The 72,089-nt window shown below is 31.7% G+C and overlaps 5 protein-coding genes and 1 long non-coding RNA gene across 6 annotated transcripts; all 6 read left to right on the plus strand.

The window, feature by feature from the left end:
• Nucleotides 1-1,039: 1,039 nt before the first annotated feature.
• On the plus strand, nucleotides 1,040-12,154 carry LOC139778439 (uncharacterized). Its single transcript, XM_071716369.1, has 12 exons — nucleotides 1,040-1,285; nucleotides 1,392-1,491; nucleotides 1,583-2,039; nucleotides 2,124-2,328; nucleotides 2,417-2,771; nucleotides 2,853-3,168; nucleotides 3,310-3,571; nucleotides 9,207-9,455; nucleotides 9,890-10,025; nucleotides 11,041-11,356; nucleotides 11,509-11,662; nucleotides 12,032-12,154. Exons 1-12 carry the CDS (start codon nucleotides 1,043-1,045, stop codon nucleotides 12,152-12,154), a joined length of 2,916 nt encoding a protein of 971 aa, XP_071572470.1. The 5' UTR covers nucleotides 1,040-1,042.
• Nucleotides 12,155-14,244: 2,090 nt separating this feature from the next.
• Nucleotides 14,245-19,017, plus strand: LOC139778431 (F-box/LRR-repeat protein 4-like). Its single transcript, XM_071716355.1, has 8 exons — nucleotides 14,245-14,355; nucleotides 15,320-15,577; nucleotides 15,691-15,799; nucleotides 15,890-16,346; nucleotides 16,435-16,696; nucleotides 16,786-17,131; nucleotides 17,741-18,062; nucleotides 18,198-19,017. Exons 1-8 carry the CDS (start codon nucleotides 14,302-14,304, stop codon nucleotides 18,511-18,513), a joined length of 2,124 nt encoding a protein of 707 aa, XP_071572456.1. The 5' UTR covers nucleotides 14,245-14,301; the 3' UTR covers nucleotides 18,514-19,017.
• Nucleotides 19,018-20,125: 1,108 nt separating this feature from the next.
• Nucleotides 20,126-24,880, plus strand: LOC139778440 (F-box/LRR-repeat protein 4-like). The gene is made up of 8 exons (XM_071716370.1): nucleotides 20,126-20,204; nucleotides 21,104-21,358; nucleotides 22,523-22,634; nucleotides 22,724-23,180; nucleotides 23,268-23,469; nucleotides 23,562-23,913; nucleotides 24,032-24,344; nucleotides 24,486-24,880. Exons 2-8 carry the CDS (start codon nucleotides 21,113-21,115, stop codon nucleotides 24,790-24,792), a joined length of 1,989 nt encoding a protein of 662 aa, XP_071572471.1. The 5' UTR covers nucleotides 20,126-20,204; nucleotides 21,104-21,112; the 3' UTR covers nucleotides 24,793-24,880.
• A 1,089-nt stretch (nucleotides 24,881-25,969) lies between these two features.
• Nucleotides 25,970-28,123, plus strand: LOC139778443 (uncharacterized). Its single transcript, XR_011719565.1, has 4 exons — nucleotides 25,970-26,077; nucleotides 27,106-27,357; nucleotides 27,464-27,581; nucleotides 27,673-28,123. It is a non-coding gene; the product is annotated as an uncharacterized lncRNA (long non-coding RNA).
• A 195-nt stretch (nucleotides 28,124-28,318) lies between these two features.
• Nucleotides 28,319-30,693, plus strand: LOC139778441 (F-box/LRR-repeat protein 4-like). The gene is made up of 4 exons (XM_071716371.1): nucleotides 28,319-28,408; nucleotides 28,504-28,858; nucleotides 28,940-29,255; nucleotides 30,347-30,693. Exons 1-4 carry the CDS (start codon nucleotides 28,319-28,321, stop codon nucleotides 30,663-30,665), a joined length of 1,080 nt encoding a protein of 359 aa, XP_071572472.1. The 3' UTR covers nucleotides 30,666-30,693.
• Nucleotides 30,694-66,928: 36,235 nt separating this feature from the next.
• Nucleotides 66,929-69,539, plus strand: LOC139778442 (uncharacterized). The gene is made up of 6 exons (XM_071716373.1): nucleotides 66,929-67,314; nucleotides 67,399-67,603; nucleotides 67,692-67,836; nucleotides 68,026-68,046; nucleotides 68,128-68,443; nucleotides 68,596-69,539. Exons 1-6 carry the CDS (start codon nucleotides 66,929-66,931, stop codon nucleotides 68,924-68,926), a joined length of 1,404 nt encoding a protein of 467 aa, XP_071572474.1. The 3' UTR covers nucleotides 68,927-69,539.
• Nucleotides 69,540-72,089: the final 2,550 nt, after the last annotated feature.

Raw genomic sequence — 72,089 nt, forward strand, 5'->3', positions numbered from 1 at the left:
TATAGAAGTACCTATGGAATTGCGAAATATCATTTTTTGTAAGAATGGTGCATGTTGGAAAAAAATGTTTCATTTTTCGCTAAAAAATTTCGCACAAAATTGTTTATAAAAAAAGTTTTGTTCAACTTATCGCAAAATCCATAGGTACTTCTAAAGATACTGTTATTGTAAAGTTTCACTCAAAATTTCAAATCAATCGGATAAAAGATGTTCGAGTTCTGATTCCGCCTGATTTTGAAAAAGCGATTTCGAGAAAAACGCGTTTAAAGAGTTTCAGTTAACATTCATAGATGCATTCCGCGCCGGCAGACGGATTACGAAAAAGAGATAACAGAGATTTTTCCGAGCTTTGAAACCAAGTGTACCTTATTTCTAAGACCTTAAAGTATCGTTTAAGCAAAAAAATTGATTTTTTGAAAATTCTAGAGTGGCGTTACCCCTTAAGTTCTACATAGACGTAAGAGTATTCGATAAGACGTAAGCAGTAAAAGTTGACCAACTACATTCAATTATTCCTGGATTGTAAAAATTTTATTAGTCAATAGCTTACTGCTTACAGTGCTTACGTTTTACATCTACTCTTACATATGACTATTGTAGAATGGACCTTACTTAGAAATTAAGCGTACCTACTTGATTGTGGCGAATTTGAGCAATCTAAATTTTGTAATTCTTTTGTCTTTTTCTTTGTGCTCGTGCACGTGTACCACGCGTGCTGGTAGAAGAACACAGAGCTCGCGATATTTCAGATTTATAAAAAAAACATTTTTCTATATTATAAAACTGTAATTTTCTTTAGAATAATCAATTATTTAATATTTAATAATAATATACATGCAGACTATGTAATAATAATGTCAGTACTAGCCATGTGAATGCAAGCAGGTGAATGCATAAATTTAGATTATATAATCTAATCTAATTATATAATCTTACCGCTTTAATTAAAAATTCCATGATATTACAATGCATTTTAGCATATACTACAAAAGCAAGGATTATATTATTCTCCATATTATTTGTCTTCTTTCAGAGAGAAAGTATGACATCCCATTATCAACCTTTATATTGCGAGAGCTGTAGTCGATATCCCTATGTCGGCAGACTATCAGTAGAAGAAGAGGATAGTGTTGACTTCATCTATCAATTTGTGAAGAAGAGATTTGTTGCCGTGAACAACGAGAATCTTAGCATATATCACACTGCCCCTGACATAATTGGGCCACCTAAATTTCCAAACTATGGACAACTATTTCATTTACCATATTTTTCTGAAAAAATGGTGGTATGTATATTTCCTGGTATTATACATTATTGTCCCGTAAAAAGTAATTGAAATTTAAACTTTCAAGAGTTTGTAGAATTTAACATTTTTCAACTTTTCATTACAGAGCCATATTACAGATATCTCAATATCTCCATGGCAAGACAAAACAATTGCTTTTCATTTTATATGTTGGAGGAATTTGGCGTTCAAAAAGGGATATATTGGTATGTAATGTTTGAATTAACAAATAAGATATTGTTAAAAAAGATTCGCTTTTGTTGAGAAGAAAGTATAATTATATTTTCTATTTTGAAGATATCGAGTTTCATGAAGCTGTATATCCAATCAGAGTCTGTATTTACGAAATATATAATCCTGGAAGCGTAATGCAAATTTGGGCTCAAGATTCTAATAATAAGTGGTTTAAATTGTGGGATGAATCGTCTCATATTGTACCCCCGACATCAAGATTATTTTCTCCACCGTTGTCGCATCCGTGTAACTTTAAAACCAAAATGCTCAGACTAGTATTTAAGGAGAGTTTGCCTAAAACTTACACAAAGATAGATGCTGTGATGCTTATCGGTACATCAGAATTGATTCTTTCTAAAAATGCTAATGAGAGTTTAACAAATGTGTTAAAAAGAATTAACTTCATGTACTCTCCATGCCATGACGATGTTTATAATTTAACGGCAGATTTAAAAAGTGCACACTTGGATATAGTTCATCTGCAAGAAAGTTTCTCAGAATATTGCGTTATTTGTAAAAGGTATTATAATCGAAGATAATAAGTATTTTTTCAATATTTTTTATTCTTTTAATAATAAATATTAATTTGTTCCAATGTTTGCAGCGATATACGAAGGAAGACTTCTTATAAGAATAATATGAGGCACAAAGAAGTACCTCAGGAGGTAATTCCTGCTTACCTGCAACCTAATGGAGAGAAAAACTCGCGTCATAATTTATTAAAAAGTAATTCAAATTATGACAAGGGTTTGAAACTCTCTTCGGATGAATCCAAGGAGCTATCACTTTGCAGTTTGTCTGCGCTCCCTGTAAAGTATTCCAAGAAGTCTATTTCTCATTATAATATTTATTGCAATGCCATCTCGTGTATTGAAGTTTTATATTTTATCTTTGTAGGATGAAGTACTACTAATGATATTAAAAAACTTGGAATTCATGTCGTTATTCCGCATGAGTTATGTAGATAAGCGCTTCAATAATTTAATACGGGACCGTGAACTCTATACACGTTTGAGCATACGTATTGTTGTATCGGACAAACGTATGGGCAATATATTTTGTTACTTTTCATCTAGATGTAAATATTTGCGACAGTTAGATCTTACAGAAAGCATCTTTTATGTTGAGGATTTTGTAATCTTTCTTGATAATTGCGGAATGCGTTTAACGCACTTAAGATTAAGTAAATGCAGCGAATCTGTTAACAGTTGTACTCTACTTAAAATTTCAGAGATATGCAAAAATTTGAAAGGTACGTATGTATGTTGTATATGTATGATTGTCAATATTACGGGTAAATTGCATATATCCAAAACATGTTCTTTTTTTTTAGAATTGGATCTAAATAATTGTCCTCTCATAGACGACGAAGGATTTTCGTATCTCGAGAGGTTAAATGGTTTGGAGTGTTTAGATCTTCGTAATACGGATATAAGAACTGAACGTCTCAGCAAAATACTGCAAAGAAATCAACGGATGCGTGAGTTACATTGGTACTCAACGGGTATTTTATTAGACGCAGTTCCAATAGATTTGGGAAATTTGTGTCATAACTTGGAAATAATAAATTCATCTGCAAGTTATCTTACACCTCAGGGTATTAGTGCCCTCACAAACTGTAAGAATTTACGGAAAGTGCACCTTTATCTGTAAGTGTGTGTGCTACATTTTCTTTTAAAATACATATTATTGTATTCTTTATTGAAATTTGTTTCTTCTCTTGCGAGCATGTTGAAAAAGGAGCATGAATTTTCTCTTTGAAATTGAAGTATAAATAATTTTTGTTACAGATTCGAATATCTAGTTACTTATGATAGCTTATTTAAATTACTTTCCTCTTATCAAAACTTGCAAAACTTGCAAGAAGTTTATTTGCGCCAGGGTAATCTCACTGATCACGGATTGGAATTACTAGCGCAGTGCAGAAACCTGAAGAAGTTATATTTTCGGAGTATGAGATTTCATACACCTGATAATTATTTCGTTATTTTCGAACAATGTCCTAAACTGCAAGAGTTTTATCTCATACACTGTGATATAAGCGATCGATTGGTTAATCGATGGAAAAAAAGATATCCGCATGTGTCCGTCTACACATACGACTTTACGCCTATAGACTGATAATTTGAATAGTTTTTGTTTACTATAAGTTTACTATAGTTTAGGACATATATCAATCTATTTCTTGCTTATGTTTATTTTTTATATTTTTATACTTACAAATTTACTTTGTAAAAATTCTGTGGTAAATTAAGTTTTTAAGTTAAAAACGTTCAAACACACACCACCCGTAAGAATTTTATATAATAGTATAGATTTGTGCTCTTAAAATAGCAAATTAATGGAAAAATTTTTAAAACTGATATTTTTTAAACAAAAGTTGTTTATTTCAAATCTGTTCAATAATTTGCTGTACATATCGCATTCTATAATAGAATGAAAAACATTCTTATGTGAATTTTCGTCGAATAATATTCCGTCCGCTAGCGGCTAATTTTACTGCCATTCGTAATAGAATATTAAGGTGGTTCTTGCAGTAATTTAAAGTCACAAAAACAACTATTGTTACTAGTGACAAATATGAATGATTTAGTATGTAAAAATCAGCATACATTAAAATTAATTATTCCTTAAGGTTTTTTCTCATTTAAGGTATTCCTTTCACGGAGGAGCGTATTTTGTAGGCGCTTAAGCAGGGCCTCAGCAAACTCTTGTATATTGCATTAAACTTATATAAAATTAAGTTATAATTGATTATTATGTTTAATTATAAGAAAAAAGTGAAAATATTATGTGTATTTAGAAATTTTTCATTTTTCGGTAAATATTACTGTCAGAACAATATGGCAACGCTGCGCTTTTCAGGGCGCCGATTGTAAAATGTGAAGTTGATAACAAAAGTGTCAATGTAAGTGTCAATTTCATTAATCAAAGAAAATTGTGACATTTTCTTTTTATCAAAGAAAGATTTTATAATAATAATGAGTGATAAGAAACATATTTATATATTTTATTTATATTTTTTATGCGATATATATTTTTGGATTATTTTTCTTTTTTAAAACATAATAAATAGTTGATAATAAATCGTATGTGATGAACTGAAGTGTGACATGAGCGCACAGCTTGCAGCGTTGCCAAATAATTCCTTGAAAGTCGCCAATAAAAATATTCATCTATAAACCACATTTCAAGTCAACTTTTAACATAAATATTTTGTTTAAATATTCGGTGACTCTGTATTTTTATCGGCACTATCGAAAGTATAGAGTTTAGCGAATATGTAGCGCAATTAATATTTAATATCTTAAGATATTTGATAAACAAATTATTACATTAAAATGTGGAAAATAGACTTTTTCGATAACATCACATATAAATATCGAATTTTCAAAGTCATAATTCTTCTTTATATGTTCGGTAATGTGGTTTAATTTTTTTCTGGCGTAAAGATATGCATTTTAACTGTCTCGTACCAAAAAATCAGTTAATTCTTAAGACTTTGGTGTCATGAAAGGAATACCTTAACCGTTGCTATAAACTGAAAATATCAGAGCAAAGTCACAAATTTGACTGGAGTTGGTGATATAACCATAAATATGATCACGCCGGTAAAGAATAAAATATACTAAAATAGAAAAAATATACGTCACAATTTCTACAATTCCGCGATAGTGAATATATTTATACAACTGCCGAAAAAGATATGTTATTCTTATAACCTCCATTCAACGGTGGGAGAATGGTAGGACACGCGTTTTGTGCGTCAGCTGACGCGTGCAACATTGCCAAGCAGCCACTCAAGACGGCCGCCATGACTCTCGTGTCGTGTCGAAACGTCGAAAGTTGCCGAAAGTTTGTCGAAAGTTCCGCTTTATTTATATACGGTACGGTCAATCAGTTTGGTGTCGCGTCAGTATCTTTAGAAATGTTTATTGCATCGATTAAACAGTTTTTTATTCGTTCATCTACTCGAGAAGTATGAACGTATAAATGTGCGATCTGACCCTCCTTTCCCTATTATCACCATGTAAAATTGGCAAAGTTTACGGACATATATCTCCGGAACCAAGCGGTAAAAAAATTCGAAATTTTTCAGACACACTCTAGGAACGTTAACCTTTCATTTAATATCATATTTTCCGGGCTATCTACATTTGACCTAAATGCAAGAACCACCTTAACGATCGTGTTATCGTTATATCGATTTACTTACGCATAATGAACTTCCGCATATAAAAAATGTAAATATTATGATCAGTTTCTATTAACTGATACGTACCTATAAATATGCACATTCTATTTAATTAAAATATTCTGGATTTTTATGTATTACTAGCTGGTTACCCGGGCTTCACCCGGGCGTTGTTTTTCTTCAAACGACTTTATTTGTGTTTTAATATCTTTATTCCGGCTTCCAAAAAATCGGTAACGAAAAATTATATACTTTATGGCACTTCCCGGGAAATTCTACCCCTATTTTATATACAATTCTTTAAAATTCGGTCAATTATTTCTCGAAAAATTAGAAAAATTTCGGATACCGGTTCCTAAAAAGATTGGTAACGAAAAACTACACACTCTATAGCACTTCCCGAAAAATTCTACCCCTATTTTATATACTTTTGGTAAAAATTCGGTCTAATAATATAGTTAAAAACGTTCAAACATACACCACCCGTAAGAATTTTATATATTAGTATAGATAAAACAATAATATAAAATAATAGTTATTTTTGATTGGCTGGAAAGATATTTTTAATACGTTTTTTTTTGTCTTTATTGAAAGACATCGTAAAAGAGACGAAACAATTTTAAGATAATTTTTTTCAATAAAATCAAAAGGTGTTTTTTACACATTTTTTGTTTTGTCAAAAAGGAGATAACTTAAGGGGTTACACCACTGTAGAAGTCTAAAATAAAGCGTTTTTTTTGCGATTTTTTTTTTTGATGAAAGGAAAAGTAAAAGGATAATAATATTCAAGGATGTAATTAATCATGTTTTTAAGTGTTCAAAAAAAAAATTTATTTAATAATAATACAAGTACAAAATGGCGACGCTGCAGCCATTCTCGCAAGGCATGTTTAATTTGACGCGCTCTGCGGCACCCAGTATAACTGACGCTTTGAATCTAGAAAAAAACAAAAAATTTTCTCTTAATCTACATGAGTATAGCTAGAGAAATACGTAGGGGATTTTGAAAATATTAATTTTTATGTGATTGGCGAGTATTTGAAGTAAACAGTACAATTTTTGACAAAAAAAGGGGCAATCATTTGTTAATAAATAATGTTAGAATCAACTTATCGAAAATCCCCTTTAAAAATCGTGTTTCGAGAAAAACGCCTTTAAAGTTTTGAGACGTGTTATGGACGGGAAAAAATGGAAAATTTGACTGTTTAAAAATTTTTACCATTAATCTGCTATCCCTGGACCATAAAGCTGCCCTTCCCTGCTTAAATATTCCTCCTCATTTTCTTTCCTCGTCGATTTTATGCTGATGCGTGCCTGTTTTGCCGCATCTGTCAAAGACTGCTCGGCGTGCTTGATCCGCATAGCATCGGCTTCAAGGCAAAAATTGTATGCTTGGAGGCCAAATCCATCTACAAAACTTTCATAATTCGCAGAATGTTATATAGTCAAACCGTCGATCGTTAAAATTACACACAGCAATATCAGTCGCTACTTGCAATACTTTTTTGCCACTTGAGTATTTAGGAACCAAGTTCCAAACAGTTAGTGTATTAGACATCTGTTAGTGTATTAGAGAAGTTAGAAGTCAAAAGGAAAGTCATTAGGCTGTACCCTTCCAGCAGGCTGTATCTACGTGCCGCAGGTAGTCGTTTCGGAGCAGTCCGACGCGCTTGGGAAAGAGCTCGAAATTTCAAAGAAAAAAATTTTGTACAGGTATAAAACTTTTTTCCCCTTATTCTAGAAGGTTCAAAGCATCTTTTAAGCCAATAAAAAAATCGATTTTTTGAAAATTCTACAGTGGTGTTATACTCCGACCCCTTAAGAAAAACGTTTCTTTTTTTAACTGTTTTAGAGTTATTTGCTTCTAGGTAGTTTCCCCCAGTAGAAAACGCTAAGGGGGTCCCGGATGGTATCATTGCGTTTCCCGGGGCCCCCTCATCGCGTGCCGAGAGGGACAACCGCGGGGTTTTAGCCGGTAGAAATCCGGCACTCCCCTCGCTCCTCTCCCCGGAGGGCGAGGGAGTCTTCCTCCTCCTTACAGAGGGGGCTACTAGGCCATATACCGGGCCATGGTCCGGGAACCCAGTAGTTGAAGATTCCCCGCGTTAAAAAAAAAAGTAGAAAACGCTATATGTATATTTATCTGCTTGCGTCCTTCCATACCCCCACCCTCTAGCTAGTTTTTTCTTTGCTTTCCAGTAATTTACCTGAATCCTAATTTTCCATATTTTGTGAAAGTTGGCAGTCTAGGATACAATATAGATCTGGACCTACACAGAAGTGGTGTGCGCTCACTAACCACGTGTTCCAACATTTCATCTCTCTCGTGATTTTTTTATTTTATACAAAAAAAATTAAATCTGTCTCGCTGATAAACACTAAGTATGAAAATCGATAGAAATTAGTTATTCTGATTAATTTTTTGATTCAGTTCCGAGTTAAATTTTCGGTAATTCTCTTTATTTACTGTAAAATCCTTTGTTCGATTGTTAGATCACTGTATCAAACAATAAGATAAAGAATATATTAAATAAGTGAAAAAATACATTTCAAAAAATGTTAGTCACTTAGAAGCGTAAGTGTAGAGAACGTAACCAATTTAAATTCTGCAATCTTTTTCCTTTGGTGCTCGTGTAATAAGCACGTGTATGCCGTATGTTCTTCTCCGACGTGGTGAAACACTCTACTACGTAGTGAAACACACTACAACGTATATCGGAAAATGAAATCAAAAATACATTTTATTCTAAGTAAGATAAATAATACATTTCGGAAAATCTTAAGTTCTACAATAGACGTAAGAGTATGCGGTAAGACGTAAGCAGTAAAAGTTGACCAACTACATTCAATTATTCCTGGATTGTAAAAATTTTATTAGTCAATAGCTTACTGCCTACAGTGCTTACGTTTTACATCTAGGCTGCATTCGGGGAGCGCGCTATTAGCGCTATTTGCTTATTCTATCCTTGTTTTATACCTGATGAGCAATAAAGATAGAATGATGCGATAGCGCTAATAGCGCGCTCCCCGAACGTAGCCCTACTCTTACATATGACTATTGTAGAATGGACCTTAGAAATTAAGCGTACCTACTTGATTGTGGCAAATTTGAGCAATCTAAATTTTGTAATTCTTTTGTCTTTTTCTTTTTGCTCGTGCACGTGTACCACGCGTGGTGGTAGAAGAACCACAGAGCTCGCGATATTTCAAATTTATAAAAAAAACATTTTTCTATATTATAAAACTGTAATTTTCTTTAGAATAATCAATTATTTAATATTTAATAATAATATACATGCAGACTATGTAATAATAATGTCAGTACTAGCCATGTGAATGCAAGCAGGTGAATGCATAAATTTTGATTATATAATCTAATCTAATTATATAATCTTACCGCTATAATTATAAATTCCATGATATTACAATGCATTTTAGCATATACTACAAAAGCAAGGATTATTATTCTCCATATTATTTGTCTTCTTTCAGAGAGAAAGTATGACATCCCATTATCAACCTTTATATTGCGAGAGTTGTAGTCGATATCTCTATGTCGGCAGACTATCCGTAGAAGAAGAGGATAGTGTTGACTTCATCTATCAATTTGTGAAGAAGAGATTTGTTGTTCAGGAACACCATAATATTAGCATATATCACACTGCCCCTGACATAATTGGACCACCTAAATTTCCAAACTATGGACAGCGTCATTTACCATTTCCTTTTAGAAAAAAGGTGGTATGTATATTTCCTGGTATTATACATTATTGTCCCGTAAAAAGTAATTGGAATTTAAACTTTCAAGAGTTTGTAGTATTTAACGCTTTTCGACTTTTCATTACAGAGACATATTACAGATATCTCAATATCTCCATGGCAAGACAAAACAATTGCTAAATATCATTTTATGGGTTGAAATTGGGCGCCGATAGAAAATGGGTATATTGGTATGTAATATTTGAATTAACAAATAAGATATTGTTAAAGAAGATACGCTTTTGTTGAGAAGAAAGTATAATTATATTTTCTATTTTGAAGATATCGAGTTTCATGAAGCTGTATATCCAATCAGAGTCTGTATTTACGAAATATATAATCCTGGAAGCGTAATGCAAATTTGTGCTCAAGATTCTAATAATAACTGGTTTAAATTGTGGGATGAATCGTCTCAGATTGTACCCCCGACATCAAGATTATTTTCTCCACCGTTGTCGCATCCGTGTAACTTTAAAACCAAAGAGCTCAGACTAGTATTTAAGAAGAGTTCACCTGAAACTTACACAAAGATAGATGCTGTGATGCTTATCGGTACATCAGAATTGATTCTTTCTAGAAATGCTAAAGAGAGTTTAACAAATGTGTTAAAAAGAATTAACTCCATGTATGTACTCTCCATGCCATGACGATGTTTATAATTTAACGGCAGATTTAAAAAGTGCACACTTGGATATAGTTTATCTGCAAGAAAATTTCTCAGAATATTGCGTTATTTGTAAAAGGTATTATAATTGAAGATAATAAGAATTTTTATAATATTTTTTTATTCTTTTAATAATAAATATTAATTTGTTCCGATGTTATTTGCAGCGATATACGAAGGAAGACTTCTTATAAGAATAATATGAGGCACAAAGAAGTACCTCAGGAGGTAATTCCTGCTTATCTGCAACCTAATAGAGAGAAAAACTCGCGTCATAATTTATTAAAAAGTCATTTACATTATGCCAAGGATTTGAAACTCTCTTCGGATGAATCCAAGGAGCTATCATTTTGCAGTTTGTCTGCGCTTCCTGTAAAGTATTCTAAGAAGTCTATTTCTCATGATAATATTTATTGCAATGTCATATCGTGTATTGAAGTTTTATATTTTATCTTTTTATAGGATAAAGTACTACTAATAATATTTAAAAACTTGGATTTGATGACGTTACGCCGCATGCGTTATGTAGATAAGCGCTTCAATAATTTAATACGGTACTTTGAACTCTATACATGTTTGAACATACGTCTTGTTGTAACGGCCCTACGTATGCGCGATTTATTTATTTACTTTTCATCTAGATGTAAATATTTGCGACAGATAGATCTTACAGCAAACAACTTTGATGTTAAGGATTTCGAAAACTTTCTTGATGATTGCGGTATGCGTTTAACGCATTTACGATTAAGTCACTGTCGATCTGTCAACAGTCGTACTCTACTTAAAATTTCAGAGATATGCAAAAATTTAAAAGGTATGTATATTTATGCATAAAGTATATATATGTATGTAATTGTCAAGAATGTGTGTAAATTGCATATAACTTATACAAATTTTTCTTAGAATTGGATCTAAATTGTTGTTGTGGTATAGACGACGAAGGATTTTCGTATCTTGAGAGGTTAAATGGTTTGGAGTATTTAAATCTTTATGATACAAATATAAGAACTGAACGTCTCTGCAAAATACTGCAAAAAAATCAACGGATGCGTGAGTTACATTGGGTCTCAATGCATATTGTATTAGACGCAGTTGCAATAGAGTTGGGAAATTTGTGTCGTGACTTGGAAGCAATAAAATTATCTGCACGTGATCTTACACCTCAGGGTATTAGTGTCCTCACCAACTATAAAAATTTACGAAAAGTGCACCTTGATCTGTAAGTGTGTGTGCTACATTTTCTTTTAAAATACACATTATTGTATTCTTTATTGAAATTTGTTTGCTTCTTTTGCGAGCATCTTAAAAAAGTTACATGAATGTTCTCTTTGCAATTAAAGTACTGTACTAATTATATGATTTTTGTTACAGATACGGATACCCAGTTACTGATGACTGCTTATTTAGATTACTTTCCTTTTATCAACACTTGCAAGAAGTTTATTTGTCTTATACTATCCTCACTGATCACAGGTTGGAATTACTAGCGCAGTGCAGAAACTTGAAAAAGTTATATTTTTGGAGTGTGGATTTTCATACATTTGATAATTATTTCGTTATTTTCGAACAATGTCCTAAACTGCAAGAGTTTTACCTCATATACTGTAATATATACGATCGATTGATTAATCAATGGAAAAAAAGATATGCCCATGTGTCCGTCTACACATACCGCTAATAATTTGAATAGTTTTTTTTACTAGTATAGGACATATATCAATCTATTTCTTGCTTATGTTTATTTTTTATATTTTTATACTTACAAATATACTGTTACAGAAACAAATATATTATCTTAATAATCTTATTGCTCCAAAAACGAAATGCATTTTAGCGCGTATTTTTCTTTCAGTTAATTTTTGTTAAACTCTTTTTTGCATATTTTTTGTTCGAGCCGAATCCGGATTGGTGGCGATTCCCAGCGCGACATCTGGAGAACCATTATCCCATAGAGTTGCCTATCTATCTAATGGTTGACTTAATGTTCTTCTTCGATACGGTAGTCAGTCTGTCCTAGTCCGCGTTCACGATACGTCTTGTCCGGACAGCTCCTTCTGTATTCTAACGAAATATACTGTGTTATCATACAACCACCGAATCATCACTTGCATACCGCTCGACGGCCTTCCTATTTCCCGTAACATTTTTATTAAAAATTTATATTTCAAAATTTTGTAAAATAATCTCACTTAATTTATCTTTCAGGTTAATTAAGGTATCGATAAATATATTTCTTGCAAGATATTATATTATAATCCTGATACACTCTGTAACGCTCGAAGAAACAGCGATAGTCTTCCTTTTCTTCTTTTCTTTTTATTAGGCACTACACAACCATGAAACCACGTAAAACGTATTTTTGTAAGGTCTTTTTTTCGTTTGAGGGAAATTAAAGTATTTTTTGCTTTTAGGCAATACGACACAGATACTCTAGTTCACAATTAATATTTTCTGAATTTTTCTCTTCTCCTTAAACAAGGAATCTTCCTTTTAAACTCTCCTCCTCTTAATTGGGGAATCCTCCACTTAATCGAGGAATACACGAGATGAAATCTAGGATCCAACAACGGGTGCCACAAATCTTTGACTTAGATGGACATTAGCAGCAGTAGCAGCACAAAGTATACATAAAATGTTTGCATGCTGTTCGGCACGGTTATCTATCTGAATTGGAATATTTCGGTACACGAACGTTCCAGTTGATAACGATATGAAATGTTATAACAAATATTTATTAAAGTACGTATTATTAGAATATTCTGAGAACTTAGTAAATATAATATTCCAATAACATGCAGAACATTCTTCGTATTATCTAAATATATTCTTGTTGAATATTACCATGAAAATTATCTTGTTAGAATATTTTGTGCTGTCTGAGAAAGAATATATCTTACAAAGAAGAGATATATAAATCGGTATACATAAATCGGTTGAATTGCATGCCACGAAAAAGTAATTGCGTAAATATATGTAAATAAAGAATCCGTCGCGCACAATAATTATTATATTTTTTAAAATATTGATTTGGCTTTGTTATAATTTAATGCAAATTATATATTTGCATTTTAATGCAAATCAATGTAATTACAAGATGGTTACGTTTGTTGTACATCCTGTATCGCAGAGTGACAAATTATCATTTGCTTTAACACTTTGAATGCAATTGGTCACTCATTAATGGGTGACGCGTAAATTTCCGCACAGACCCTTCACAGACACATTTGTGAGTGACGGTCTTATATATTTACTAACAAGAGAGGCTCAGAACACTGAACTCCACCGATTTCGATGAAACTTAATAGGATTTACAGGGAAAGTTCCCACGAATATCTGGATAAAATAAAATATAAGCAATTAGAAGTGTTTTTTACCTAAATATCTTTTTATTTAAAAGTAATACGCAAAAATTCTCAGTGTATCATTTAACATGGTCACAATGGGTGCGTTCAGCATCGAAAGTTGTTTTACAACGGTTGTAAAATTCGTGAATTTGATTGGTACTCTTATAGTTTTGGCCAAAATAAAAAGTACTCACCAATCAGATTCCTAAATTTTACAACAGTTGCAAAGCAGTTTTTTCTGCTGAACGCAGCCAGTAACGAGCTACGAGCAGTTTATCTCGCAAGCACGATAAAAATAACAGTTTTTACTTTTTCGATAGATATATTGAGTTTAGATGTTTAATATAAATATAAAGTAATAATATAAAATAATAACTATTTTTAATTGGCCTTAAAGATATTTTTAACACGTTTTTTGTTTGTATTAAAAGACATCATAAAACACAAATATCGAAAAAATATCTTTTTCAATAAGATCAAAAGGTGTCTTTTTCACATATCTTTTCGCTTTGTCGAAAAGGTAACTTAAGAGAGACATCTTTTTCGTTATCTTTTAGTGTTATGTGTTGTCTGGGTAGGTTTTCTAGTAAAAGACGCTATATGTGTCTATCTGTTTGCGTCTTTCCATATCCCCACCGGCTAGTTAGTATTTCCTTTGCTTCCCAGTAACTTACCTAAATCCTATTAGGGTTTGGATGTAACACTTTACAGGTCCATGTATTTCGTGAGAGTTTTGCCAGTCTAGTATATAATATAGATGTGACTAACACAGAAGTAGTATGCGCTCACTAACCACGTGTTCCAACATTTCTTTTCTTGTATGATTTTTTCATTTTATACGGAAAAAATCAAATCTGTTTTGTTGATAAAGACAGTAAGTAGTATGAAAATCGATAGAAATTAGTTTTTTGATTCAGTTTTGAGTAAAATTTCCGGTAATTATTTTTATTTACTGTGTGATCCTTTTGATCGACTTGTTGTTAAATATAACCTGTATCAAACAATGAGATAAAAGATACATTAAATAAATTAAAAAAAAACTTTTTGAAAAATTTTAGTCATTTAGAAGCGTAAGCATAAGTGTAACGAACGTAAGCAATTTAAATTTTGTATTTTTTTTTCTTTGGTGCTCGTGCACGCATGTATGCCGTATGTATGTTCTTCTACCACGTGGTGAAACACACTACCACGTGGTGGAACACACTACATGTATCAGAAAATGAGATAAAAGGTACATTTTTTTAAGTAAGATAAAAAATACATTTCGGAAAATCTTAAGCCCGTTTTACAATAGTCGTAAGAGTATGCGGTAAGACACGTAAGCAGTAAAAATTGACCAACTACAGTCGATTATTCTTGGATTGTAAAAATCTTATTAGTCAATATATAGCTTATTGCTTATGTCTTATATCTACTCTTACGACTATTGTAGAATGGAACTTTATTGTTATTTAAAAATTAAGCTGCGTAAGTGAGGAAAATGTGGACAATCTAAATTTTGTAATTTTTTTGATTTTTCTCTTGTGCTCGTGTGCCACATGGCGGTATTAGAAGAACACAGAGCTCGCGATATTTCAGATTTATAAAAAAACATTTTTCTATATTAACAAAATTTTTAAAAACTGTTGTTTTTTAAAATAATTAATTGTTTAATAATGATATACATGCAGACTATGTAACAATGTCAATATCAGCAATATGAATGGAAGCAAAATAAACTTAGATTATACATATAATCTTTACGCTATAATTATAAATATATATGATATTATAATCCATTTTAGCATATGCTATAAAAGAAAGGATTATTATTCTTCATGTTTTTTGTCTTTTTTTAGAGTGAGAATATGACAACCTACAATAAATTTTTATATTGCGAGAGTTGTAGTCGATATCCCTACGTCGGTAGAATATCCGTAGGAGAGAAGAGTAGTGTTGACTTCATCTATCAATTTGCGAAGAAGAGATTTGTTGACAAGAACCACCAGAATGTTAGCATATTTTATACTGCCCCTGACATAATTGGGCCACCCAAATTTCAAAACTATGGCGAATTATTTCATTTTTCATGTTTCAATGGAGAAAAATATGTCAGAGTATGTGTATTTCCTGGTATTATCTGTCATTGGCTCGTACAAATTAATCGTTCTTTATAAATTTATGTTACAAGATTTTCTACTATTTGACACATTCTGATTTTCTAATATAGAAAAAGGATGGCTCCGATATCTCAATATCTCCATGGCAAAACAATGACATCATGAGATTTATTGGAGATGCGCACTGGAAAAACGCGAAGAAAGAAAATACTTATATTGGTATGTATTATTTGAATTGATAATTAAGATATTGTTAAGAAGATATACTTTTGTTGAGAACAGAGTATAATTATATTTTCTATTTTAAAGATATCGAGTTTCATGAAGCTGTATATCCAATCAGAGTCTCTATATACGAAATATATAATCCTGGAAGCGTAATTCAAATTTGGGCTCAAGATTCTAATAAACAGTGGTTTCAATTGTGGGATGGATTATCTCAGATTGTGAGGCCGACATCAAGATTATTTTCTCCACCGTTACTGCATCCGTGTAACTTTAAAACAAAAATGCTCAGACTAGTATTTAAGAGCAGTTCACCTAAATCTTACACAAAGCTAGATGCTGTGATGCTTATCGGCACATCAGAATTAATCCGTTCTAGAAATCCTAACGAGAGTTTAACTAACTTGTTAAAAAGAATTAACTGCATGTACACTCCACTCCATGAGGAAGTTCATAATTTAACAGCAGATTTAAAAAGTGCACACTCGGATATAGCTCATCTGCAACAGAATTTTCCCAAATATTGCATTATTTGTAAAAGGTATTATTATCGTCGACATTAGGTAGTATTTAAATCCTTTTTTTCCATTAATAATTAAAATTAACTTGTTTTTCAATGATATTTGCAGCGATATATGTACATACACATGTATACATGTGTGTACTGCGCGCAGTGCAGAGTGTGCAGACAGTGCGTTCAGCACGGTTTCTTATAAGAGTAATTTGAGACACAGAAAAGCATCTCAGGAGGTAATCCCTGATTATGTGCAACCTCTTGGACAGAGATATTCGTGTCGTATTTTATTAGAAAGTCATTTAAATGATGCCAAACGTATAAAACTCTCTTCGGATGAATCCAAGAAGCTATCACGCAGTTTGACTGAGTTTCCTGTAAAGTATTCTAGTATTCTAAGAAATTCATTTCTCATAATAATGCAATGTCATCTTGTGTATTAAAGTTCTATATTTTATCTTTGCAGGATGAAATACTACTAATAATATTAAAATACTTGGATTTGATGACGTTAGGCCGCTTGAATCATGTAAATAAACGCTTCAATAATTTGATACGGGATTCTCTACTCTATACACGTTTAAACATGCGATATGTACCTCGCGGAGTGCACAAAATATTTAATTACTTTACATCTAGATGTAAATATTTACAACAGTTAGATCTTACATCAAGCGTCTTTTCTGTTTCGACTTTTGGAAAATTTCTTAACAAGTGCGGCATGAATTTAACGCACTTAAGATTAAGGAACTGCAAATCTGTTGACAGACAGGTCCTACTTAAAATTTCAGAAATCTGCAAAAATTTGAAAGGTATGTATGTATATATATACAGGGTGTTTAAGAAAAAGTGTCCCATATTTCGAGAGCAGGTAGTACTCATCAAAATAAGAAAATGTCCAGTAAACATGGATCCTAAATCAAATACCCGTTGAGATATGGACCAATATTTATTATTTACTATAAGAGGTGTTCTATGTGGTTCCCGTTTATTCGTTGTCACACATTTTAAATAAAAAAATACACGTTTCTACAATGTTTGTAGAACGTCATTGATGCCTGATATAATGACTAACGGTCATACCCTACTGCACTGCAAAAATAACACAATTAATAAAGAGAGGGCAATGTTTATCATTTGAAGACCTTGGTGTATTCAACGCCTATTGACGACGTACAAACATTGTAGAAATGTGTATTTTTTACTTTAAAATGTGTGACAATGAATGGGAACCACATAGAACATCTCCTATAGTATATGATGAAGATTGGTCCATATATCATGAATACGCTAATGCCGGTGTTGTTCAAACATTAATGCTTTATAAACTCAGAAAATTCTGTATGAAATTCAACTTATAGTGATTTGTAAAAGTTAAGATTATGGGTAAATTGTACATAATCAATACATATTTTTCTTAGAACTGGATCTAAGTCGTTGTTATGGTATAGACGACGAAGGATTTTCGTATCTCGAGAGGATGAAAGGTTTGGAATGCTTAAACGTTCATAATATTGGTATAGAAACTGGACGTCTTTGTAAAATACTGCAAAAAAATCAACGGATGCGTGAGTTAGATCTGGGACGCTTTATAAATAACATAGACGCAGTTGTAATAGAGTTGGGAAATTCGTGTCGTGACTTGGAAGTGATAAATTCACTGTACGTACGTGGTCTTACATCACAGGGTATTAGAGCCCTCGCTAACTGTAAGAATTTACAAACAGTTCATCTTATTTTTCCGTAAGTATGAGCGCTACATTTTCTTTTAAAATACATATTATTGTATTCTTTATTGGAATTTGTGTGTTCAAAAAGTTACATGAATGTTCTCTTTGCAATTAAAGTACTGTACTAATTATATGATTTTTGTTACAGATACGAATACCCAGTTACTGATGACAGCTTATTTAGATTACTTTCTTCTTATCAACACTTGCAAGAAATTTATTTGTTCTATACTGTCCTCACTGTTCACAAGTTGAAATTACTAGCACAGTGCAGGCACTTGAAAAAGTTATATCTTGAGAATGTGAAACTTCATATACTTGATAATTATTTCGTTATTTTCGAACAATGTCCTAAACTACAAGAGTTTTATCTCATATTCCATAAAAGGCATAAAATAAGCGATCGATTGTTTAATCAATGGAAGGAAAGATATCCGCATGTGTCCGTTTATACACTCAGCTGATAATGTGAATAGCTTTTGTTCACTCATTTTACGCGACATATTATTTTTAATTTATATCTATTTTTAAATTTTTTATATTTTTTAATTCACATATTTACTTTGTAAAAATTATTTGTTAAATTAGGTTGGTGTGTAAAAGTAGTTAATGTCTAATCAAAACAAGATATTTGTTCATATTTATTTAAAATTTTGTTATTTTTGAACAGTTTTATCTTTCTTTTCTTTTTCATAATTTGACTCTCTTTGGGCGATGTCGTTCATACTGTACACACATTCTTCCTACAAGAGATTTTCGAAGAAATGCGATGTGCCATGCTTCTTGATCGAGCTAGAGACGCGAACACAGCGCGGCACCTCAGTCATTAAAAATTAGGAATCTATCGTTTTTCCATAAAATCAAAAATAGGTATACCTTTAGAATAAAATAATGAATAAAATATTATTTTGAAAATTAAAAAATTGTACTTTTTGGTGAAAAAAATCATTAAACGTTTCAATTGCTTATAACAATTGGATTTTGTAATTTCTTGTAACTTAAATTATTTTTATAAAAAAAATTGACTCCTTAGCTTTAAAATGTTCTTTCGAAGATTCTTCCATGACAAGTATAACCAAAGGTATTCATTTTTATACTTAACGCCTTTTTCATTTTTCATGAAAATTGTATAACTTCTTATAACTTCTGCAAAAAAATATTTTGAACAAACAAAAAATATGAACATAAAATCTCCTTATTTTATGTATATTTCATGTAAAAAAAGTTTTAATCAATTTAAAAAATATAAGGTCATTTCTCATCTGATTTGACGTGAATGACATGGATTCGCCCATGTAGATAATATTCTGTAATAGAAGTACAATTTGTTAATAAGAAAGTTAAAAAAGTAATTTCTATGAAATTAATGTTTTTAAAAATATATACCTTATACGTTATTCTCTGTAGAACAAGATTTACTTTGTTAGTTTTGTAATCCTAATATTTAAATATACTTCCAAAGACTGTTTAAAAATTAATTATTTAAAATTATATAATATTTAAAGTTGCTGATAAAACTTAATTATTAATCTTTTAGAAACATTGATATGTACAAAATTGAAGGAAATTGAAAACGGCTGCATTCAGCAGAGAAAGCTGCTTTGCAACTGTTGTAAAATTCGTTAATTTAATTGGTAAATATTTTTAGCTGCCGTAAAAATTAAAAGCATACATCAATCAGATTCCTACAACAGTTGCAAAGCAGATTTCTCTGCTGAACGCAGCCAGTGACTATACTAAATGAGCTACGAGCGGATAATCTTGCAAGCACAATAAAACTAAATTAAACAGTTTTTACTTTTTCAATCGAGATATTAAGATATTAAAAGACATTGTTTTCGTTATCTTTTGGTGTTATGTGTTATCTGGGTATAAGTTTTCCTGGTAGAAAACACTATATATACCTATCTGCTTACGTCCTTCCATATCCCCACCCTCTAGCTAGTCTTTTCTTTGCTTTCCAGTAATTTACCTGAATCCTAGGGTTCGGACGTAACACTTTTCAAATCTATGTATGTATTTTGTAAAAGTTGGCAGTCTAGAATATAATGTAGATTTGGACCTACACAGAAGTGATGTGCGCTCACGAACCACGTGTTCCAACATTTCATCTCTCTCATGATTTTTTTCATTAAATCTGCCTTGCTGATAGACAGTAAGTATGAAAATTGATAGAAATTAGTTATTCTTATGAATTTTTTGATTTAGTTCCAAGTTAAATTTTTGGTAATTCTCTTTATATTCACTGTGAAATCCTATGTTCGACTTATTGTTAGATCGCTGTATCAAACAATGAGATAAAGAATATATTAAATAAGTTAAGAAATACATTTTAAGAAATTTTAGAAGCGTAAGCATAAGTGTAGCAAACATAAGCAATTTAAATTTTGCAATTTTTTTTGTTTATTTTTTTGTGCTCGTGCACGTGTGTGTTACGTGGTGGTATAAGAACACAGAGCTTGCGATATTTTAGATTTATAAAAACATTTTTCTATATTAAAGATATAAGAAAGTTTTTAAAAACTGTTAACTTTTTTTAAAATAATTAGATATTTAATGATAATATATACATGCAGACTATGCAATAATACCAGCAATATGAATGGATGCAAGATAATCTTAGATTATATAAACAATTACAAAGACTTTATCTTAGCCAGTAAATAATTCACTAAGAATTAAACGACCCAATTCTGGCTACAATTCTTCTTTATAAAAAAAAACTTCAACGTTTCAACACATTTCATATTTTGGTTTGCTGATATTTTATCACAATCTCTTCTTTTCAAGTGAGAGATTGTGACAAAATATCAGCAAACATTCAAGCGCATGAACAGGCGATGTAGGATGTTTATACGTCTCACTTGAAAAAGACCAAAATATGGTTGAAACGTTGTGAGGTTTTTTTAATAATGATGAATTGTAGCAAGCTGGCTCGCTTAACTCCTATTCGTTATTATATGTATAATCTTTATGCTATAATTATAAATATATGATACTATAATGCATTTTAGCATATGCAAAAAAGAGAGGATTATTTTTGGCTTCTTTTAGAGAGAAAATATGACAACCCATTATCAACCTTTATACTGCGAGAGTTGTCGATATCCCTTTGTCGGCAAAGTGTCCATAGGAGAGGAAGATAGTGTTGACTTCATCTATAAATTTGGGAAGAAAAGATTTGTTGCCGTGAACCACGAGAGTCTTAGCGTATTCCATACTGCCCCTGACATAATTGGGCCACCTAAATTTCCAAACTATGGAGAATTATTTCATTTATCATGTTTTGTTGGAGACAAATATGTCAGAGTATGTGTATTTTTTAGTATTTGGGGAAACGAAGGCAAAACGGCACCTGCAAGTACAACAGACCGCTGTCAATATATTTAAACCATTAGCACCCTGTAGTGGCAACTGTAGTGTTATCAGATAGTATGTCTCCTACTCACATTCGGTCAGTGCGCTCGAAGCTGTCATTCGTCGGCACTGTAATTTAGCAAGATAAGATTTTTTAATCTAAATTTTGCAATTTTCAACTAGCCTTTAGTTTATTTGAGTTTATCGTAATGAGTTTTACTGATGCATATATAAATTATTATTGTTTCTTTTGGTTTTAAAATAAAAATTTTTTTTAAATACTATAACATAAACTTCAAGTTTAGAGATTGATTTAATCAGTATCCAAAAGGTAAAACGGACCGGGCAAAACACATGATCCGTTAACGACATTATGTCTTTGACATTGTTTAAGCGTTATTATTGTTATTTGTTAATTTAGATAGTAAACAACCACAAAAGAAAAAAAAATCGACAGTCTTGGGACGAAAATAGTAGAGGAAAGTCCCCTATTATGAGATAGGATCCTAATATGAGATGGCGGAGTTTTTTCATGGTGGGATCAACAGATGGGGCCTATATAGGGCCTTTTAGCTTAACATATCTCATATTAGGATCCTGTCTCATAATAGGGGACTTTCCTCTATAAAAAATGCTATTGTAAAAGTTGCTACTGGTGCAATGGGTTTCAATAAGTCGACTTTATATAATGTACCAAAAGCAACATTAAAGAGAAAACTGACTAAATATGATTATTATACCAAAGATATATTGACAAGCCACAGAAAAAAAGATGGGTAGGTCCATTTTGCCTCCTGCGGTAGTGCGTTTTACTTTGCTATGAAGGTATAATGGACCAAAAGGAAGAGATTAAAAATCATTTAATATCTTTTATTTTATATCTATGATTTGATTAAAGTCTGATTAATAGGTAATAAGGAGAAATAAATACTGATTTGTTATGTTATAATAATTTTATAAAAAAGCTTACTGTTTCTGCGTAAATATTTTCTTTTTCGTTAAGTATGACGCTTTGTCTCTTTGTTTCCCCTATCTATTATTGTACATGGTAATCGCCATCTAAATTTATGTTACAAGATTTTCTCCTACTTGATACATTTTAACTTTTTAATATAGAGAAAGGATGTTATCGATGTTTTAATATCTCCGTGGCAAAACAAAGATTGGATGAAACGTTTTGATTTTTTAATATACGGTGATAATGAGACAAGCAAAAATAAGTATATTGGTATGTAATATTTAAATCGATAAATAAGATATTGTTAGACAAAATACGCTTTTGTTTAAGAGAGTATAATTATATTTTCTATTTTGTAGATATTGAGTTTCATGAAGCTGTATATCCAATCAGAGTCTGTATTTACGAAATATGTAATCCAGGAAGCGTAATTCAAATTTCGGCTCAAAATTCTAATAATCAGTGGTTTCAATTGTGGGGCGAGTTGTCTCAGAATGTACCCCCGACATCAAGACTATTTTCCCCACCCTTATCGCATCCGTGCAACTTCAAAACCAAAATGCTCAAACTAGTATTTAAGAGCAGTTTACCTCAATCTTACACAAAGCTAGATGCTGTGATGCTTATCGGCACATCAGAATTAATCCGTTCTAGAAATCCTAACGAGAGTTTAACTAATTTGTTAAAAAGAATTAACTGCATGTACACTCCACACTATGAAGAAGTTCATAATTTAACAGCAGATTTAAAAAGTGCACACTTGGATATAGCTCATCTGCAACAGAATTTTTCTGAATATTGCATTATTTGTAAAAGGTATGATAATCGTTGGTATTAATTAATATTTAGCATTTTTTTATTCTCTTAATAATAAAAATTAATTTGTTCTAATGTTATTTGCAGCGATGTACGAAGAAAGACTTCTTACAAGAGTAATTTGAGACACAAAGAAGCATTTCAGGAAATAATTCCTGGTTATGTGCAACCTCTTGGACAGAGATATTCGCGTCGTATTTTATTAAAAAGTCATTTAAATTATGCCAAGCGTATGAAACTCTCTTCGGATGAATCCAAGAAGCTATCACGCAGTTTGTCTGAACTTCCTGTAAAGTATTCTAAGAAATCTATTTTTTATAATAATATTTATTGTAATGTTATCTCGTGTATTAAAGTTATATATTTTATCTTTGCATACAGGACGAAATACTACTAATAATATTAAAATACTTGGATTTGATAACGTTATGCCGCTTGAATTGCGTAAATAAACGCTTCAATATTTTGATACGGGACCCGAAACTCTATACACGTTTGAACATACGACGTGTGACTGACAAATATATTACGCACAATGTATTTCGTTACTTTACAGCTAGATGTAAATATTTGCAACAGTTAGATCTTACAGCAAGCAACTTTGATGTTAAGAATTTCGTAAAGTTTCTTGATAATTGCGGCAGAAATTTAACGCACTTAAGATTAGGTCACTGCTCATATGTTAACAATCGTGTCCTACTTAAAATTTCAGAGATATGCATAAATTTGAAAGGTATGTGTATATATATATATATATATATATATATATATATATATGCATAAAGTATATATGTATATAATTATCAAGATTGAGGGTAAATTGCATATAACTAATACAAAATTTTTTTTAGAATTAGATCTAAGTTGTTGTTATCGCATAAACGATGAAGGATTTTCGTATCTCGAGAGGCTAAATAATTTGGAACATTTAAACTTTTGTGGTACACTTATAGCACCTCAATGTCTTTTCAAAATACTGCAAAAGAATCAACGGATGCGTGAGTTACAATTCGAAGACTTAATGAACGAAGCAGTTCTAATAGGGTTGGGAAATTCGTGTCCTGACTTGGAAGTAATAAATTCACTGGACGCACATCATCTTACATCTCAGAGTATTAATGCACTCGCTGATTGTAAGAATTTACGAAAAGTGAAACTTTATTTGTACGTGTGTGCGCTACATTTTCTTTTAAAATATATATTATTCTTTATTGGTTTGCTTCTCTTGCGAGCATCTTGAAAAAATTACATGAATTTTCTCTTTACGATTGAAGTACTATAATAATTATATGATTTTTGTTACAGAAGCGGACACCCATTCAGAGATGAGAGTTTATTTAGATTACTTTTCTCTTATCAAAACTTGCAAGAAATTTGTTTGTCCTATAATATCCTCACTGATAGCAATTTGAAACTACTAGCACAGTGCAAAAACTTGGAAAAGTTATATCTTAATAGTGTGAGATTTCATACACCTGATAATTATTTCGTTATTTTCGAACAATGTCCTAAACTGCAAGAGTTTTATCTCATACACTGTGATATAAGCGATCAATTGGTTAATCAATGGAAGGAAAGATATCCGCATGTATCCGTCTATACATACCGCTAATAATTTGAATAGTTTTTGTTTACTAGTTTAGGACATGTATCAATCTACTTCTTACTTACGTTTATTTTATATATTTTTATAATTACATTACATTACATACACAATTACATTATAATTACAAATACATATAATTATAATTACAAATTTACTTTGTAAAAATTATGTGGTAAATTAGGTTGTAAAAGAAGTTAATGTCTATTAAAAACAAAATATTCATATTTATTTATATATAATTTTGTTATTTTCGAATAATTTTATTTTTCTTTTCTACTTCATAGTTTGATTTCCTTCGGGCAATGGTGTCATTTCTTTGTTTAAAATAATTGTTCAGCGAAATACTACAAAAGCTACATTAATAACATCGTTAGTAAATTCTTGATATTTTTTTTCCGCAACCGTATATCTCTTTCGTTTAGAAATAGATCTTTTGTGATACATTTTCTAGTCACAGTTTCTAAAACAAAACAGTTTCTAAAATAGTAGCTTTCTATAAAGTTCGTTGTAAAAATTTATTTTTCACAACACCTCCACGGAAAGTTCGACTTTCCATGCCTGTAGAGAGGGGCGAAAGCGGTCAATTTCAAGCCAAGGCGGCATAGCGGGCGGAAAGTAACCACTTTCCTCCCTAGGGCGGAAAGTGACCACTTTCCACCCGCTAAACAGGGAGGAAAGTGGTTACTTTCCACCCGCTATGCCGCCTTGGCGTGAAATTGACCACTCTCGCCTCTCTCTAGGCATGGAAGTCGAACTTTCCGTAAAGGTATTGTGAAAAATATCGTGTGCACCTCGGGGCGAAAGCTTTTTCAGACTCGTGTGATTTGCCGCCCGAGCCGAAGGCGAGGGCGGCAAACTTCGCACTCGTCTGAAAAACGCTACTTTCGCCCCTTGGTGCACAATATACTATTTATACTGTTCTGAAATAAACTCATAAAAGCTACTACGAATATTGGCAGAATTTGTCCGCTGTTTCCTCTTGAAAATTACACTAATCTTTGTACATTTAATTTTAGAATCCATCGTTTCTCTATAAAATAAAAAATATGTAGTATACTTTTAAAATAAAATATAGAATAAATGTGTATTTCCCTAGCTAGTCTTTCCTTCGCTTTCCAGTAATATACCTGAATCCCTAGGTTTGGTTGTAACACTTTTTAGGTTCATGTACATATTTCGTTAACCACAGAGAGATAGTGTACGCTCACTAACCGCATGTTCCAACATTTCTCCTTTTACATGATTTCTTCATTTTATACGGAAACAATCAAATCTGCCTTGCTGATAAACAGTAAGTGGTATAAAAATCGATAGAAATTAGTTTTTGTGATTAATAATTCGATTCAGTTCCGAGTCAAATTTCCTGTAATTTTCTTTATTCTCTGTGTGATCTTTTGTGCAACTTATTGTTAGATCGCTATAAATCTTTATCAAACAATGAGATAATAGATACATTAAATAAATTTAAAAAAACTTTTTGAAAAATTTTAGTTATTTAGAAGCGTAAGCATAAGTGTAACGAAGGTAAGCAATTAAAATTTTGTATTTTTTTTTCTTTGGTGTTCGTGCACGCATGTATGCCGTATGTATGTTCTTCTACCACGTGGTAAAACACATTACCACGTGGTGGAACACACTACGTGTATCGGAAAATGAGATAAAAAGTACATTTTTTAAGTAAGATAAAAATACATTTTGGAAAATCTTAAGCCCGTTCTACAAGAGCCGTAAAAATATGCGGTAAGACGTAAGCAGTAAAAATTATCCGACTACAGTCGATTATTCTTGGATTGTAAAAATTTTATTAGTCAATAGCTTACTGCTTACAGTGCTTACGTTTTACATCCACTCTTATATACGGCTATTGTGGAATGGACCTTAGTTATTTAGAAATCAAGCGTACCTAATTGTGTCGAATTTGAGCAATTTAAATTTTGCAATTTTTTTGTTTTTTCCTTTGTTCTCGTACACGTGTACCACGCGTGGTGGTAGAGGAACACAGCTCGTGATATTTCAGATTTATAAAAAATTACTTTTCTATATTAAAAAAAATGTAATTTTCTTTAGAATAATCAATTATTTAATATTTAATAATAATACACATGCAGACTATGTAATAATAATGTCAGTACTATTCATGTGAATGGAAGCAAGATAAATTTAGATTATATAATCTAATCTAATTATATAATCTTACCGCTATAATTATAATATGCAATTATAATATACATAATTATAATATACATGATATACAATGCATTTTAGCATATACTACAAAAGGAAGGATAATTATTCTCCATATTTCTTGTCCTTTTTCAGAGAGAAAATATGACATCCCATTATCAACCTTTATATTGCGAGAGTTGTAGTCGATATCCCTATGTCGGTAGAATATCCGTAGGAGAGAAGGGTAGTGTTGACTTCATCTATCAATATGCGAAGAAGAGATTTGTTCCCCAAAACCATCAGAATATTAGCATGTATCACACTGCCCCTGACATAATTGGACCACCCAAATTTCAAAACTATGGAGAACTATTTCATTTACCATTTCTTTCTAATGAAATGTTGGTATGTATATTTCCTGGTATTATACATTATTTTCCCGTAAAATGTAATCGCAATTTCAACTTACAAGAGTTTATAATATTTGACATTTTTTGACTTTTCAATACAGAGAATGGAATATGGAAATGTCGGTATTTCAATATCTCCATGGCAAAACGAAGAACCTAGAAATGGGGCTAATTCTATTTGGCTATGCGATAAAACATCAATCAAAAATAATTGTATTGGTATGTAATATTCGAATCAATAAATAAGATATTGTTAAAGAAGATACGCTTTTGTTGAGAAGAGAGTATAATTATATTTTCTATTTTTAAGATATCGAGTTTCATGAAGCTGTATATCCAATCAGAGTCTGTATTTACGAAATATGTAATCCTGGAAGCGTAATTCAAATTTCGGCTCAAGATTCTAATTATCAGTGGATTCAATTGTGGAATGAGTCATCTCAGATTGTATCTCCGACATCAAGATTATTTTCTCCACCGTTAATGCATCCGTGTAACTTTAAAACCAAAATGCTCAGACTAACATTTAAAAACAATTCACGTGTCTCTTACACAAAGCTAGATGCTGTGATGCTTATCGGTACATCAGAATTGATCCTTTCTAGAAATCCTAACGAGAGCTTAACTAATCTGTTAAAAAGAATTAATTGCCTGTACTCTTCATGCCATGACGATATTCATAATTTAACAGCAGATTTAAAAAGTGCACACTTGGATATAGTTCATCTGCAACAGAATTTTCCCGAATATTGTACTATTTGTGAAAGGTATTATTATCGTCGACGTTAGGTAATATTTAAATTCTTTTTGTCTGTTAATAATAAAAATAAGTTTGTTTCGATAATATTTGCAGCGATATAAGAAAGGTTTCTTATAAGAGTAATTTGAAGCAAAAGGTATCTCAGGAAGTAATCCCTTGTTATGAGCAACCTAATGGAGAGAAGAACTCGCTTCATATGTTATTAGAGAGTGATTTAAATTGGGCAAAGCGAATAAAACTCTCTTCCGATAAATCCAAGGAACTTTGCAGTTTGTCTGCCCTTCCTGTAAAGTATTCCAAAAAATATTCTATTTCTCATTATAATATTTATTGCAATGTCATTTCGAGTATTAAAGTTATATATTTTATCTTTGCATACAGGACGAAATACTACTAATAATATTAAAATACTTGGATTTGATAACGTTATGCCGCTTGAATTGCGTAAATAAACGCTTCAATATTTTGATACGGGACCCGAAACTCTATACACGTTTGAACATACGACGTGTGACAGACAAATATATTACGCACAATGTATTTCGTTACTTTACAGCTAGATGTAAATATTTGCAACAGTTAGATCTTACAGCAAGCAACTTTGATGTTAAGAATTTCGTAAAGTTTCTTGATAATTGCGGCAGAAATTTAACGCACTTAAGATTAAGTAAATGCAGCGAATCTGTTAACAGTTGTACTCTACTTAAAATTTCAGAGATATGCAAAAATTTGAAAGGTATGTATATGTATATACGTATAGTATATAATTATCAAGCTTATGGGTAAATTACATATAACTAATACAAATTTTTCTTAGAATTGGATCTAAGTCATTGTCGACTCATAGACGACGAAGGATTTTCGTACCTCGAGAAGCTGGAAGGTTTGAAACGTTTAAATCTTCGTAATACACCTATAAGAACTGAACGTCTTAGCAAAATACTGCAAAAAAATCAATGGATGCGTGAGTTAGATACGGACCTAATAAACGCAGAAGCAGTTCTAAAAGAGTTGGCAAATTCGTGTCGTAACTTGGAAGTAATAAACTCATTGTACGCAAGTAAACTTTCATCTCGGGGTATTAGTGCCCTCACTAACTGTAAGAATTTACGAAAAGTGGACCTTGTTCATCTGTAAGTATATGCGCTACATTTTTCTTTAAAATACACAATATTGTATTCTTTATTGACATTTGGGGGATAATGTTATTTCCGGGGCCCCTCAATTTGATAAGTGTGTTTGATAGATCTTTCACTGAGAAAAAGAATGCCGCAAATCACAATGCCCTACGATGCATAGTTTTCGAGATATCGATTTTTAAATGTAATAATAGCAATATTGTTGTACGGTATTACATAGGTTTGCAATTTACGGGCGACCTCATCGATTTTAATGACCTTGATATATGTTGTCGATATAAAACGAAGTGCCACATAGGTTTACAACTTTTCACGCGTGGAAAGCCGACGCATGTACTTTGAAGGCACACTATGTGTCTAGTTTAACAATAGTGGGGCCTCCCGCAGAGGGGCGGAACCTACTGCTTCCACGCATACACTTTTCACGCGAAACAAGGGGTCACATGGGTTTGTAGCGTTACGAGCTTGTTTAAGTAGAGGTGGTATTAAACAATATTAGTTAGTCGATTATCTGTGTGAATATTTGTGGCGATATACAATAAAAAGAATTGGAGAAGACCCATTAGTTGCACACTCTTCATTTTCAATAAGTTGTGTGAAAGAATAAAAGATTGAAAAGTTCTCCAATTTTGGATGAAGACGTGAATGTTTCGGTACATTTTGATACTAAATTCTACACTGCCTAGTGTACACTAGACTTGTATACTACACGTTTGAGTAATAGTAACACGTCAAACAAAGAGAGTAGTATGAATAGAAATGTTGTGAGTGAAAGGAATGGGGGGGGGGGGGCAGGTGTTAGAGTTGCGTAGGGGTCACTGCTAATTCTGTGTATATTATTATACTATGTGATAGATTATATAAATTGATATCTCGAAAACTATGCATCGTAGCGCATTGTGGTTTGCGGCATTCTTTTTCTCAGCGAAAGATCTATCAAATACACCTATTAAATTGAGGGGCCCCGGAAATAACATTCTTGCCGAAATTTGTTTGCTTCTCTTGCGTACATCTTGAAAAAGTTACATTAACTTTCTCTTTGCAATTAATTACTGTGTAATGATATTATATGGTTTTTGTTACAGATTCGATTATTCAGTTACTCATAGATTATTTAAATTACTTTCCTCTTATCAAAACTTGCAAGAAGTTTATATTTTAAATGCTGTCCTCACTGATCACCAGTTGGAATTACTAGCGCAGTGCAAAAACTTGAAAAAGTTATTTTTTGATTTTGTGAAATTTCATACACCTAATAAATATTCCGTTATTTTTGAACAATGTCCTAAACTGCAAGAGTTTTATCTCATATGCTGTAATGTAGACATTATAAGCGATCAATTGGTTAATCAATGGAAAGAGAGATATCCGCATGTGTCCGTCTATACATACGATGTAGTCTGATAATTTGAATAGTTTTTGTTTACTAGTTTTGGACAAATTAATTTACTTTTTACTTATGTTTATTTTATATATTTTTATACTTACAAACTCTTAAATTGTAAAAATGATGTGGTAAATTAGGTTGTAAAAGAAGTTAATGTCTAATAAAAACGAAATATTTATATACTTATTTGTTATTTTTAAACAATTTTAATTTATTTTTCTTTTCTTTTTCATAATTTGACTTTCTTCGGACGATAGTGTCATTTCTTTGTTTGAAACAATTGTTCGGCGAAATACTGCGAAAAAGCTACATTAGTAACATTGTTAGTAAATTCTTGATATTTTTTTCCACAACCGTATGTCTCTTTCAAGAATTCGTTTAGAAATAGATTTCCTGTGATACTTTTTCTAGCCACAGTTACTAAAATAAAACAGTTTCTAAAACAGCTTTTTGTGAAGTAATATTGAATGTTTTTTTATTCTTTTAATAATAAACATTAATTTGTTCCAATATTATTTGTAGTAATATAAGACGGTCTTCTTATAAGAGTAATTTGAGGTACAAAGAAGTGAAAGAAGTATCTCAGGTGGTAATTCCTGGTTATTGCAACCTCTTGGACAAAGATATTCGCGTCGTATTTTATTAAAAAGTCATTCAAATTATGCAAAGCGTATGAAACTCTCTTCGGATAAATCCAAGAAACTATCACGTTGCAGTTTATCTGCGCTTCCTGTAAATTATCCTAAGAAGTCTATTTCTCATAATAATATTTATTGCAATGTCATCTCGAGTATTAAACGATTAATTTGTCATGTTCGCATGATATAAATAATTTCATAAAGGGGCTAGCGAACAAAGCTCGTTCTTAGTGCTTATAATTATATCTTACAATCGACGAATAAACATATGTGTATATCGAATCCTGGCTGAGGTAATATTTTTCGCAATAATTTCTTTACAGTTTTTAGAGAATTAAATCGTGTCGATTTAATTCCGGGGAGAGAAGGGTTTTAATGTTCCAACAATAGCTGTGTTTCAATCAGACATTTATCGGCTTGCAGTTTTAAATTCGAGTATTAAAGTTTTATATTATCTTTGCAGGATGAAATACCGCTAAAAAATATTTAAAAACTTAGATTTAATAACGCGTTATGCCGCTTGAGTTATGTAAATAGACGCTTCAATAATTTGATACGGGACCCTAAACTCTATACACGTTTATACATGAGAACTGCGTCTCGCAGAAATATGCGCAATATATTTTGTTACTTTACATCTAGATGTAAATATTTGCAACAGTTAGATTTTACATCACGCAACTTTAATGTTAGGGATTTCGTAAACTTTCTTGATAATTTACAGCAGGCGTTTAACGCCTTAAAATTAAGTAACTGTCCATCTGTCAACAGTCAAGCCCTACTTAAAATTTCAAAGATGTGCAAGAAAGGTGTGTACATATACATATAGTATATATTATATATAATACACATTTTTTTTAGAATTGGATCTAAGTTATTGTTCTCGCATAGACAACGAAGGATTTTCGTACCTCGAGAAGCTGAAAGGTTTGGAACGTTTAAACCTTTGTAATACACATATGAACGTTCAACAGCTTTGCAAAATACTACAAAAAGATCAACGGATGCGTGAGTTACATTTGGAAATTCTTTGTAAAGGAACCTATATAAATCTAGACGCAGTCGTAATAGAGTTGAGAAATTTGTGTCGTGTCACTTAAATTAATTGACTCGGATTAGTTTAATATAAATATAATATAATAATATAAAATAATAACTATTTTTTATTGTTCGGAAAAATATTTTTAACATTATCTTTTGTTTTTATTGAAAGAAATTATAAAAAAGATGACGAAAAAGTATCTTTTTTTATGATGACTTTTTCGATAAGATCAGAAGGTGTCTTTCACACATCTTTTCGCTTAGTCAAAAAGATAACTTAAAAAAGACATCGTTTACGTTATCTTTTAGTATTATGTGTTGTCTGGGTAGTTTTTCCAGTAGAAAATTATGTGTACCTATCTGCTTGCGTTCTTTCATACCCCCACCCTCCAGCTAGTCTTTCCTTTGCTTTCTAGTAATTTACCTGAATCCTAGGGTTTGGACGTAACACTTTTCAAATCTATGTATGTATTTTGTGAAAGTTGGTAGTCTTGAATATAATATAGATCTGGACCTACACAGAAGTGGTGTGCGCTCACTAATCACGTGTTCCAAGATTTCATCTCTCTCGTGATTTTTTTCATTTTATACGAAAAAAATTAAATCTGCCTTGCTGATAAACAGTAAGTATAAAAATTGATACAAATTAGGTATTCTGATTAATTTTTTGATTTAGTTCCAAGTTAAATTTTCGATAATTTTCTTTATTTACTGTGAAATTCTATGTTCGACTTATTGTTAGATCGCTGTATCAAACAATGAGATAAAAGATATATTAAATAAGTTAAAAAATACATTTGGAAAATGTTAGTCACTTATTGTTAGAAGCGTAAGTATAGCGAACGTAAGCAATTTAAATTTAGAAATATTTTTTCTTTGGTGCTCATGCATGCGTGTATGCCGTATGTTCTTCTCCCACGTGGTGGAACGCACTACAACGTGTATCGGAAAATGAAATAGAAGATACTTTTTTTTTAAGTAAGATAAATAATACATTTCGGAAAATCTTAAGCCCGTTCTACAATAGCTGTAAGAGTATGCGGTAAGACGTAAGCAGTAAAAATTGACCCACTACAGCCGATTATTCTTGAATTGTAAAAATTTTATTAGTCAATAGCTTACAGTGCTCACGTTTTACATCTACTCTTATATACGGCTATTGTGGAATAGACCTTAATTATATTTAGAAATTAAGCGTACCTAATTGTGGCAAATTTGAGCAATATAAATTTTGGAATTTTTTTGTTTTTTTCTTTGTGCTCGTACACGTGTACCACGCGTGGTGGTAGAAGAACACAGAGCTCGCGATATCTCAGATATCTAAAAAAACATTTTTCTATATTAAAAAAATTTAATTCTTTTTAAATAATTAATTATTTAATATTTAATAATAATATACATGCAGACTATGTAATAATAATGTCAGTACTAGCCATGTGAATGGAAGAAGGATAAATTTAGATTATATAATCTAATCTAATTGTATAATCTTACTGCTATAACTATAAATACATAATATACAATGCATTTTAGCACTACAATTTATACTACAAAAGCAAGGATTATTATTCTCCATATTTTTTTTTCAGAGAGAAAATATGACATCCCATTATCAACCTTTATATTGCGAGAGTTGTAGTCGATATCCCTATGTCGGCAGAGTATCCGTAGGAGAGGAGGGTAGTGTTGACTTCATCTATCAATTTGCGAAGAAGAGATTTGTTGCCAAGAACCATCAGAATCTTAGCATATATCACACTGCCCCTGACATAATTGGACCACCCAAGTTTCAAAACTATGGAGAACTATTTCATTTACCATTTCTTTCTGAAAAAATGTTGGTATGTATATTTCCTGGTATTATACATACATTATTGTCCCGTAAAAAGTAATCACAATTTAAACTTACAAGAGTTTGTAGTATTTGACACTTTTTGACTTTTTAATACAGAGATGCAGTGGAGATGGCGATATTTCAATATCTCCATGGCAAAACGAAGAACTTGAAAATGGGGCTAATCGTATTTGGCATTGGTATAAAACGAACCACAATAATTATATTTGTATGTAATATTTGATTTATGAGATATTGCTAAGAAGATATTGTTAAAAAGGATATGCTTTTGTTGAGAAGAGAGTATAATTGTATATTTTCTATTATAAAGGTATCGAGTTTCATGAAGCTGTATATCCAATCAGAGTCTGTATTTACGAAATACATCAACCTGGAAGCATAATTCAAATTTCGGCCCAAGATTCTAATAATAAGTGGTTTAAGTTGTGGAATAAATCGTCTCATTTTGTACCGCCGACATCAAGATTATTTTCTCCACCGTTATCGCATCCGTGTAACTTTAAAACTAAAATGCTCCGATTAGTATTTGAAGGCAGTTCACCTGTCTCTTACACAAAGCTAGATGCTGTGATGCTCATCGGTACATCAGAATTGATTCATTCTATAAATCCTAACGAGAACTTAACTAATCTGTTAAAAAGAATTAACTGCATGTACTCTCCATGCCATGACGATGTTTATAATTTAACAGCAGATTTAAAAAGTGCACACTTGGATATAGTTCATCTGCAACAGAATTTTCCCGAATATTGTATTATTTGTAAAAGGTATTATTATCGTCGACGTTAAGTAATATTTAATTTTTTTCTGTTTCTAATGAAAATAAGTTTGTTCCGATACTATTTGCAGCAATATAAGAAGGGTTTCTTATAAGAGTAATTTGAAGCAAAAGGTATCTCAGGAAGTAATCCCTTGTTATGAGCAACCTCTTGGATGGAGATATTCGCGTCGTATTTTATTAAAAAGTCATTCCAATTATGCAAAGCGTATGAAACTCTCTTCGGATGAATCTAAGGACCTATCACATTGCACTTTGTCTGAGCTTCCTGTAAAGTATCCTAAGAAGTCTATTTTTTATAATAATATTTATTGCAATGTCATTTCTAGTATTAAAGTTTTATATTTTATCTTTGTAGGATGAAATACTACTAATAATATTAAAATACTTGGATTTGAAAACGTTATGCCGCATGAATAAAGTAAATAGGCGTTTCAATTATTTAACACGGGAACCAAAGCTCTATACACGTTTGAACATGCGACGTGTGACTGACAAATGTATTACGCGCAATGTATTTCGTTGCTTTACAGCTAGATGTGCATATTTGCAACAATTAGATCTTACAGAAAGCAACTTTGACGTTAATAATTTCGTAAACTTTCTTGATAATTGCGGCAGAAATTTAGCGCACTTAAAATTAAGTCGCTGCGATGTTGATTTAAATCCTGCCCTACTTAAAACTTCAGAGATATGCAAAAATTTGAAAGGTATGTATATATGCATATATTATGTAATTATCAAGATTATGGGTAAACTGCATATAACTAATACAAATTTTTCTTAGAATTGAATCTAAGCCATTGTCGACTCATAGGCGACGAAGGATTTTTGTACCTCGAGAAGCTGAAAGGTTTGGAACGTTTAAACCTTTCTTGTACACGTATAAACGCTCAACAGCTTTGCAAAATACTGAAAAAAAATCAACGGATGCGTGAGTTAAATTCCAGTATTCTTATAAACGAAGAAGCAGTTGTACTAGAGTTGGGAAATTCGTGTCGTGACTTGGAAGTGATAAATTCACTGTACGCACGTGGTCTTACATCACAGGGTATTAATGCCCTCGCTGATTGTAAGAATTTACGAAAAGTGCATCTTTTTCTGTAAGTGCTATATTTTCTTTTAAAATACATATTATTGTATTCTTTATTGGAATTTGTGTGTTCAAAAAGTTACATGAATGTTCTCTTTGCAATTAAAGTACTGTACTAATTATATAATTTTTGTTACAGAGGCGGATACCTAGTTAATGAAAGTATATTTAGATTACTTTCCTCTTATCAAAACTTGCAAGATGTTCATTTGTTTAATGCTGTCCTTACTGATCACCAGTTGGAATTACTAGCGCAGTGCAAAAACTTGAAAAAGTTATATTTCGATTTTGTGAAGTTTCGTACACCTGATAAATATTCCGTTATTCTCGAACAATGTTTTAAACTGCAAGAGTTTTGTCTCATACAGTGTGATATAAGCGATTAATTTGTTAATCAATGGAAAGAGAGATATCCTCATGTGACCGTCTATACATACGACTATGACTATAACTTATAATTTGAATAGATTTTTTTATTAGTTTAGGACATAGGTATCACACAATTTAGTTTTTACTTACGTTTACTTTTTAAATTTTTATACTTACAAACTTACTTTATCTCGTAAAAATTATCTCGTAAATTAGGTTGTATTAATGACTAATAAAAACGAAATATTTATTTTTATTTAGAATTTTGTTATTTTTATTTAATTTTTTTTATTTTCTTTTCTTTTTCATAATTTGACTTTCTTTGGGCGATAGTGTCATTCCTTTGTTTGAAGTAATTGTTCGGCGAAATACTGCAAAAGCTACATTAGTAACATCGTCAATAAATTTTTGATATTTTTGTCCACAACCGTACGTCTCTTTCAAGAATTCGTTTAGAAATAGATCTCCTGTGATACTTTTTCTAGCCACAGTTACTAAAATAAAACAGTTTCTAAAACAGCTTTCTGTGAAGTAATATTCAGTAATATTCAATGTTTTTTTATTTTTTTAATAATAAACGTTAATATGTTCCAATGTTATTTGCAGTAATATAAGACGGTTTTCTTATAAGAGTAATTTCAGGTACAAAGAAGTATCTCAGGTGGTAATTCTTAGTTATTGCAACCTCTTGGACAGAGATATTCGCGTCGTATTTTATTAAAAAGTTATTTAAATTATGCAAAGCGTATGAAACTCTCTTCGGATAAATCCAATAAATTATCACGTTGCAGTTTGTCTACGCTTCCTGTAAATTATCCTAAGAAGTCTATTTCTCGTAATAATATTTATTGCAATGTTATCTCGAGTATTAAAGTTTTATATTTTATCTTTGCAGGATGAAATACTGCTAAAAAATATTAAAAAACTTAGATTTAATGATAATTGTTATAAAAAATTGCACACTTTTTCATGCATGGCATAAATAAAGCGCACGAAAATCTTGTATTTTGAATTTTAATAATTAGAACAAACAATAAGATAGTGATGAAAAATAAATATATGTATAGTAGAAGGACACTTTCGCGCAATACTAGTAAAAAAAAAAAATTACTGACCGTTAATTACATTATAGAAATATAATAATAAAATAGGCCTTGATTTTCATGATTATTTGACGCACACACAAGTGCGTGCAGAAACATTCAAAAGTTTTCAGCCTGTAACAGTAGGTAGCCGGATGTTTTCGCGTTGACTTTAGAACATAAAATTTTGGATTATACTGTCGCGAGACAACCACCTTAAAAAGACATTTCAGAAGCAGCGCGCGTTATTGGTTATTAACAAAAGAGAAGTCACCATTGGTTACGGCTTGAATAAATTTGGCAAATTCGTTAAGTTACACAAAGACATCACACTCCCCCTCCCCCGTTTAATAATAATATCATGTACATTATTGTACAAAATTCAGTGTAGTGATTATGATGCCTTTTACGTGGATCAGACCAAAAACCTATTAAAAACAAAAATTAAAGAACACATCAAAACAATGTAAGATGTAATAATGTGTGCGCGCTGTAATCCACCACCCCATGGTTCTCCCGAAGTGGGAGGTGGGAGACGGGTGATCTGCGCAAGCCCATCGATCCGCGATCCGCGATGATCGACGAGACCGAGCGAAGCTCGGCCTCGTTCTCTTTCGTTCTGGGGACTCCGAGCTGACCACACCTCCGAAGGGCCCAGACAGCATACCTCTAAATACGGGCCTTACGACGACCAAGCGGTCTGAGGATCTCTGGAACACGGATCATGATGCGATCGAACTGACTGCGGGGCTCAATACGGCCCGCCCAGCATTCTATCAGCGACTGGAGGAAAAGGTAGCGAGGGTCCCCGGAACAGGCGAGAGAGCCAACGAGGGAAGCGCCGCATAACATACTCCGAGTACACAGATGAGTATCTCACTGTCTCTAATGTAATTGTAATCGGCACCGGTACTCGGAGATTGTAATTACTCGAGCGCCACATAAATGTATCTCTCTATTTCATACGCTGTGCCATTGAGAAACAGCTAGGTTGTTAGTAGTCTCTTAATTTCGACGTATCCGCGTACATTTTATATATTGACGACCATCTTCGGCGTGGAGCGTGGAGAGCAGTAATTGTGAGTGAGTGTATGTATTGAGCGAGTGTGCGTGTGTATGAACGAGCGTGCGTACGTGAGCGATCTCCGAAGAAAGATAGTTGTAGTCACCGGAATTTCAAATAAAACTGCGGATATAATAAAATGAATGTTTCGATCGTGTAATGCACGTCCCCTCTAGTTAATCGAGTCATCTTATTTCATGTTTGAGTAAGGTTTAACCAAAGTAAGATCTTACAACAACTTGCACTTGCACTTTTGCACGCACCTTTTTCTCCGATTCGGTGCTAGGCGATGCGAGATGCGATCGATAGGAGAGACGAAGATAATCCCCCCCCCCCTCCCCCCAGCTTCGATTCCGAAATACGGTGCTCGAAAGAGAATCTTGTGACCTTTCTCGGAAAGATGACGTAACAACTTTGCCAGTGACGGGAAACTACGAGGATGTCGCAACGTTCCTTCGCGTATTTTTACGGAGTGCTCTAAAAATGTCCCGATGAAAGTTTCACGAGACTCGAAATGCCGTTGGGAAAGTTTTACCTTTTCTAAATCTCGCGTTTTTAAGGAGAAATATTCTCGAAAGTGCGAAAGTGATCGATTGTCCGTCTGTTTATGAACACGCGCTTGCGATTGGCCAACGGGATTTTTCGTGAGTTTTTGTGAATCATGCTGCCACGATTTTCCTTAACGATTTCGTTTCCGGTTCTAATGGCCGGTATTCATAATCAGATCTTATTTCAAGACCGTCTTAATTAATATCTTAAGATGCTAATACGGCTCTGTGATTGGTTAATGACATCTTAAGATTGTACTTAGGATGGTCTTAAATATAAGAACCGACTATGAATACCGGCCTAAATCAAATTCCTCTAAACAATGTCATTTCCAAACAAATCATAAATTTGAACCACGGATTTGACTGGGAGAATATAAGTATTCTTAACTCAGAACCGAATTTTCATAAAAGAATCATTTCAGAGAAAAGAATCATTCCTCAATACATATCAAGGAACAAAAAAACGGTATCATTTCGGTCACAGATACAGAATTACTTGACAAATCTTATTTTAACAATCCTTAACGAACTTGCTGACGAAAGATTTTAACCAGATTTGTTTTTATTTTTGTTATTTAATCTTTTTACTTCTCACTTAATGTCATCGGTACATTTATATATGTTTAAAAGAACCGCGCAATGATATTTCGCGAGGAGAGGCAGAGTACTTGACGTTATCGCCAAGCGTACTTTCGATGTTTGCGAGCGGTTCGGTAACTAAGATGTGTTTATCACGTTGCTAATGCGTGCGTCCGATTTCCGCAAGGAAGAAGACGAAGTGACGATCGTCTCTCTTCGCTTCGATTTCGGCCATTCTCTCTTGAAAGTTCAAGCAAGCAACACACATTTGATAATCGTTCTGTAAACTTTTGTAACATTGAGATCATCAGTGTGATTGAGTCGATACATTGTAAGCAGTAATGTTAGCCGCTCTGCGTGCGCTATTAAATCATTTAATCCCGATTGTGGACGGCAAATCACGACGAGAAATAGCCAGGGTTCTCCAACGCATAGCAACGACGCATCTTTCCAGCCATAATTGTGGTCTCCTTTATACATTGGTGAAGGATCGTTGCCAGCAATCCTTTGGAGTTTCTCATTGCAACGACGACGTGTCGTTATCGTTCATGGTGAATGATGTACAGAAAAGATTTGATGCCGACGTGACATCACAGAGCTTTGGGCTAGTGAATGATATACAGAAAGATATGATGCCGACGTGACATCACAGAGCTTTGGGCTAGTGCCAATGATATACAGAAAAGATATGATGCCGACGTGACATCACAGAGCTTTGGGTTAGTGCCAACACGACACTAACTATTTCCGAGAGATTTTCTCTTTGCCTGTTTGACGAACAGTCATCAACCAAAAATGTCGCTTAATCAACGATTCGAGCCACGATTCATATACATAACATCGTTCTATAAAGACTTTACAAAAATAAGACGTTCTATTCAGTGTAACTTACGTCCATTAAAATTGTCGAGTTCTGTTAGCTATAATTTATTATAACTCATCAAACGTTTGTCATTATTCAATTTAATGATACTTTCACTGTAATTACTTTCATCAACATTTCACTTAAGATCTATCCAACGTGTTAAGCCAAAACATTGTCACATTCTTTTCATGATTGTAAAATTAATCAACGAGATTAATTAGAATATTCAACAATTCGTCTGCGTGATAATTTGATATATTGTGCATGCTCTGATGTAATACTTTGATGATGTGCATGTTCTGATGTGATAAATTACTGATTCTCATACTTTGATATGTTGAGATATATTATGATAAGATGAATTAATATTTTTTTTACATAATTCTTCAAAAGACACAAAAATAACATTGAATTTCTTATAAATAAGATGTAATGATAATTCACTTATTTGATTCATTTCTTTTGCAATTAATTATAATTAATATTTCCAGAAATATATCAGATCAAATGCTCTTTGAATCTTATTCATCTAAATAAGAACTTCCTGTTTAACTTATCAGAGTATATCTATGTGATATTATTAATGATATGTATTTAATTATGTATAATTTTATGTATTGATTTTATGTAACTTGTGCTGCAGTGTGCGCACTCGCCTATTTGAAAAACTGTTTAAACAATTCTATAAATAACAACGATGAGATTTCGCTCGATAAAACAATAGCAATATAAATACAAAAAACGGCCAATTTCGAGCACTTCAAAATGTTAAAAATGTATTAAATAATTTCGAAGTATACAGTCAGTCAAGTCTATAAATAACATATACATCTCAGTTAGTATCGCTCTCTCCCTCTCTTTTACAGTTCAAATACATAGCTCGTAAACAATATACCTATCGCACACGTATTATCGACTAGTCGCTTACACCAGCTTGAAATATACAGAAGGCTTTATTGCTTGACTGAAAGCATATTTTCTCTATCTCTCATCAGAATTTGTAAGTTGACTCGTTAATTTGATTTCACTTGACATCATATTTCACAGCCAAATGATTTAATATCAATATTATAGAATTATTTCGGGATGAATATAAAGCATATATTATACTTGATCAAGAGAAGCTGAGTTTATTTTTATCCAGCATCTCCTTTTACAACTTTGACCACCTCTTATACTCAATTCACTCTCGCTTCTGAACGAAGAATAATTATGATACGCCTTTTATTCACATTGGCCACGTTTACTCATGGCCCCGTCTTTTATTAATTTTTATTTCTTTAACTTTTATTGTCTACTGATATTGATTACATTATTTATTACACTATATTCCTTATTTGCTTAAGTTAACTCGCTTCGAAGTACTCTAATTTTATATCATTCTTTATATTTACTTCTTATTTTAACATGCTGTGACTAATTCAATTTACATTATTTATTTATATATTTAATTTCTTGTCGGCTGATAAAGGCTTCGTGTAATCGAAACGTTCCGACAGGTAAACAATAATAAATCGCTATTGTTTTAATCTCTAAATACTTGATGTGCGCGTTTATTGTCCCGCGTTCTTCCTAAGTTGCTTTGCAAACACAAGCCTGATATTTGTTTATTATTTTTATTGTAATTAACAATTTTATTTTAGTAGTGATGTCAGACGAAACTTTTTTCAGTAATTAACAAATTTTGCGATAGCACATAACTGTAATTAATAGTAATTGTTCGGCGCTCGCCTCATTGTATTGTATATAGTAATTGTGTGTGTGTGTTAGCATAGTTGTATATTCATTAGTATATATATTCGTATTGGCGTTAATATTCACTTTATTTAGTAGTTATTTCGGGTAATTGCCATTAGGTTTTACCATGAGCTGCCAATGCTCATTATTCGATATATTACCGATAAAATCAGTTTATTCACGGTGACTCGCGCGAAACGTCGGTAGATCGCGATCGAATCGTATTATCGATATTTTCGCGACTCACTAATCGGTGCTGCCCTCGTTCACCCTACGAGGGCAGAGGGGACCATTTATCAAGGAAGAGCAAGTACTCGCTCGTGACACGCGTAAAGGTGGAAGCACATAAAATTGCAGGAGCCATGAGCAGAATGTAGAAGTCACTGGAAGTCACTGCAGAAGCCATATGCGCATGCGCTATGGTATCTGCATTCTGCCCATGGCTTCTGAATTTTCAATCTACATAAACTATGCTTATGTATTTTTATGTAGATTGAAAATTCAGAAGCCATAGGCAGAATGCAGATACCATAGCGAATGCGCATATGGCTCCTGCAATTTTATGTGCTTCCACCTTTACAAGACTTGCTCATCACTCATTGTCACGAAGTCTTGGGGTGCACAGCTCATTCAGTTGCACATTCGAACCTCCGGAAGGCCCTATATAGTGCTCGCTCCTTGGAGCCCGATCGTGTCTGCCTTGCCTGCCTTTGCCTGCTTGCGCCCGCTTGCATGTCGCCTGACTTTGCTTTGCACGTGCTTGCCTATAACCGAGCTTCGTCAGGAAAAGGACGAATCCCTCCAGGAGACGACGGCCGACTGAACAGTGAGTCGCTTTTTGCTTTCGTTTATTTCACTACTATTCGCTTTGAGGAGATGCCAACACACCTCCTCTGGTCCTTCGAGTCTTTTCATAGTTTTCTCGCAAACGAGGGGACGTACACACACCCCCTTCTAGTAATTATTGTTTGATTTACAAATTGATTTTCAAATATATCAGTATTATGTTTGTGAATTAATAAAATTTTTAATTATTTATCAAAATAAGTTTAGTCGATAATTGTATACTGTTGAAATTCAACCGATCAGATGTAACGACCGTGGATGTAACTGCTTTTGCACAACGCATACGTATAAATTCTATACATACTTTTCAGGTCCATGTATTTCGTAGGAGTCAGCAGTCAGCAGTCTAGCAGTGTATAATATAGATGTGGATCAACAGAAGTGTGCACTCACCAACCGCATGTTCCAACATTTCTCCTCTTTCATGATTTTTTCATTTTATACGGAAAAATCAAATTTGATTTGCTGATAAACAGTAAGTAGTATGAAAATCAATAGAAATTAGTTTTTTTGCTTAATTTTTTAGACAATTTTGGATCAAATTTCCGGTAATTCTCTTTATTCACTGTATTTTTTCTTCGACTTAATCATTTATTACGTGTATCAAAAAATGAAGCAAAAGATACATTAAATAACATAAAAAATATATTTTGAAAAATCTTAGACACTTATTAAGAACTAAGTGTAAATGTAGCAAATGTGAGGAATCTACATTTTACAATTTCTATATTTTTTCTGTGGTGCTCATGTCATGTGAAGAACATAGAGCACGCACGTGCTCGACATTATCGCAGATTTACAAAAATAGACATTTAATCTATTTTAAAAAATGTTAAGAATATTATTTTCTTTAAAATATTTAATCATTTATATAATATGTACATGTTAAAATTTAATTTTTTTTTAAAACGCAAAGCTCATGCTTGCAACGTTTTATATTTACAAAGAAATATTTCCCTATTTTGAAAAATTTTAAGAAACAGTTCTTACCGATTTTAATTATTTAATAATAATATATATGTTAAAATTTAATTTTTATTTTTAAACACGAACACACTATAATCACAACCTCAATTTCTTTGTTTCTTCCCTTGGGAAAATATACTTTAAATAAAATTAAAGTTCTTAAAAGTAATCTTAAAAATTTAAGAGTTTACTTAAGAAATTTTTAGGTAAATTAAAGTGTGTAAAAGGTTAATCTAAAGTAATTTAAGAAATTTTAAAGTATTTCAAAACTGACTGTAAAATAATCTTAGAAAACCAAAGGTTTTAAAAACTGACTTTAAAATAGTATTCTGGTACTCTAAAGGAATGGAAAAGTAGCTTTAAAGTAATTTTAATAAATCTTAGGTAATTATAAGAAAACATTAAACTTTAAAGTTTTTTTATAAATCTCGATCTTAACTTAAAAGTTACATGGAAGCAAACTTTTAAGAAGATTTATTTCATGTGGTTAAATCTTCAAGGTTTAAAGTTATAAAGTTAAAGTTATAAGTATTTTAAAGTTATAAGGTTTACAGTTATAGAGGATAACTTTTAAGTTATTTTCTTTATTATTATTTCTATATTGCATCTGGAATTTTTAAAGTGCTTTAATACTTACCTTAAAATTTACTTATCCCTGAAATAATTATTAAACTAAATTTGTTTCTTAAGATAATTTTTGAAAAATTATATATTTGCGCTGGTTATGACATATGTAGACTATATATAACACTTACATTAAATTAAGAAGTAGTCTACCACGTAAGGCAGTTGGCTCACGATCCAGAGGTCCCGAGTTCGAATCCCACCAAGGTAAGTGTTTTTTCAAATACGAGAAAATATTTATAATCATAGACTGCATCTTAATTGCAAACCCATGTGGAACCGTACAATAATGAAAAACAATTTATGCTTCTGCCATTGTTAAAGCAGAGAATACTTTTTGTATTTATGCTTTTTAAAATATAAAATTGTATATATACTTTTCAATATACCACCTATTCTCTGCTTTTACAAATTATTTCTGTTATAGATATTAAGCATTTCCACGCGATGCAACTTTCCACACAAAGCGAGGAAAGAAGAAAAAAAATAAGTTCTTTTTTTACTTTCCACTCGAACCAAGGTCCACCTCCAACCACCCCTGCTTGCGGGAAGGGGCGGTAGCCCCTCCTCGCCTACACGTGTACTATCTATACACATATCTCCTCCTCTATAACATATTTAAGTAGCGATAAAATCAGTAAGGTCTGACCTTTTATGCATATTTACCTTTATGTACGTACATAATACTCCATAATAGAAGACAATTTGTTAATAGGAAAGTTAAAAGAGTAGTTTCAGTGAAAATTAATTTTTCTAAAAATAGATACCTTATACATAATTCTCTGTAGAACAAGATTTATATTGTTAATTGAAATTGTTTTCTGCAAAGGCTGCGTTCTAACATTCACTGCCAGTACTACAAATCTATAGTTTACGTCACGTACACATGCAGATAAAAATGCCAATACTAGCAATGTGAATGGAAGCAATATAAACTTAAATTAAATAATCTTTACGCTATAATTATGAATATTATAATGCATCTTAGCATATACTAAAAGAGCAAAGATTATTATCTTAATCTTGATTATTATCTGACTTCATCCATCAATATGTGAAGAAAAGATTTGTCAAAAATTATCTTAATATAAGAGGCTTAATATAAGGCTTAATACGCATTTTTCATATTGCCCCTGACATAATTGGTCCACCCAAATTTTTAAATTATGGCGAACAATTTGATTTTCCATTTTTTATTGGAAATATGGTATATGTATTTTCTGGTATCTGTACGTGTGTACAATGATTAAATTTACGCTACAAAAGTTTGTAGTATTTAACACTTTTTGACTTTTCAATACAGATAACTCAAAATAATGCCGATATCTCAATATCTCCAAAATGGCAAAACAAAGAACCTGCGCAATGGCTTGATTTTCTCGAATGGAGGTTCGGAGAAAATTATATTGGTATGTAATATTTGAATTAATAAATATTTAAATAAGACATTGTTAAAGAAGATATGTTTTTGTTGAGAAGAAAGTATATTTATATTTTCTATTTTGAAGATATCGAAGTTTCACGAAGCTGTATATCCAATCGGAGTCTGTATTTACGAAATATGTAATCCTGGAAGCGTAATTCAAATTTTGGCTCAAGATTCTAATAATAAGTGGTCTCAGATTGTACCCCCGACATCAAGATTATTTTCTCCACCGTTACCGCATCCGTGTAACTTTAAAACCAAAATGCTCAGACTAGTGTTTAAAGACTGTTCACCTGTCTCTTACACAAAGCTAGATGCTGTGATGCTTATCGGTACATCAGAATTGATAGAAATTGATGTACCGATAAACATCACAGCATCTAGCTTTGTGATTCCACCGTTTTCTCCACCGTTACCGCATCCGTGTAACTTTAAAACCAAAATGCTTAGACTATGTGTTTAAAGACTGTTCACCTATCTCTTACACAAAGCTAGATGCTGTGATGCTTATCGGTACATCAGAATTGATAGAAATTGATGTACCGATAAGCATTACAGCATCTACCTTTGTGATTCTAGATACCATATTGATCCTAGAAATCCTAACGAGAATTTAATTAATCTGTTAAGAAAAATTAACTGCATGTACTCTTCACACCATGACGACGTTCATAACTTAACAGCAGATTTAAAAAGTGCACACTTATATATAGTTTAGCTGCAAAGAAATTTTTCTAAATATTGCGTTTGTAAAAAGTATTTTTTTTTACATTAAGTAATAATATTCAAATCCTTTTATTTTGTTAATAATAAAAAAATTAATTTGTTTCGATGTTATTTGCAGCAGTAAGGTATCTCAGGAGATAATTCCTGAGCAACCTTGTGCAAAAAGCAAACTCTCTTCGGATGAATCCAAGGAGCTATCACGTCTCAATATATCTGATTTTCGTGTAAAGAATATATCTGAGTTTTCTGTAAGTATTCTAAGAAGTCTCTATATATATATTTCTCATAATAATATTTATTGCAATGTCATATCGTGTATTGAAGTTTTATATTTTATCTTTGTAGCCTGAAGTATTACTAATAATATTAAAAAAGTTGGATTTGATAACATTATGCCGCATGAGTGAAGTAAATCGCCACTTCAATAAATTCATACGGGAATCGAAACTCCATACATGTTTAAACATTCGTCTTATTGCAACGGACGACCGTATGCAAAAAATATTTGATTATTTTATATATAAATGTAAAAATTTGCAACAATTGGATCTTACAGGAAGTAACTTTGCTGTTCATGATTTCGAAAACTTTCTTGATAATTGCGGTCAACATTTAACGCACTTAAGATTAAGTCGATGCCCATCTGTTGACAATAATGTATTATTTAAAATTTCAGAGAAATGCAAAAAATTGAAAGGTATGTATATATGTATATAGTATATAATTATCAAGATTATGGATAAATTGCATATAACTAATACAAATTTCTTTTAGAATTGGATCTAAATTGTTGCTATTTCATAGACCACAAGGGATTTTCGTACCTTGAAGAGCTGAAAAGTTTGGAATATTAAAATTTTTGTAATACACCTATAACATCTAAACTGTCTTCGCAGAATACTGCAAAAAAATCCACGTATGCGGGAGGTACAAAAGGGAGACATAAACGAGGTAATTCTAATAGAGTTGGGAAATTTGTGTCGTAACTTGGAAGTGATAGATCTATCTGCACATGCCCTTACTCTTCAGGGTACTGTTGCCCTCGCTAACTGTGAGAATTTACGAAAAGTGGGCCTTGATCTGTAAGTGTATGCTACATTTTTTTTTAAATACATATTATTGTATTCTTTATTGAAATTTGTTCACTTCTCTTGCGAGCATCTTGAAAAAGTTACATGAATGTTCTCTTTGCAATTAAAGTACTGTAATAATTATATGATTTTTGTTACAGACACGGAGATCCATGCAGTTACTTATGACTTATTTAGGTTACTTTCCTTTTATCAACACTTGGAACAAGTTTATTTGTCTAATACTGTCCTCACTGATCACAGGTTGCATTTACTAACGCAGTGCAAAAACTTGAAAAAGTTATATTTTTATACTGTTAAATTTAATAGACCTAATAATTATTCCGTTATTTTCGAACAATGTTCTGAACTACAAGAGTTTTATCTTATATTCCGTGAAAGCTTAATAACCGATCGATTGTTTAATCAATGGAAGAAGAGATTTCCGCATGTGTCCGTCTACATATACAAAGACGACAGAGAAAGATTAATTTAAAATATAAAAATTAATAATTTTTTTTTTAAGTTTTTTTTCTCAGTGTGCATGATAATATTGCTTAACTAAACATTGTTTTTTTTATTTTTATTTATTTTTAATCAAATATTATCTTTATCGCAAAAAAGTTACCTTTACGTTTTATTTCTAATTTATTTATGTTCTTAATCCTGACACTCTTCTTGTATTAGATACTTATAATTGTAATTATTAATATTATATTATTATTCTTAGATTACGTCCCATTTTCAACGTTGTTAATTTTCAAAAATTGTAAGAGTGCTTTCGCAACAATTGATTCGTAATAAATTATTTATACTGCTATTTTGCGCAAATATTTTTATTCATTTTGTACAAAGTATCTTCTTATATACATATCGTAGTACTTATTGTGTCCAACACATGGCGTTTTATAATGCGGTTGCAGATATTAAAATAAAAATATTTTTGAAACAGTCATTTCATCTATAAATTTATAAGAAATAATTATAATATATCAAAAATTTTTCAATTTTTCAAGTTTACGTTGCACGTTGAAGTTTAAATTATTTTAAAAGTAAAAATTTTAAATTTTTGCTTACCATTCAGCGTGTTTGTAAAAATAAATACTTACATATTGAACAATGGAAAAAACAATTTGTATATAGGAACATAAGATCCGGAAGTCGTTCAATTAGCCCAAAACACTTACGCATATAAGATAAAAAATTCTAGTAATTGCTTCTGCGCAGAGAACGCAAGAATATATAACCACTATAAATTATCTTATTATATATTACAAGTTCTTGCAAGTATTATATTGACCAAAAGACGGACATACAGCTCTTTACTATCAAAGTATATACGTTATGTCACAGTTTGAAGTAAATATTGTTAAAGAAGTATCTTTGCAACAAAACAAGGAAATAAACCTATATTTACGAATATTTACAAGAATAATTGTTCTGTGATAGTAGTACATATGGGCAGCTACGGACATTTGAATATGTTCTTATAAATTATACATTTGAGTTGTTCATGGAAATGCCAGATGTATCCGCGTTAAGGACGTTCTCCGGTCCTTATACTAGAGAAAATCCATTTTCTTCAGATTTTCTTGAAACTGTGAATATATATACGTTAATTTAGGTGTGCTTTATGCGTGGTATAAATTTCAGTACCTCTTCCGGTATAAAAAATAAAGATACTGAGCCTCAAAGTTTCAACTTTTACTAATGAAAAGGTTTTCCAGGCCAAATGGTAAGAGATACGAGGTTGGTCAAAAGGACCAAAGTTGCTCCTCTCGTCGAGTTCTATAAGGAAAAAATGCCAAAATTAAAAAAAAATTAAATTAAAAAATTTTTTTGGTAAAAATTGAAACTTTGAGGCTCAGTATCTTGATTTTTTATACCGGAAGAGGTACTGAAATTTATACCACGCATAAAGCACACCTAAATTAACGTATATTCACAGTTTCAAGAAAATCTAAAGAAAATCGATTTTCTCTAGTATGAGGACCAGAGAACGTCCTTAAGCTAGTATTAAAATGCCTTTTCACGTGGACGTTCGACCAGCTCGACGCTCATTTTTAGCAAGCAAAAATTTTCAGAAATAATACTTTTGATTGAATACCATTTTTTATTGTACCGGGACGATCAACGACGATTCAACGTCAACGCTGGATGTAGAACAAATTAAATTTCATTTCTTGAAGCTAGCGTCAAAGCAAAACCACGTGGCCTTAGAAATAATATTATATATATATATGTAATAGAATTTCTGAATAATAATACTGGTCGAAATATCAGATGCGGATTGGGTTTCTCGAATCGTTTCCTGATTTTAGCCGCTGAAATTCAAATCTGTCAGTAAAATTTTTCTGTTACATTTGGTTTTGAAAAAATTGAGATCAAATGTGCAAAAAAAACGGGCACGTATAAAAAATGCGTGTCTCTTATATTTTTGTCTAGAAAACAATATTTTAAAAGCTTATCAAAGAGAATACTTCCGTACCTTTCCACGTTAGCTGGGTTAATGAACTGTACCAAATACATTCTAGACATATTATTTCAATGTCTTTATATAGTACAATCCGTTATCGCCGTCACCGCGAGAAGGTCTGGACGCAGAGAAATCGGACGAGACCAATGGTACATGATCATAATATGGTCATAATAGCGAACTTTGGACAGCTCTAGCATTCAGGGGACTCGTTATAAAGTTTTGTCTATGGAAGTTTTTAATTGTCTTTTGATGCTCTACAATTCTAGCCATGTCTGATTCATCGGGGGCCTAATTTTTCACATGAAACTGGGCATAGTTCTTTATTTAAATTTGTCGAGAAAGTGTCTAATTGTAAAAGCAAATACAAAAATATTTTTTTATAAAGATGGAAAATTCTGTATAGAAAATAATTTGATCAATGCATTAAAATAGGGGAGACCGGTGCACCATGAGCCACAAAAATTCAAACTCTGAAAAGTACTTTTAAATATGAGATTTTTTGTCTCATTTTTTAAAATAATTAAAGCACTATGTATATTTTAAAATTTATTTAGCATATTTGGCAAATATTGATTAGTTTTTGAGAAAAAAATTAAGACACATTTTTTGAGAAATGACCCAAGGTGCCCCATACCCGGAGCATCATGAGAGTCTGTCACTTGGGCACTATAAATCACACACAAAAACTAGGTTTATTTATTCAAGAAATAACAAACAAAAGTTGAAAAGAAATTTTATTTTATACGTTTTTTTATAAAACTGTTCAGGATTGGGCAGGACAAATAAGATATCAGAACCCACTACTAAAATATCATTTCTTTTTAGAAAAACTAACTTCTGACATGTTTTCTTCAATCAAAAATAACGTATATCATCAACTTATCTATTTATCATCAACCTTGTTGGCGTGGGTGACCCAAATGCACTTAATACAAAAAACGGTGAAACGTAATAAAAAAAAATAAATGATACATGATTATCTGTAGTGTAATAAAATGACAAAAGATGCTAGAAAATTACACCTAATTTTTAATATCTGTATATTTTACTACAAAAACAATATTAAAACATTTCTAAATGATTAAAAAGTTATTTACGCATCACGAAAACCATTTATGTCACGTGCGTCTCGAGACTACAAATTTTGATGACTGCCACTTACAAGGGAACCTCGCGAAGTGGAAAATTCTGATTTTAATATAACTTTCCACACGTGTAGGGGGAGTAAAAAGATGAATTTAGATATTTTTTATAGCTGCCCAAAAACGGTTTTAAGGGGTGAAACCATTGCTCATAGTAGAGCGGTTTTTTGCTTTTCTCGATATATCTCGAAAAATATTTGAGATATCAAAAAATGTTTCTTATAAAAGTTTTACAGTAAAATCTCTTCTATTCGACAATATTAATAATATTTTTTAAAAATAATTTTTTAAACAAAATTTTGATTAAAAATTAAAAAAAAATTTTCTTAAAACCGTTTTTGGGCAGCTATAAAAAATATCTAAATTCATCTTTTTACTCCCCCTACATGTGTGGAAAGTTATATTAAAATCAGAATTTTTCACTTTGCGAGGTTCCCTTGTTAGATACGAAGTATGGGCAACGAAATAACTGTCACATGATACTAGTTAAATCAACCTAAACATTCTGGATTACCCTACTAAACAGTCAATGACCCATGGTACCCCGTGGCTCATGGTGCCCCGGTCTCCCTACATAAAAAGATGAGATACAAATATAATATTGTCTGCAAGGAAACGGTCGGAAGTGTCCCTCATTGATTTTGATGGCCTTTAGATATGTTGTAGAGCAATAAAAAATATTAGACCCATATTTTTTTAGCTGCATATCTCATCAACGTTTAGGGGTTGAAACAACTCCTCGAAAATAACGGATTTTTTCATTATTAACGAATATCTTCAAAAATATAAAATATATGAATAAAGCGTTTTATACAAAAGTTAAAAGTTTTATGATATTTTATACTCTTTGCAATGATATATTCACATTTTTCAAAAATGTCAAATTTTTTAATTTACCCCTATCTTCATCTATTATTTTTGTAAAATTTAAAAATTTTGTAAGGACAAAAACTCTAAAGAGCATTGAATGGTTGGCATCCATCCATGTATATTAATATTATGGTTTTATTATTTGATTTTTGGGAAAACGAGATGATGACATCGTGCTATAGGCGCCTCGCTGTTAAGATAAGTATTGCATTATTTCTTTTCAGTTGCGCTGTATTCAATAACTGCCTCTTGTGCATATTTTCTCATACTATAATATAAAAATAAATTAATCCTAAATATACGATTAGATTACATAAAGAAAAAAATGTATCATACGAGGTACCGTAAGCACAAAGCAAAGTCAGTGTTAAGTATAATGCGTCGAATCAATGAATCAACAATCAACGTGTTTACGCATTCAAATAGATTTCCTATGCTGTTTTGCGAATAGATATAAAATTATTCATTCATATTGCGCCAAATGTAGCCAATATATAAGCGTCCGTAATACCGGAAAGCTGGAATTTCATCTGGTAAGGTGATGTAAAGAACTGTACGTTGTACATTCATTTTGTGAATATAAAGTATTTGTTGTTAAGTTTTATTACTTTCATACGTTTGTCACTCTTTGCTTTGATATTATTGGAATTACAAAAGTTTTTCGAATTATTAGTAATATAACTTTCATTCTTAGTTGGGAAAATTATATTTTTAACTAGTTATTACTCGTTACCGATTAAAAAAAAACTCTTTACGATTATCGTTACTAATTTAGAAAAGTAACTCGTTATCGTTACCGTTACTAAAAAACGAATCGTTACTATTTTCGTTACTGTATTTAATTTAAACAAAAAACTAAATTTAACAGGTCCAACCATACGTCTACTTGTTAAAGATAAATTTATTAAAAATAAAGATAAAGATAAAAAGTTACGATTTTAATAACACAGGCACACAAAAAAAAGTGTCTTGGCCGAGACACTACACTAGTGTATTCTCATGTACTTTTTCCCGCTGAATCCTAATCCGAAGTCAGAATTGTCAGATTGACAAAAAAATGCTCAAAAACACGATATAAAGGCAAAAAAAAATTGTTTTGGCCGAGACACTACACTACTGTATTCCCATGTATTTTTTCCCGCTGAATACGAATCCGAAGTTAAAACTGACAGACTGGTTCAATATTATGACGTATCCTTAAGGACGTTCTCCGGTCCTTATACTAGAGAAAATTGATTTTCTCTAGATTTTCTTGAAACTGTGAATATACGTTAATTTAGGTGTGCTTTATGCGTGGTATAAATTTCAGTACCTCTTCCGGTATAAAAAATAAAGATACTGAGTCTCAAAGTTTCAACTTTTACTAATGAAAAGGTTTTCCAGGCCAAACGGTAAAAAATACGAGGTTGGTCAAAAGGACCAAAGTTGCTCCTCTCGTCGAGTTCTATAAGGAAAAAATGCCAAAATAAAAAAAATTAAATTAAAAAATTTTTTTGCTAAAAATTGAAACTTTGAGGCTCAGTATCTTGATTTTTTATACCGGAAGAGGTACTGAAATTTATACAACGCATAAAGCACACCTAAATTAACGTATATTCACAGTTTCAAGAAAATCTAAAGAAAATCGATTTTCTCTAGTATAAGGACCGGAGAACGTCCTTAAGGATACGTCATAATATTGAACCAGTCTGTCAGTTTTAACTTCGGATTCGTATTCAGCGGGAAAAAATACATGGGAATACAGTAGTGTAGTGTCTCGGCCAAAACAATTTTTTTTGCCTTTAATTCGTGTTTTTGAGCATTTTTTTGTGGTTATCTCATAAATTTTAGCCAATCTGACAATTCTGACTTCGGATTCGGATTCAGCGGGAAAAAGTACATGGAAATACACTAGTGTAGTGTCTCGGCCAAGACACTTTTTTTTTGTGTGCCTGTGTAATTTTTTGTTAAAGAAACAAACTCGTTGAATTTTACCAAAATTCTTTATTAACTTTTAGTATACGAGCTGATGCTCCATCGTATCGCCTATTGTATAGACCAAGACTGAAGTAAGGATTAAAGTAACTGTTCGATTCGTTACTCAAAAAATGTAACTGTACGTTACCGTTACAGTTACTACCAAAAAATATAACTCAATTACTAAATCATTACTAAAGAAAAGTAATTTGTAACGGTAACGTGTTACTTTACAACCCTGCTAATTAAAGAAATAATGAATAGAAAAAGTGTAAAAGGTAAAAATCCACTCTTGGCCAATGTAAGTGCTTTTTTTTAATTTATTAAAAAATAATAATTAGCTAATGTAAATAGGCTCACGAACAATCAAATTCAAAGACTAAAAACTTGTATTAACGAGCTATGAAGATATAGGTACTTGAGAGTAGGCTTTTTGAGTATAGGGGTGTCTTCCACAGGGTGTATCGGATCGGTCTTTTATGTATTTCGTTTTTTTTAAATTTATCCTACTTATGAATAATAAACAAGAAGTAACCTTTTCCAAAAACAATAACATAATAATTGCTTTTGTTTCCAAATCTAATTTTTTCCGTATACTGAAATTACCAGTTTTTAGGTGCTTCAATAATTCAACTTCTTTGAACCGGGTAGAAATCACTTTTTGAAACCTTAAAGATGATACATGAATTTTCATAAACTTTTGTAACATAAAAACGCTTTTAAAACCATCTGGACTTAAAAGTCCCAAAGTGTTCGGGTGAGTGCTCTAAAAATACGGTGTCCGCGCAGTGTTAATATGAACATAAAATAATAATAATGTAAAATAATAAATAACTATTTTTGATTAACCAGAAAGATATTTTTAACATATTCTTTTGCAAAAAATTCTAATTAATTTAGGCAATAAGAGCCGAGCGTGGTATTCAATCGCTAAAATTCATTTTACAAAGTTAATTACTATGTCAAAAATACATCACGTACGTTTCGACCCTTTTTGGGGTCATCCTCAGCGCATTGTCTAAACAAATAAATTTTAGCGATTGAATACCACGCTCATCTCTTATTGCCTGAATTAATTTAAATTTTCTTATATACTGAGCCTCTACATATTTATTAATATTCTTTTGTTTTTATTAAAAGACATCGTAAAAGAAATGACAAAAAAGTATCTTTTTTTATGATGACTTTTTCGATAAGATCAGAAGATGTCTTTCACACATCTTTTCGCTTAGTCAAAAAGATAACTTAAAAAAGACATCGCTTACGTTATCTTTTAGTATTATGTGTTGTCTGGGTAGTTTTCCCAGTAGAATCCCTATCTGCTTGCGTTCTTTCATACCCCCACCCTCTAGCTAGTCTTTTCTTTGCTTTCTAGTAATTTACCTGAATCCTAGGGTTTGGACGTAACACTTTTCAAATCTATGTATCTATTTTGTGAAAGTTGGCAGTCTAGGATATAATATAGATCTGGGCCTACAGCCTACACAGAAGTCGTGTGCGCTCACTAACCACGCGTTCCAACATTTCATCTCTCTCATGATTTTTTTATTTTATACGAAAAAAATTAAATCTGCCTCGCTAATAAACAGTAAGTATGAAAATCGATAGAAACTAGTTTTTCTGATTAATTTTTTGATTCAGTTCCGAGTTAAATTTCCGGTAGATAATTAATTCTTTTTATTCACTGTGTGATCTTTTGTGCAACTTAATGTTAGATCGCTATAACCTATATCAAACAATGAGATAAAAGATACATTAAATATAAATAAAAAAATACATTTTGAAAAATTTTGGTCATTTAAAAGCGTAAGCGTAAGTGTAGCGAACGTAAGCAATTTAAATTTTGCAATTTGTTCCTTTGGTGCCCGTGAACGTGTGTATGCCGTATTTTCTTCTACCGTGTGAAACGCGCACTACCACGTGGTGGAACATGTTATAACGTGTATCGGAAAATGAGATAAAAGATACATTGAGTAAGATAAAAAATACATTTCGGAAAATCTTAAACCCATTCTACAATAACTGTAACAGTATGCGGTAAGACGTAAGCAGTAAAAATTGACCAACTACAATCGATTATTCTTGGATTGTAAAAATCTTATTAGTCAATAGCTTACTGCTTACGCGTCTTACATCTACTCTTACGACTATTGTAAAATGGAACTTTATAGTTATTTAGAAATTAAGCGTAAGTCTGGCGAATGTGAGCAATCTAAATTGTGTATTTTTTTTGTTCTTTCTTTTGTGCTCGTGCACGTGTGTACCACGTGGTAGTAGAAGAACACAGAGCTCTCAATATTTCAAATTTATAAAAGAACATTTTTCTACATTAACAAAATTAAAAAATAACTGGGTAATTATTTAGTTTAATAACTGTTATTTTTTAAAATAATTAATTATTTAATAATGATATTCAACACACACATGCTGACTATATAATAATGTCAGTACTAGCAATGCGAATGGAAGCAAGATAAACTTATTGTTAGATTATACATATAATCTTAACGCTATAATTATAAATATATATGATATTATGCATTTTAGCATATGCTAAAAAAAAGGATTATTATTCTCCGTATTTTTTGTCTCCTTTTAGAGAGAAAACATGACAACCCACAATCAATCTATATATTGCGAGAGTTGTAGTCGATATCCCTATGTCGGCAGAGTATCCGTAGGAGAAGAAGATAGTGTTGACTTCATCTATCAATTTGTAAAAAAAAAGATTTGTTGCCGTAAACCACAGGAATCTTAGCATATTCCATACTGTCCCTGACATAATTGGGCCACCCAAATTTCAAAATTACGGGCAACTTATTCATTTCGTGGTACCTGTATTTTCTGGTACCTATCTCTGTTATAGTCCTGTACAAAGTAATCGCTATATATTATATGTTACAAGATTTTCTACTATTTGACAATTTTGATTTTTTAATATAGAGAAGGAAGGATGGTGCTGGTGTTTCAAAATCTCGATGGCAAAACAAAGATTTCATGAGACTTATTATTGACTTAATTGAACTCCAGACGACGAGTGAAAACAATTATATTGGTATGTAATATTCGAATCGATAAATAAGATATTGTTAAGGAAGATACACTTTTGTTGAGAAGAGAGTAGGTATAATTATATTTTCTATTTAAAGATATCGAGTTTCATGAAGCTGTATATCCAATCAGAGTCTGTATTTACGAAATATGTAATCCTGGAAGCATAATTCAAATTTCGGCTCAAGATTCTAATTATCAGTGGATTCAATTGTGGAATGAGTCATCTCAGATTGTATCTCCGACATCAAGATTATTTTCTCCACCGTTAATGCATCCGTGTAACTTTAAAACCAAAATGCTCCGACTAGTATTTAAAGGCAGTTCACCTGTCTCTTACACAAAGCTAGATGCTGTGATGCTTATCGGTACATCCGAATTGATCCTTCCTAGAAATCCTAACAAGAATTTAACAAAGCTATTAGAAAAAATTAACAGCATGTACACTCGACACCATAAGGAGTTTCATAATTTAACAGCAGATTTAAAAGGTGCACACTTTGATATAGTTCATCTCCAACAGAATTTTCCTGAATATTGTGTTATTTATAAAAGGTATTATATACTATTGTACATTAGGTAATATTTAAATCCCTTTTTCCTGTTAATAATGAAAATCAATTTGTTCCGATGATATTTGCAGCGAAATAAGAAGGATTAATTATAAAAGTAATTTGAAGCACAAAAAGGCATCTCAAGAGATAATCCCTGGATATGTGCAATCTCTTGGACAGAAATACTCGCGTCGTATTCTATTAAAAAGTCATTCCAATTGTGTAAACAGTATGAAACTCTCTTCGGATGAATCCAAGGAGCTATCACGTTGCAGTTTATCTGCGCTTCCTGTAAAGTATTATAAAAAGTTTATTTCTCATTATAATATTTATTGCAATGTCATTTCGAGTATTAAAGTTTTATATTTTATTTTTGCAGGATGAAATACTACTAATAATATTAAAATACTTAGATTTGATAATGTTATGCCGCATGAATAAAGTAAATAAGCGCTTCAATTATTTAACACGGGACCCGGAATTCTATACACGTTTGAACATGCGAAATGTATCTCGTACAGATATGCACGATATATTTTATTACTTTACACCCAGATGTAAATATTTGCGACAGTTAGATCTTACAGGAAGCGTCTTTGATGTTAAGGATTTTGTAAACTTTCTTGATAATTCCGGCATGCGTTTAACGCACTTAAGATTAAGTAACTGCATATCTGTTAACAGTCGTGCTCTACTTAAAATTTCAGAGATATGCAAAAATTTGAAAGGTATGTATATATATGCATATAGTATATGTATATAATTGTCAAGATTATGAATAAATTGCATAACTACTAATACAAATTTTTCTTAGAATTGGATCTAAATCGTTGTTATGGTATAGACGACGAAGGATTTTCGTATCTCGAGGGGCTAAATAATTTGGAACGTTTAAACCTTGGTCGTATACCTATAAACGCTCAACGTCTTTGCAAAATACTGCAAAAGAATCAACGGATGCGTGAGTTACATTCCAAAATGTATATCACAGAAGCAGTTTTACGAGAGTTGGGAAATTCGTGTCGTGATTTAGAAGTAATAAACTTACTGTACACATTTCATCTTACATCTCAAGCTATTAATGCCTTCGCTAACTGTAAGAATTTACGAAAAGTGAATCTTCATCTGTAAGTATGTGTGCTACATTTTCTTTTAAAATACATGTTATTGTATTTTTTATTAAAATGTGTTTGCTTCTCTTGCGAGCATCTTGAAAAAGTTACATGAATTTTCTCTTTGCAATTAAAATACTGTACTAATTATATGATTTTTGTTACAGATTCAAATATCCAGATACTGACGATAATACTTACGAGAGCATATTTAGATTACTTTCCTCTTATCAAAACTTGCAAGAAGTTTATTATTTGCAACTCCTCAGGAATGCTATCCTCACTGATCACCGGTTGGAATTACTAGCGCAGTGCAAAAACTTGAAAAAGTTATATCTTAGTGGCATTGAAACGAAACTTGATATACCTGATAATTGTTCCGTTATTTTGAAACAATGTCCAAAACTGCAAGAGTTTTGTCTCATAGACTGTAAAATAATTAGCGATCAATTAGTTAATCAATGGAAGGAAACATATCCGCATGTGTCCGTCTATACACTGAGTAACCCATTTCGTTGAATCAACTAAATCCTTGTTTGGATATGGGCAAACAAATTCTTTAGTTAATATAACAAAAATTTGGTTCACATAAAAATGGGTTCTCAGTATACATACGAGTGATACGAACTATACGAAGTCTGATAGTTTGATAGTTTATGTTTACTAGTTTAGGACAAATTAATTTACTTTTTATATATGTTTACTTTTTATATTTTTATACTTACAAATTTATTTTGTAAAAATTATCTGATAAATTAGGTTTAAAATAAGTTAATGTTTAATAAAAACCAAATTTTCACATTTATTTATAGTTTTGTTATTTTCGAACCGTTTTATCTTTCTTTTCTTTTTCATAATTTGAATTTTTTGGGCGATGGTGTCATTTCTTTGTTTGAAATAACTGTTCAGCGAAATACTGTAAAAGCTACATTAATAACATCGTCAGTAAATTCTTGATATTTTTTTTCCGCAACCGTATGTTTCTTTCGTTTAGAAATAGATCTCCGGTGATACTTTTTCTAGTCACAGTTTCTAAAACAAAACAGTTTCTAAAACAGCTTTCCGTAAAGTTTGTTGTAAAAATTTATTTTTATACTGTTCTGAAATAAACTCATGAAAGCTATTTTAAATATTGGCAGAATTTGTCCGCTGTTTTCTCTTGAAAATTACACTATAATCTTTATATATTTAATTTTAGAAACCATCGTTTCTCCATAAAATAAAAAATATGTACACTTTTAGAATAAAATAAAGAATAAAATAGCATTATTTTGAAAAATTTAAAAAATGTATTTTTTGGTGAAAAAACAATTAAACATTTCAATTGCTTATAATAATTGGATTTTCTTGTGACATAAATTATTTTTACGAAAAAGATTGTCTCCTTAACTTTAAAATGCCTTTCCAAAGATTTCTCTACCACAAGTATAACCATCAGAGATATTAATTTTAAGGTTAACGACTCCTTTATTTCTCATGAAAATTGAATTGCTTACAACTTCTGCAAAAAAAATATTTTAACGGAACAAAAAAATATGTATCTTCTTACTTTATGTATATTTCATGTAAAAAAAGTTTCGACTAATTTAAAAAATCGAGATCATTTTTCGCCCGATTTGACGTGGAATTGCCCATATGTATATAACTAGAGATTCTTTTGACTCCACGACGGCACATTGTCCGATCTCTGGTTAAGGATCTCTATATATAACATTCCATTATAGAAGTACAATTTGTAAATAGAAAAGTTAAAAAGTTAATTTTAGTGAATATTATTGTTTTTAAAAATAGATAGAGGAGACCGGGGCGAAGTCGTCACCGGGGCGGAGTCGTCACTACAATTATCTCGAAATCTATATGTTGTGTGAACTCGCCATTAATATTGTAAACGCTACTTATGGTGCCCATGTGACCAACGGAGTTTAGTGAGATTATACGCAATGCAATGTTGTGATTTTCATTAAGGCAAACGTGTTTTCAGAGGTCAAAAGTGAAATTTCTTGGGCGTCAAAAATTTTTAAAATATTTTAAATATTATTTTCTCTCCAAATCTCGAGATAAGTGATTCTGAAGAGTAATGCATGCTGAACACGAATACAGTAAAGTTTTTTTATTTTCGTTGATTTCTAATATTTCATGAGCGATCAAACTTAAAATCTATGTCCGGGTCGAAGTCGTTATCAATCCACCGGGGCGGACTCGTCACTGTGACGACTTTATCTCGGTGGTTTAATTCACTCTATTCTTCGTTGCAAATGCGTTACTGTATTTCTCAATTGCAAGAAAATGGTACGCATCTACTATCACAAAACGACTCCTGTCGACAAGAAGCAACTCAAAAAGACAGTTCTTGCAGTGAAAAAAGATAAAATTAAGACAAAGTAAGACAAAATTAAGACAAAAAATAAAATTAATACAAAAAGTAGCCGCAAAACAATTTGGAGTCCCGAGAACTACGTTGAACGACTGGCTAAAGAAGAATAATGAAATAACACACTTGGATGATACACGTGGCCGCAGTACGATATCATGGAGGCTTCGGGCGAAAATCAAAGTCAAAAGGAAGCAGCAGTGGTCGGATTCCGACGAGGACTTGGATAATATGTGCTGCGTGTGCACAGAGATGACGAAAAACAGTGCATTTCGTGCGAGCGTGGGGTACATAAGTGCGTGCGCTTTTCTTGTAATTATTTTCCGCCATCGTGTTTTTAATTAATGTTTCCATTTTTCTATTAAAAAATAATTAATAAAATATATCCTATCATTTTTCATGATCGGAATTATGAATTTTTATTTAAAATCCAGTCCGAGAATTGAGTGACAATTCCGCCCCGGCAATTTTGACATTTCAATTTTTGCACCTTTGTCGTTTTTACTCTATACCAGTTGAACAAAGCGACGTAGACGAACAATGCCTGAATAATTTTGTAGCCAAGGGTTCACTCTTTACAACGGTATACCACATTTTACTAAAATTTGTTTTGTTGTTAAAAATTGTCACTAAAAAGGTACTCTGGGAAAAATAAAGACGGAAATAACCCACTTTGGGGCCCACGATTACGCGTAACTAAAAATCGTAATTAGCTATTCTATCTATTTCAAAGATTTTTAAGTTATACTAGTCAATTCTCTCAATTAGTTCTGTCGATATTCAGTTACGCAAAAATAATTTTCACTTAACCAAAATGGCACTAACCAAAATGTTAATTAGGGTTACAATATCCAAATAATTTGATTATCTAAAATCGTGGGCCTCAAAGTGGGTTATATTTTTTCCAGAGTAGTGACGACTTTGCCCCGTTCTCCCCTACTTTATACATCCCTAACAGCAATAATATCCTGTATATCTGTAAAATGTGCTAAGAATGTACTTAATACACTGAGACCATCTTTATAATATTTTATATTTTACTATATTCTCTGAACATTCTCAGAATATACATTTGCTGTTAGAGATCATTCTCTATAGAACAAGATTTATATTGTTAATTGTAATCTTAATGTTTAAATATACTCTCAAATGTTGTTTCAAATTAATTATTTAAAATTGTTTAATATTTAAAGTTGCTAATAAAACTTAAATATTAGTCTTTTATAACATTATATGTACAAAATTGAAGGTAATTGAAAATAGCTGCGTTCAGCAGAGAAAGCTGCTTTGCAACTGTTGTAAAATTCGTGAATTTAATTGACAAATATTTTTAGCTCCGGAATTTAGGATCTGCAGATTCCTAAATTTTACAACAGTTGCAAAACAGCTTTCTCCGCTGAACGCAGCGAATGACTACTAACTGTCTAAATGGATTATCTCGCAATAAGCACAATAAAATTAATAAAACAGTTTTTACTGTTTCAATCGATATATTGAGTTTCAATGTTTAATATAAATATAAAACAATAATATAAAATAATAGTTATTTTTGATTGGCTGGAAAGATATTTTTAATACGCTTTTTTTGTCTTTATTGAAAGACATCGTAAAAGAGACGAAACAATTTTAAGATAATTTTTTTCAATAAGATCAAAAGGTGTCTTTTACACATTTTTTGTTTTGTCAAAAAGAAGATAACTTAAGGGGTCACATCACTTTGAAAATTTCAAAAAATCAAAAATTTTTTTTCCGTTTAAACGATAGTATATAGTCTTAAAAATAAAGTCCTTTTTGTCGGAATGTAAAATTCGAAGTATTTACGACTGTACAGCCGATTAAAGGGAAGCGCGCCGGTGCGCCACAGGTAGGCTCCGAACAGTTCGAAGCGACTGACTTTTCAGGTACAAAGGGACGAAGCCTTAAAATCAGACAGAAAAGGGGCAGAGAAAGCTGAAGTCGACATAGAAGGACAATTATATGGCGCAGGAATAGCAGACTAAAGGTAATTTTTCAATTTTAATTTTATACACGAAATATATCTACGTAAAACTTTAAACGCGTTTTTCTCGAAATGACATTTTTCAAATCGGCGTGCAGCATAACTTCTACAATTTTCATCCGATTCACTTAAAAATTTTGACAGGCTCTTTTTATCTAAATTATCTAAAGAAATGTGTAGGGGTTTTGCGATATATTAAAAATTGTCTTTGCTACGGATATTTTTATACTAAATTTTTAGGTAAAAAATGACACTCTTTTTTCAAATGTTCACCATTTTAACAAAAAACCATATTTTTTAAAACCCCTACATATTTCTTTAGTAAATACTGTGTAGAAATTAAAAATTTTTGGTTTTTTGTTCTAGGTCCAACTGCTTTGCAGTTATCCTGCACGCCGATTTGGCGTTCCTGAAAAACAAGCTTCAATGGATTAGCCCCAGCAACGCCATCTTGTTTGAAAAATAAAATTAAAAATATTTTTTGTGTACTCAAATAGATGTAGAATCAATACCTTTTTATAGATTTTTTATTTACTTTACCATTGTCTAAAAAAAAATCTCAAAAATAGCTGCTTTTTTAGGCTTCAATGTGGTGTAACCCCTTAAGAAAAACGTTTTTCTTTAAATTGTTTTAGTGTTATATGGTTCTAGGTAGTTTTCCCCAGTAGAAAACGCTATGGGTGCATTTGTTTACGTAGGGCTGCGTGCAGAAACATCACCCAAGTGCTAAAAATCCTACAGTATATGTTACGTGCACTATAGATTTTCAGCGCTCGGGTGATGTTTCTGCACGCAGCCCTGCGTAAACTAATGCACCCTATATGTATTTATCTGCTTGCGTCCTTCCATATCCCCACCCTCTAGCTATTTTTTTCTTTGCTTTCCAGTAATTTACCTGAATCCATGGGTTTGGATGTAACACTTCTTAAGTCCATCAGGACCATGCATTTCATGGGAGTTGGCATCAGTCTTGTATATAATAAAGATGTGGATTGTGGACCCGCACAGAAGTGTAGGCTCACTAACCACATGTTCCGACATTTCATCACTCTCGTGATTTTTTTATTTTATACAAAAAAAATTAAATCTGTCGCGCTGATAAACAGTAAGTATAAAAATCGATAGAAATTAGGTATTCTGATTAATTTTTTGGTTTAGTTCCGAGTTAAATTTTCGGTAATTCTCATTATTTACTGTAAAATCCTTTGTTCGATTGTTATATCACTGTATCAAACAATAAGATAAAATTTTTATTAAATAAGTGAAAAAATACATTTAAAAAATGTTAGTCACTTAGAAGCGTAAGTGTAGAGAACGTAAACTAAACAATTTAAATTCTGCAATCTTTTTCTTTTGGTGCTCGTGTAATAAGCACGTGTATGCCGTATGTTCTTCTCCGACGTGGTGAAACACTCTACTACGTAGTGAAACACACTACACGTATATCGGAAAATGAAATCAAAAATACATTTTATTCTAAGTAAGATAAATAATACATTTCGGAAAATCTTAACGGGGAACGCCACTCTAGAGTCCCCAAAAAAAGCCAATTTTTGATAATTTTTTTCAGAAATACAATAATTATAAATGAAAATCGGTTTAATTCTATTTATTATCTTCTATATTAAAGTATAAGAAAAATTTTTTATTAATTTTTTATTAACAAAATGGCGGCGCCAGAGTCATTGATCCAAAGTTCCTTTTTGCGGAAGTCGTCCAACGGGCGGAATCAAAGCTCCTATAATTTCTTTGGAACAAAAATTCAAAGATTTTTGAAAAATATATAAGATTTTCTATAGAAGTACCTATGGAAATTGCGAAATATCATTTTTTGTAAGAATGGTGCATGTTGGAAAAAAATGTTTCATTTTTCGCTAAAAAATTTCGCACAAAATTGTTTATAAAAAAAGTTTTGTTCAACTTATCGCAAAATCCATAGGTACTTCTAAAGATACTGTTATTGTAAAGTTTCACTCAAAATTTCAAGTCAATCGGATAAAAGATGTTCGAGTTCTGATTCCGCCTGATTTTGAAAAAGCGATTTCGAGAAAAACGCGTTTAAAGAGTTTCAGTTAACATTCACAGATGCATTCCGCGCCGGCAGACGGATTACGAAAAAGGGATAACAGAGATTTTTCCGAGCTTTGAAACCAAGTGTACCTTATTTCTAAGACCTTAAAGTATCGTTTAAGCAAAAAAATTGATTTTTTGAAAATTCTAGAGTGGCGTTACCCCTTAAGTTCTACATAGACGTAAGAGTATTCGATAAGACGTAAGCAGTAAAAGTTGACCAACTACATTCAATTATTCCTGGATTGTAAAAATTTTATTAGTCAATAGCTTACTGCTTACAGTGCTTACGTTTTACATCTACTCTTACATATGACTATTGTAGAATGGACCTTACTTAGAAATTAAGCGTACCTACTTGATTGTGGCGAATTTCAGCAATCTAAATTTTGTAATTCTTTTGTCTTTTTCTTTGTGCTCGTGCACGTGTATCACGCGTGGTGGTAGAAGAACACAGAGCTCGCGATATTTAAGATTTATAAAAAAAACATTTTTCTATATTATAAAACTGTAATTTTCTTCAGAATAATCAATTATTTAATATTTAATAATAATATACATGCAGACTATGTAATAATAATGTCAGTACTAGCCATGTGAATGCATAAATTTAGATTATATAATCTAATCTAATTATATAATCTTACCGCTTTAATTAAAAATTCCATGATATTACAATGCATTTTAGCATATACTACAAAAGCAAGGATTATATTATTCTCCATATTATTTGTCTTCTTTCAGAGAGAAAGTATGACATCCCATTATCAACCTTTATATTGCGAGAGTTGTAGTCGATATCCCTATGTCGGCAGACTATCAGTAGAAGAAGAGGATAGTGTTGACTTCATCTATCAATTTGTGAAGAAGAGATTTGTTGCCGTGAACGACGAGAATCTTAGCATATATCACACTGCCCCTGACATAATTGGGCCACCTAAATTTCCAAACTATGGACAACTATTTCATTTACCATATTTTTCTGAAAAAATGGTGGTATGTATATTTCCTGGTATTATACATTATTTTCCCGTAAAAAGTAATTGGAATTTAAACTTTCAAGAGTTTGTAGAATTTAACACTTTTCAACTTTTCATTACAGAGCCATATTACAGATATCTCAATATCTCCATGGCAAGATAAAACAATTGCTAAATTTCATTTTCTACGTTGGTGGAATTGGGCGTTCAAAAAGGGATATATTGGTATGTAATATTTGAATTAACAAATAAGATATTGTTAAAAAAGATTCGCTTTTGTTGAGAAGAAAGTATAATTATATTTTCTATTTTGAAGATATCGAGTTTCATGAAGCTGTATATCCAATCAGAGTCTGTATTTACGAAATATATAATCCTGGAAGCGTAATGCAAATTTGGGCTCAAGATTCTAATAATAAGTGGTTTAAATTGTGGGATGAATCGTCTCAGATTGTACCCCCGGCATCAAGATTATTTTCTCCACCGTTGTCGCATCCGTGTAACTTTAAAACCAAAATGCTCAGACTAGTATTTAAGGAGAGTTTGCCTAAAACTTACACAAAGATAGATGCTGTGATGCTTATCGGTACATCAGAATTGATTCTTTCTAAAAATACTAATGAGAGTTTAACAAATGTGTTAAAAAGAATTAACTCCATGTACTCTCAATGCCATGACGATGTTTATAATTTAACGGCAGATTTAAAAAGTGCACACTTGGATATAGTTCATCTGCAAGAAAGTTTCTCAGAATATTGTGTTATTTGTAAAAGGTATTATAATCGAAGATAATAAGTATTTTTTCAATATTTTTTATTCTTTTAATAATAAATATTAATTTGTTCCAATGTTTGCAGCGATATACGAAGGAAGACTTCTTATAAGAATAATATGAGGCACAAAGAAGTACCTCAGGAGGTAATTCCTGCTTACCTGCAACCTAATGGAGAGAAAAACTCGCGTCATAATTTATTAAAAAGTAATTCAAATTATGACAAGGGTTTGAAACTCTCTTCGGATGAATCCAAGGAGCTATCACTTTGCAGTTTGTCTGCGCTCCCTGTAAAGTATTCCAAGAAGTCTATTTCTCATTATAATATTTATTGCAATGCCATCTCGTGTATTGAAGTTTTATATTTTATCTTTGTAGGATGAAGTACTACTAATGATATTAAAAAACTTGGAATTTATGTCGTTATTCCGCATGAGTTATGTAGATAAGCGCTTCAATAATTTAATACGGGACCCTGAACTCTATACACGTTTGAGTATACGTATTGTTGTATCGGACAAACGTATGGGCGATATATTTTGTTACTTTTCATCTAGATGTAAATATTTGCGACAGTTAGATCTTACAGAAAGCATCTTTTATGTTGAGGATTTTGTAATCTTTCTTGATAATTGCGGAATGCGTTTAACGCACTTAAGATTAAGTAAATGCAGCGAATCTGTTAACAGTTGTACTCTACTTAAAATTTCAGAGATATGCAAAAATTTGAAAGGTACGTATGTATATTGTATATGTATGATTGTCAATATTACGGGTAAATTGCATATATCCAAAACATGTTCTTTTTTTTTAGAATTGGATCTAAATAATTGTCCTCTCATAGACGACGAAGGATTTTCGTATCTCGAGAGGTTAAATGGTTTGGAGTGTTTAGATCTTCGTAATACGGATATAAGAACTGAACGTCTCAGCAAAATACTGCAAAGAAATCAACGGATGCGTGAGTTACATTGGTACTCAACGGGTATTTTATTAGACGCAGTTCCAATAGATTTGGGAAATTTGTGTCATAACTTGGAAATAATAAATTCATCTGCAAGTTATCTTACACCTCAGGGTATTAGTGCCCTCACAAACTGTAAGAATTTACGGAAAGTGCACCTTTATCTGTAAGTGTGTGTGCTACATTTTCTTTTAAAATACATATTATTGTATTCTTTATTGAAATTTGTTTGCTTCTCTTGCGAGCATGTTGAAAAAGGAGCATGAATTTTCTCTTTGAAATTGAAGTGTTGTGATAATTATATAATTTTTGTTACAGATACGAATACCCAGTTACTTATGATAGCTTATTTAAATTACTTTGCTCTTATCAAAACTTGCAAAACTTGCAAGAAGTTTATTTGCACCAGGGTGATCTCACTGATCACGGATTGGAATTACTAGCGCAGTGCAGAAACTTGAAAAAGTTATATTTTCGGAGTCTGAGATTTCATACACCTGATAATTATTTCGTTATTTTCGAACAATGTCCTAAACTGCAAGAGTTTTATCTCATACGCTGTCATATAAGCGATCGATTGGTTAATCGATGGAAAAAAAGATATCCGCATGTGTCCGTCTACACATACGACTTTACGCCTATAGACTGATAATTTGAATAGTTTTTGTTTACTATAAGTTTACTATAGTTTAGGACATATATCAATCTATTTCTTGCTTATGTTTATTTTTTATATTTTTATACTTACAAATTTACTTTGCAAAAATTATGTGGTAAATTAGGTTGTAAAAGAAGTTAATGTCTAATGAAAACAAAATATTTGATTATATTTATTTATAATTTTGTTATTTTCAAACAGTTTTATCTTTCTTATCTTTTTCATAATTTGACTTTTTTAATGCGATGGTGACATTTTTTGCTTGGAATATTTCGGCGAAATATTGCAAAAGCTATATTAATAATATTATCAGTAAATTCTTGATATTTTTTTCGCAACTACATGTCTCTTCCAAAAATTTATTTAGAAATGGATTACTTGTGATTGAAAGGATTGCTATATCGCATTGTCTCAATTCTTCTATATGAATAAGTTGCGATTATGTATTTAATACGTGCATTAAATGAGGAGGTATTTCGTTTCAAGTGCAGGCATTTCGTGAAATATAAAATGCATTTGGAGTAATCAATGTCGCTATCTCTTTTTCATTTAATTAAAATGTATACTGGATGTATAAATATTAAAATACAAAAATTGCATTAACTATGGGCATGTATGATGTGTTTTATGTATTGAATTAGTATATCAATCTTAGTACGAATAACAAAAAAGAGAGTTTATGATAAACAATTTTGGAATTTTAGTTTTAGCATCACCTTTTATTTTATTTCTTATTTTTTCTTATACTGCTTGATGCTTTGTCAGTTTTTCAAAGTTTGGAAAGTATGAGAATTTTTATTTTGCAAAAACTAGTGTCGTTGAAATCTAAGCTCAAAAAAATATGAACAAAGAATAAAAAGAGTCAAGCGATAGGTGGCACTTGATAACTGTAGCAATTTCAAAATTTAAACAGCAAAACACCCAGAGTCTGAAAAATTGGCAAGATAAATTAGACGAGAGTTCACATTGGCTTATACTCCTAAAATATTGTTCCCAAAAACCGCAAAATTTGGTAGAGTATCGAGAAATTTAGGTAATCAGGTAAAACATGTCGCGGCTCAAGATCTCTTGTAATCTATATTACAAAATCACATCACGTTACTTCAGGATGACGCAGTCGGACATGATGCATGAACATTTAGATGAATGCACGCCCAGGCACGTTCTAACCAGCACGTGTCCAAGCATTTACTACCTTTGACTAGAGGGTCTCTACCTTTGACCAGAGAGAAGGCTTCTCTCTGCTCTGACTATAAAAGTATGAATTGTCAGTTGCTACCAATCCCCCTATTTCTCCTATGAGATTTATAGGCGTCGCCAGAGAGGAACCTCTGGCAAGTGGCAACGCAATAATGGTCGCATTCGGCGGAAAAGCATGGCTACATGGCCATTTTATACCAATATTGATTGACTTTAATCTCGGTTTAATTTACTTTTTACCTTTTTCTAATTGTTAGAACTAGAAAAAGACTAAAAGTAAGAGTTTAGAGATTAAAGTTAATCGGCATTGATAGAAATGGACATCAGTAAACATTCAATAGTTTTTTATTACGATTGGTTTCTATTTAGATCCAAGAAGAGACTAAAAGCAAGAACTAATCATTAAGGCCCAGTTTTACAAGTGTCGGTTAACTTTTAATTTTAGATTATCTCACTCTTCGTCTCTTTCTAAAGGAGACGTTAGAAGGAGATAAAGAGTGAGTTAATCTAAGGTTAAAAGTTAACCGACACTTGTGAAGCTGGGCCAAAGAATCTGTCTATAAAAGTGCTTATTAAGCTGCTCTACAACTGTTGCAAAAAGTGGATCTGATTGGTAGGCGTTTATAATTTTTGCCGAAGAGTAAACAACAATCAAATTGCCTCTCTCTGTATATACTATGTATTTGACGTTATGAATACATATTGATATAATTATTATGTCACGTACTTCTGCTATCGGATTTTGCGGAATTAATACTTTCTTTCAAAAGGAAACAATAAAAAAAGGAACGGAAGGAAATTTCCATGCATTGATCTACGAATTGTTTCGCTATATACTCATAGGAACGTCAAAGCTCGATAATTATTTCCATTGGGATATATGTATATGTATATGACGTATATGTCAATTGTTCTTATTAAAGCTTACAATTTATTTCATATTTTTTTTGCTCATAATTTTCAACTTTTCAACCAATCTCTCATAAACTTTCCTAGATGTATGAAATGATAATTAGGAGTTAATTATATCCATGCAAAATTCTTCGTTACACGTTGAATAATTTTATATGGGATCAGAAATTTCTCTTTATTCGAAATGTAATAATATAAGTACATATTATGATCTAAACACATTCATCGCTATGACATTGAATTTCTTATTTATGTCATTGTTGATCACTAGTGATCATCATCGTACGACAGTTAAATAACATTCACAAATTCTTTTTTACAACCCAATAATATGTTAAATTTAATTTAAAATTCAATATTACTTATTCTATTGTCGAGGTGCTGAATAAGTCAGATGCTAGACTAATTTATACCTGCAATGTCAAGGAGAAATCCGGATTCCTGGACTTATCACCCCATATATTAAAATATTTTACTGTCATTTTAAATATAAATATATCTATCCAACGTAAATCGAAAGCTAAAATACAATAGCAATGAATGTGTTAAGGAGATTCACTTCCTATTAGTCGAAAGTCAACTTAGTGCCTTAATTCTTTTATATGATTTACATAAATAATCCCAAAAGTTGATCAATATTGACCGTATCGTTTTTTTGTAATATTATTCAGAAGTTGACCACTTCGAGTCTATCGCCTCATGAGAAACGGTCGCTCTGAGGTAAATGATCACTGACTTAGTACACACTTAGCCAACTTAGGACTTTGAAAGACTAGCATTTGACAGATGAAACATCAAAGATTGCATACAAACTGTAAAAATAGGATTTTACCGTGTGGATTTAAAGCTTTATATATATTGTCACAAATTTTACTTTTACCTCGTGGCTCGAATTAATAATGACAGACGTTGCCATTGGCAACGCAACAGCTGTTGCGAACCCAAACTCACAAACAGTGTTTAACCACTAATCATGAATCCACGACACGCAATCATCAATGTATTAATCATTTTAAGTCTTTAGTATTCTCTGACAATTGTT

The sequence above is a fragment of the Temnothorax nylanderi genome, unplaced genomic scaffold (genome assembly GCF_030848795.1).
Source record: "Temnothorax nylanderi isolate EJ_2023f unplaced genomic scaffold, tnyl_v1.0 TNYL_tig0183_pilon, whole genome shotgun sequence".
NCBI lineage: Eukaryota > Metazoa > Arthropoda > Insecta > Hymenoptera > Formicidae > Temnothorax > Temnothorax nylanderi.

What these genes read in the sequence shown, in the direction of transcription:
- LOC139778440 (XM_071716370.1), top strand. Translation starts at nt 21,113, where the DNA reads ATGACAACCCATTATCAACCTTTATACTGCGAGAGTTGTCGATATCCC. An exon ending in TTGGAGACAAATATGTCAGA is followed by an intron (nt 21,359 to 22,522) that starts GTATGTGTATTT and finishes TTTTTAATATAG; the next exon opens with AGAAAGGATGTTATCGATGT. An exon ending in AAGCAAAAATAAGTATATTG is followed by an intron (nt 22,635 to 22,723) that starts GTATGTAATATT and finishes TCTATTTTGTAG; the next exon opens with ATATTGAGTTTCATGAAGCT.
- LOC139778431 (XM_071716355.1), top strand. Translation starts at nt 14,302, where the DNA reads ATGATTTTTTCATTTTATACGGAAAAAATCAAATCTGTTTTGTTGATA. An exon ending in CTGTTTTGTTGATAAAGACA is followed by an intron (nt 14,356 to 15,319) that starts GTAAGTAGTATG and finishes GTCTTTTTTTAG; the next exon opens with AGTGAGAATATGACAACCTA. An exon ending in GAAAGAAAATACTTATATTG is followed by an intron (nt 15,800 to 15,889) that starts GTATGTATTATT and finishes TCTATTTTAAAG; the next exon opens with ATATCGAGTTTCATGAAGCT.
- LOC139778441 (XM_071716371.1), top strand. Translation starts at nt 28,319, where the DNA reads ATGTTATTAGAGAGTGATTTAAATTGGGCAAAGCGAATAAAACTCTCT. An exon ending in GCAGTTTGTCTGCCCTTCCT is followed by an intron (nt 28,409 to 28,503) that starts GTAAAGTATTCC and finishes CTTTGCATACAG; the next exon opens with GACGAAATACTACTAATAAT. An exon ending in GATATGCAAAAATTTGAAAG is followed by an intron (nt 28,859 to 28,939) that starts GTATGTATATGT and finishes AATTTTTCTTAG; the next exon opens with AATTGGATCTAAGTCATTGT.
- LOC139778439 (XM_071716369.1), top strand. Translation starts at nt 1,043, where the DNA reads ATGACATCCCATTATCAACCTTTATATTGCGAGAGCTGTAGTCGATAT. An exon ending in GATATGCAAAAATTTGAAAG is followed by an intron (nt 2,772 to 2,852) that starts GTACGTATGTAT and finishes CTTTTTTTTTAG; the next exon opens with AATTGGATCTAAATAATTGT. An exon ending in AAAAGTTATATTTTTGGAGT is followed by an intron (nt 11,663 to 12,031) that starts GTGGATTTTCAT and finishes TTTTTGTTCGAG; the next exon opens with CCGAATCCGGATTGGTGGCG.
- LOC139778442 (XM_071716373.1), top strand. Translation starts at nt 66,929, where the DNA reads ATGCAAATTTGGGCTCAAGATTCTAATAATAAGTGGTTTAAATTGTGG. An exon ending in GCAGTTTGTCTGCGCTCCCT is followed by an intron (nt 67,604 to 67,691) that starts GTAAAGTATTCC and finishes TTATCTTTGTAG; the next exon opens with GATGAAGTACTACTAATGAT. An exon ending in GATATGCAAAAATTTGAAAG is followed by an intron (nt 68,047 to 68,127) that starts GTACGTATGTAT and finishes CTTTTTTTTTAG; the next exon opens with AATTGGATCTAAATAATTGT.